Source organism: Passer montanus, unplaced genomic scaffold (assembly GCF_014805655.1).
Source record: "Passer montanus isolate IOZ18808 unplaced genomic scaffold, ASM1480565v1 scaffold34, whole genome shotgun sequence".
Lineage (NCBI taxonomy): Eukaryota > Metazoa > Chordata > Aves > Passeriformes > Passeridae > Passer > Passer montanus.
The window spans coordinates 4,070,275-4,142,363 of NW_024368152.1; the positions used below are offsets into that span (position 1 = coordinate 4,070,275).

The 72,089-nt window shown below is 37.4% G+C and overlaps 1 protein-coding gene across 1 annotated transcript; it reads left to right on the plus strand.

Moving 5' to 3' along the window:
• The first annotated feature begins 13,163 nt into the window (after positions 1–13,163).
• On the plus strand, positions 13,164–50,203 carry TPO (thyroid peroxidase). Its single transcript, XM_039715584.1, has 13 exons — positions 13,164–13,257; positions 15,960–16,044; positions 17,654–17,823; positions 20,096–20,228; positions 25,092–25,221; positions 27,954–28,160; positions 33,702–34,217; positions 39,710–39,968; positions 40,488–40,658; positions 41,409–41,646; positions 45,105–45,313; positions 46,632–46,802; positions 50,043–50,203. The coding sequence occupies exons 1-13, from the start codon at positions 13,164–13,166 to the stop codon at positions 50,201–50,203; spliced, it is 2,544 nt and encodes an 847-aa protein (XP_039571518.1).
• Positions 50,204–72,089: the final 21,886 nt, after the last annotated feature.

Genomic DNA, 72,089 nt, shown 5'->3' on the forward strand with positions numbered 1-72,089 from the left:
TATCCCAAATTTCCCACATATTCTCATGTGTGCTCCATGTAGGCAGAGGCCAGCTGGGAGGAGGAAAGGCTGCTTGGTCTGCAGAAAGGCTCGATGTTACAGTGCAATTTTAGAGTGCAGTCAGTCTCCCCAGAAGATGACATGGCAGCTGCAATTTCCATTAAAATATGTACTGGCAGGCGGGGAAAGGCAGGGTAACACCAACATTTAACTGCCCATTGATTAGAGCACTGGGCCCAAGGAGAAAATGTTCATTTAGCAAGTGAGCTCCTAGAGCAGACAGATTTATAGATGCCTGCCTGTCCCTCTTCTCTGTGCAGGGCTACCCCTGAGCAGAGGCAGCAGAGGAGAGTGTGTACCTGCACTGGGGGTGGCAGTCTGGCATTTTGGTCCAGCAGTCCCTGCAGAGGTCAAATGCAGTGTCCAGCCTGGAGGGTCCAATGGGACGGGAAGGACAGGGCAGGCAGCTGGGAGGCTGTGTACTCCTTAAGCATCAACTCTTTGCATGTGCCCAAGCCCTTGGGTGCGATATCAGAGCTGCCTTTGTTATCTCAGGAGGCTGCTGTGAATGGCAGCACTTTTTTTTGGCAGGCTCCTGATGAGGTTGTGCCGCTAGGGAGGAGTCAGATTTGCTGGAGAGAGAAAGTAAGCACAGATGAAGGTGCAAGCTTTGGTAACCCAGCAGTCAGGACAGTCATCTGGGGAGGTGTATCCCTGAGCTCTGGTTCCAAAGAGAAATATGCAGAGATGTGAGGAAGGTCTTATTTATGTGCAGCTTAAAGTGCATTTTACTATGACATATTGGACTTTTTCACTTCCCTGTGGTAGTAAATTGTGCTTCACAGGCAATAGATGTAATTGCATTGCACTAAATTATATTAACTATTTCAGGTGGTTTGCTCTACTTCATGCTTGGAATGACAGAGCTGAATTACTTTCTGCAGTATGCACCTCAAAAGAGAAGAAAATTTGTGGTTATTGGGGGGGAAAAGTGGGGTTTTTTAACTGTAGAAAAAATGTTGAGACAGTGGCAAATTTTAAAGTATTAGCATTTATTATTTTCATATGATTTTTAATACTAGCTGGGGTTAGTTGCAAATTTAGTGATTTTTCCAAATGAAAGAAGCTGTTCTTCACAGTCATTTTTTTTTAACCTAGATTGTATTCAGTCTGCACTCCAGCCTATGAAGTGGGGCTAGCAGCATTGCACCTGACAGAGAAATGGATGGGTTAATTTTTAAGTACCCAAAGAGAAGAGGTTGTTTTCTTTTCTCTCTTCTGAGAGCTGGACTTTGTTGTTCATATGCAGCCTTGTTTAATGATTCAGGTGCAGCTTTTGTGCATCCAAAGCAGGAAATTTACTTGGTGATGTCAAAAGTAGAGCAAGAAGAGCTTAGGAGTACCTGTTCTGTATCTCTGCCATCTGTGAAATTCCCATTGCATGAAATACTTATTGCCTACCCAGCACAGAGGACTTTAAAGCATATAAATACCTCCTTCTTCTATACAAAATTGTGATGGAATTCCAGAGACTAGTTAAGTGACAACTAAAAGAGACCCACAACAGAAGAACTAGGGTAAGGACAAATAATATTAAGCAAAGTAGAGTAGGAGGAGGATAGAGAGGGAGTGTTGAAGGTAGAAAGGCTGGGCAAATGGACAGTGGGAACATGGGAAAGGGCTGGAAAGTGAAAATAGAATGTGAGATCTGAAAGAGGGGCATACAAGATGATACTGAGAGATGTAAATGTTGGAATGGTAAGTGTAGAAGGGTGTACTTGTCTGGAAAATTGGCCAATACTTGCATCTTTGGTTGAGAATTATAGGGGTGCTCCCTCTCAGACATTAATAAGGGGCATTTGCAGCTGTGTTGCTGGTGTGAGGGAGCAGGAAGTAGGATGGAAACTCTGAATAGAGCTTGATCAAAAGGTGTTGTCAGATAAGACATTTCCAGGTGATGCAGGTAAGTTGATACAAGTTTGTTACAAGCATAAAATTATTCAAAAGTAATAGAAAAAGATCAAAGCTGGAAAGAAGGATATGGTCTCATATTTTAATTTCTTGCCCAGAATATTTAAATCTTTTCAATTTTCAGACTTGTTTTGTTGTAATTTGTCCTCTTGTCCAACTCTCTTAGACATTAGGTGTATTCACTTTAAGGAAAGGATGAGACAGTTATATGTGAAAGTTTTAACCAATTTGGGGAACACAGAAAGATGAAACTTCAAGAGATAAATGAGATCAAATATAGCTCGAAAGTAAAGAGGAGAAACTTACTGAAGGTTTCAACACAAACTACTGAGGAAAAACAAAATGAGATCAGTCTGGTACGGATGCAGACAGCTAAACTGCCTGAACCTATTGTCTTACACACAAAGGTCAGGTTAACACTGACTATAAAGCAGGTTTGAATGACAGACCATGACTTCATTTTTGCAAAAGTACTGTATCTAAGCATATACAAAGCCTCTTGAATAACTGTTCTTTGCCATTTTATTCTCAGAGCATTTTATTCTTGAGAACCGCTGTAGCTGATCAATACAAAATATTCTGAAATATAAAAAGATGGTCTTAGACATAGGATGTTACTAATAACATTTTTAATTGAGGGCCTTTGATGTTTCTGTAAGAGAGCCCATGCAACTACAGCACCTTGTTCCTGTGCCTTTTCAGCCTTCCAGCATTTTCTTAAACAGCATCTGACCTCCAGATCTCAGATTCAAAGTCTTCAGTATCCAAAACTGAACAAACCAGTCTGTTCACCACAGAGAATTAGCCACAAAGTGGTGGGGTCTTTTGGGAAGAGACGAGTTCTCTGTCTTCTGCAACTTCTCCTTCTTAAATACCCACACTGAATCTATGTATCCCCGGCATTCTCACGGCTAAAGGAGAATGTGTACACCTGTGTGAGGTTGTACATACTGGAATATCTATAGCTTCATGCACATCTCCTTCCTGTCTCTCAGAGAAACATTCCTGCATCTGCTGTCCTGCAGCCAAAATGAGGCATCTGTTAAACCATTACCCAGACCTGGCACATGTACTATTTTAAAAAGAATGTTATGGCACAAGCAGTGGAGTGCAAAAGTCATCACAAACTATGGTCCCTGTGGGGCTCTAGCCATCTGCTTGCTAATTATGTATACCACAGCCTGGCTGTTGCACAGAAAACAAACATTGCTGCTGGCAGGTTTGTTCTGCCATATAATTACTGCGACTGGCACAGGCAGAATTCCAGGAAAGTTATGTCTTTTTCTGCCCATTGCTGTTGCCATTTTTGTGTGTTCCCCCTTTAAAAGATCACCTGTTCTTTGTGCCACCTTGTACCTTGTTCTAACCTGCTTGCATCTGCCTTTCCCAGCCTGTGCTAATCTCTCTCTGAGAGTCAAAGCACATCACTTTACTTAAGACATGCTTGCTATGTGGCAACAACTTTATTCATATTAAGCTAGTGTTGATATACCAGTGGAGTATTTAGCATCTTTGTGCATATTGAGCTAATGCTGATATGTCAGTGGTGTATTTAGCAACTTTTCTGCAACCTTTCATAAAAGTCATCTATGTAATAAGGCAGATATGTTCACTGCCTGGGGAAATGAAGCTGTTCTTTGTGTCAGATTAGATCTCCAGGTAACAGTTAATTCAGAGCAATCAACACTCCTTTGTGGTCAAAGCTCCGTGAAATACCAGATTTGCACTCATCAGCACTTTTCTCCCGACTGCGTTTCCCTGTCTGTGAGTAGCTCACCCCTCTGCCCAAGTACTTGTTAACAGGGGACTGAATTCATCTGTTACAGATAGGCTTGAGTCAGAACAACCTGTGGGAATGAGCAGTGAGGCAACGTCACAGACTGGGCTGGTGTTGCACTGCTGGCTAGTCATTCTCTTGCACAGGTGCACAAATGTGGTGACTTTTTACTAATGAAAATTCACGTACTTGGGTGCTATCACACACAGCAACTGAAAAGAAAGGTGAGCATCTAAAACTCTCTGTGCATCAGGGAGAAGAGAATATGGACATCATTCTTAGATTTATGTATATTGAAAAAAGCTACCTGTTGTCATAATATTATTTGGTTTTAAATGATATATGAAGATTATAAACATGTCTGTATGAGTTACACACTCAACTTCAGACCCTATTTAATAATTTCTGCAGGGAGAGGTATCATTTCTTATTCAGGGTCCTTCAAGAGTATTACATTATATTTGTCACATCCCAGAGCTTCTACTAGTCCTGTTGTCAGTGTGTTCTTATTTATGAATGGATACCCAAAACAAATTGATTGATCATACCTGTTAGAGCTCTGGGAAGTTCATTTTGTCCTTCGGAGTGGTCATCAGGAGAGCCTGGTACTATTCTATCACAAAGTGAAGAATCTGTCTTCCATAGTGGCCACATTCAATCACCTTGAAAAATTGATTAGAGAGCACCCTTTATAAACCAAGCTGTTTCTCTCATGAAGACCTTTTCATTGCTCCCATGTGAGTAAATTAAACTACATTAGGAAATGGTTGGGACTTGTATTATGGTTACCCCTAAGGTAAATTTTTGAAAATTCTCTCTGATATATTTTTGCCCCAGGCCAGTCAACAGTGTGCTGAAAAGCCCCCAGGCATGGCTGAAGAATTAGCACAGGCCAGATGCTGTTCGCTACAGGCTGTGCAACTACGCTCATCTGGATTTGGAGATCTCACGTAGTACAGATGAAATCTGTAGTGTTTCATGAACCTTTAATTCACTCTGCAGAAGCAGCTTTCCATTCCAGGGACTCCAGTATTCATATGCAAGTCCCACCATATGGCATTGTTACCTTGTACTAGAGAAAGTCATCCATATCTTCCATGCATGCCTTGTGAATAAGAAGTTCTTTAATTTGTGATGACTTTGTTGAAAACTAGAAAAAGGAACTGTGTATGAAAATCCTGCAAATTTCACAATAAAGTCATGGTATGGACTTACAGCCCTTAATATTGCAGTAGCATAGTTTTGTGTTTTGAGGGCATTAAGCAGTCTAATGAAATAAGGTTAGAACTCTTTTTGGGAGCACATGTTGCCAGGGTGCTACAGCTACAAAAGCCACTTCCCATGAAATGACATTTCAGTCAAGTGTTTATTCCTCATTAACACAAATTTTATCATTTCTCAAGGGAACTGTGATCCTCTCAGAAGGCAAATAATACTGCTGTCAAATACCATTAATCTGAATTGTGCATAAATTTGTTTTTTTCTGTTGTTGAAGAATCAGGGATCAACTGCATACCTGAAGAAACGAGGGGTACATTGTCAGAGAAAACTGACATAGATGGTTCTCTAACTGTGGTGCCTACAATTATACACAAAAGCATCCTGCTAGTTTAGAGCAATGAGCTGATCTGCCAGACAAGATTACCCATCCCAGACTACCCGTAATAAATGCCACCTACCATTACATACCCTGCAATAAGTGGCTGTGCAGAAAAGGAGCCAGACGGGTGGTCATGGATGGGGGATGCCCAGGCAGAGCTCGCCACTGCCTGCAGAAGAGCAGGGCTGGGAAGCTGGGCAGGAGCACAGGAAGGGCAGCAGGTAAATGTTGCAGACAAGTCTGCAGGAGGAGTAATGAGGAGATGGCGGTGGGCGGGGGAAGGGGAAAAATATTGCTGTTCTTTCTGTAAATTCTTGGCTTTGTTCTCCTTCTCACAAAGAGCTGGTGTGACAGGGACTGGGACCCAAAGGTATTGTATGCAGGAGCCCTGAACTAAGGCAGGCCTAGGGGGTCAGGACCCTGTGGGGAAGGCTTTCTTTCTTCTTTCTTCTTCACTGTGCACTCTTGTAACCATTTTCAATTTTTAATTGTATTTTTTTTGCTATTTGGGAGCTATGTTTTATTTCATTGCCAGAGTTGTTCAATTCTAGTATGGCTCATTTTCTTATGCCTTTTTCTGCAGAAATGAAAAGTTGCTCCCTACAGTTTGGTTTTTTTAAAGTGTAAATGCTCAACCACTTACAATACCAAACTTCAGCATTTTCACACCAAACCAAGAACCTTCACTCCTTTAAGCCTCACATTGTAAAAGTTTCCTCACAGTCTGCAGATCTCAAAAGTGGGTATGATGAACTCATAGCAGAGTTACCAATTCCAAATATTGATGGCAAGTTTTTGTTTGTTTGTTTGTTTGGGTTTCCAGATTCTCTTATCACACGTTTATTATCTATAAAATTTATTTCCAAGGACACCACTTTATATTTGAAAGTATTAAAAAAGGGGTTTTTTTTGATTTGTCAATCTACAATGTTATCTATTATTAATTTTGCCTCTGTTTAGGTATGAAGACTTCAGTAAAAAATATTCTTTTGTTGTGTCTATCTGTCTGTGTGTGTGTGTATGTACATATATATTTTTATGTGTGTTTATATACAAATACACACACATACTCTTCTCTGTGCCTTCACCTATTTGATAACCTCAGCTTATTTTTCACAAAGTATTGATTCTTATTAATGCTCATTTAAATGTGATAGATTTAATGCATGCAATCTATTAGCTACTATTTAATGCTGCATGTTTATTAATTCTTATGTGACTTTTGCATCTGGAGAAATAGAAGAAAGTTGTAGCATCTCCTGTTTGCTCAGTCTGAGAATTTTCCAAAATGTACTTTAGCTACAGAATGCTTCAAACCCATCAGGGTGTTAAAAACAACAGTTCAAGATCTTTGGAAGCTTGACATGACGTCAAATAGCCAAGATGTTTTTATTACTCAGCCATAAGGCTCACTTGAACACTAAATATTCCAGAGAGTAGTGCTTTGTGACCTCTTAATATCAGCACTTATGAAGAATGTTTCATTTAACTTCTTCACATCATTTACTTTCCTGATTTGTGACAGAGTAATGGAAATTTGGAGATTAATTTGGAAGCATACTCATTTGCCTGAGTGAATATGAATTTGGATGAAACAGTTCAAGAGTAACTCATCAGATTTAAAATGTGGTTTTCAATTAACAAAATGTGTTTATAATGTAGGATGTGTCTAGTGAACAGTCCATTTAATGAGCTGGTGGCCATCTTGAGATCATCAAACATCACTGCCTGTTTGTTTCCCTTTACTACCTCTTTTTCCAAACTGATAACTCCAACTCCAAAATTATTTTTTTACTGTGTTAATATCCCTCATTGCCTTTATCTTTGAATTGATAAAAACAAATAATTAAAAATTAAATAATAAAGTTGGCATGTCAATGCCATGCCTGGGAAAATGCAGTGACCGACCAGGCAGGTCACCAAAGCAGAACAGCAGAAAGCACTTAATGTCAGGAGGAATTCAAGAACTGCTCTCCAAGTTATTGCACTATTTGAGTCTACAAGGGGGCTTCCACATCACAACCATCTGTAATGCCTCATTTTAGACATGGTATACATCCTAAAAAAGCCCAGGATTTTTGGTTTCAGAAAGTGAAGAAAGTAACACTCCTCAGAATGGGCTGTACCAATACTGTCCTACTGAAATATCTGACCCAGCTTGTTACAACAACAAAGAACACACAACTACCATGAAATGCTCTTCATGATATGGCAGTCACACTGATCTGCAGGGCAGATTCTCTCTCCATTATAATTCCCTGCTCCTCTTCCTTCATAGATGTCACCACTTTTTCTTGAGCACTTTGACTACATCACCTTTTTTTTCTTTCAAATGATGGGTACAAAATGCAAACATTGTCACTGTCTGGATTTTCCCAGTAAGTTGGTTCTGAGAGGCAGGAGGTCAAAGACATTGGTACAGATCCTGGTGCTATCAAAAGAACTTCTAAAGTGAGCTATATATTTGTCATAATTCCTACCCTGGAAATATTTCACCACAAGCAAGACAGAAACATCTGCCATCCTTTGAGTATGGTAATGAATCACTGTCACTATTTGCACTTCCCAGTTTTTTCTCTGGAATCTTAAATTCTTTTGTAGATTTGTCACTAACAATGGTAAGAGCTTCATTCACAGCAGGCTGAATATTCAAATTCATCTGTCATAATTTTATTATGTGGTCATTGTTTTTGTTTTGCTAAATACATTTCTGTTTTCTCCTAAATTACAAAAGATCATGTCTTGTTAGTATTTGATCAGCTTTATGACTACATGACATATGGTGTATCTACTGACCATCCTTAAATTCATGACATAGACTTCATAATACAAAATTGCAGTGGTTTCTGCAAGAGAGTGATGCTTTGGAAGAAGGCAGAAAGTTCACCGTTAAGTTTGCAATTAAAATTATCTGTCTGAAAGAGTCTGAATTTGATCTGAAACTAGTGCTCTGTGAAGATGAAAGATTAATTTTGTCTCACTTTAAAAGGAAAAGCTTTTGTGATTCAAGCCACTGAATTTCAGACCTTCTATAGACCTTAAAAATTGTTCATCTGTTCCACATCCTTTCACATAAATCATAATTTGTTCATTAGTTAAGGCAGAGTTTTCAAACAGGATTCACATGAGTTCAGCCACAAGAAATTGAGTGGGCTCCTCTCTGCAGTTAAATTTAACTTACATAGTTTTGTTCTGTAAATTGGGTTACTCCAAAATAACAAAGCATCTGATGGATTCTTCCTGTAATTAGAGTTTTTAGTGCTTGCTTGCATGAGATAAAACATCACTTTGGGTTTGAATCAATATTTTAACAAGACAACCTCACATTCTGTAGATGTTACATGCCATCTGCTTCTGAGAAAAATTATTTATCTGAGAACGTGATTTCAGCATCACTAAAATGAGTATGTAATGATCAAATCCATGTCCAGATCCCTCTGCAGAGCCTTTCTACTCTCCAGCAGATCAACACTCCCTCCCAAATTGGTTTTATCAGCAAACTAACTGAGGGTGCCTTCAATGCCCTTGTCCAAATAATTGATAAAGGACTGGCCTCAACACTGAGCCCTGGGGAGCCTCACTAGTGACTGGCCATCAACTGGATGTGGCAGCATCAGCACCACCCTCTGGGCCTGGTCACCCAGCCAGTCCTGAGAGCCATTTAGCATTATAATTTTTATTTGACAACAACAAACAAAAAACCAAAAACTCAAAAAAAAAAAAAAAGGAAAACACAAAACACCAAAAAAACCCTCCACAAACAATAGTAAATGCTGGGAGAAGCCTTTAAAAAAAAGGATAAGAAAAATTCCAGCTATACTTAATTTGTGATTTAAGAGTCCCTGATGTAAATCTTGTACCTCATAGGCCTTAATATATTGTTTTTTATTCCATAAAATTTTGAAAACATTTAAATGAACTTATATGCAATTTTTTTTCCATACACAAGCTGTTTCATGGTATAGCTTTGTGTTGTCTAAATAATAGTACATTTTTGTTTGTTTTCAATCTGTGTGAGCTTTAGTTCTCTGCTGGAATAGACAGTGAATGATTGTGCCTATTCACCTTCTTCATCCCATTTCTGGCTTCAGACCTCTACAAGGTCTTCTCTATCTAAAGAGAGCAATAGCAAAAACAAACCTTTCTAATTAAATTGATTCCAGAAAAAAACCCCAAAAAACTAAGTACTTAAAGTAAGTAGAAGTAATGGCATCATTGAAACCCAGCTAAATTGATCTTTCCCACTGAACTACTTTTCTTTCACTCTTTTCTTGTCTTTTTTGACTTGTGATATTTTGCTCAACAAATTAAAAATGAGGCTTATGGCTGTTGTTTCTATGTTGTTAAGCTGGAATTTCAGCAAAATTCCTGCTCTTGAAGTATTGTGCAGTTATATGTACTTTTTGCCTCTTCTCTTGCAAGAGTGTTCTTCGAACTTTAAAAGCCAGAAGAGATTAGAAACTAATTTTTCTATTATAGATTAAACATCCATATTAGCAGTGTCCTTCACGCTTTGCTAGACCCCAGGATTGTCACTAAATGCTACAAAATGGTGTAATCTGCTATCAAAAATAGCTCCTGCACCAGTACAGATTCGTGTTGGAAATCTCTCATTCTAATCCAGTGTTTGTAAGAACTGATGATGCCTCAGAGAGCCTGGCAGGGCTGCAGGCTGTTACAGGGCAAATGTAAGTTCTTTTGAGATTATAGAATTGTGTCTGTTTCCTGTATCAAACATCATCTGCAATTGCGTAATATTTTGAGTATGAGTTAAGTTTCCTAAATACCATAGTAAGCTTGCAGAAATTCATATTTGTGACTAATCTGAAATTCTATTGCTTTGGGATATTTCATTGAACTGAATTTATCTTTTATTATCAACTCAGGTCTTTAACTTTTAAGAACATAGATACAGCATTGGTCTTCATGCACAGATTTAAATCTTGAGAATATAGCAAATTGAACAAGTCAATTTAAAACTTAATAATATTAATATGGTTAACTAATAAGATGCACTGCTGCTTTTCTCAAGAGTTTTGTTTAGCATAAAGACTGTTTTATACTTGTCTTGTACTCCAGGTTTAGACCATCATTGACCTGTGCAGTTTCACTGCTGGGCATGAAGGCTGAAACCCTTTCTGCAGGAAGAATGGCTTACGAAAGACAAAAAATCTGGAACAAAGGGGGCACATTCAGCAGGATATTCACTCATATTTTCTGCACTTACCATGCCAATATGCTATTCTTAGATTAAAAAAAATTAAGGCTGTTCTTGAGCAACTGATTTTTACCCTCTTAATTCTCTTTAATCAGATTTAGATAACAAGAATCTGAACGAGGTCCAGTAAGAATAGGAATTCAGCTGTGTCTGCCTCTGTGAGTCCAGTGTAATTAAGACTTTGCACAAGTTTTAGCTAAAACTTGCAGCGGCTACTGCGTATTTGTGGCTCAGGGGGCAGCTAAATATTCATACTCAGAAAAACACAAAATAAATGTTGCCATTCCATTTTTTCATCATAGACCAATTTACTGTGTGTAAACATTTAAGGCCCACTGTTGACAAATACTTCAACTGCAAACAATGAGCAAATGTTGAGAACCTCATTCAAACAAATCTTGATGTAGGTATGCTCTTTTTGAACTAAATGGGTAAGCTTTGATTTTTGACTGTGAAACAGCAAAGAAAATCAAATCTTTTTTTCACTTTAAGGATGTCTCTCATCTCTCAGAAATTAAACCTGTAGTACTTGTGAAGTATATGAAAGGATACAGTGCAAGCTTTTTATTCTATTAGGTGTTTGGAATGGATCTGCTTTTCTCAGTGCTTAGCTCTGCCTCAGAAGAAGTCAATCTCCTTTATACTTTCTTATGTAAGGAAACATAATCTTAAAAGATTTACAAATTGGAACAGGATAAAGAAGTATTGCAAGTTTGACTCCTTGCCTGCAATCTTAAATCCTCCAGCCAAGGAGCATAAGCCTACTTTTCCAATAGAGGTCTGTTCCCCTTTGCCATGTGCTTACTTCTCAACCATGTCCACTCATCTTTGCAGTGAACAGGTTATGGATGACATTCCCACACCGCTGTAATAACATCCTGGAGTTTGTCCTCCAGTCAGTTCACGTGTTCCTAGGTTTCCTTTCACCACCATGTAGCACAGCCTCCAGCTCCAGGATGCTCCCTGCTGCCCACTCCCTGCTCACCTTGTCGCCTCTGGCAGCGATCAAACTCCGATCTTTGGCTCCACCTTGTGACCTCCCGGCGTGACCAGCAAAGAGTGAGCAAGGGAATCCTCAATACTGATTCCAGATCTGATCTTGACCTCCCTGCCTCTTTAGAACAATGGAAAAACCCCAGCCAAACAGATTCTTTAGGTCAAACTACTGACTTTAAAAGAAGCGATAGGGCTGAAAAGGTAACTACAGAAAAATAGCAAGGCTCAGAGAAAAAGAATGAATAAAAAGTGCTGGAAGGAAGTTGGTGGGCAACCTGGGAATTAGCATCTGAATTCCATATAGTCATTTTGGTAAAGAGCAAACTATAGAATGCATAAAACTGGACACAGAGTTGTTTTTTGTCAAATAAATTTGAAAATAAAGAAAGAATAAGGAAAAATATTTTGGTTTACTGCATAATATGGCAAATTGTTAACATATATATATGTCTTTATACACACATACACATATATATTTTATATGAAGTTATTTTCCTTCTCATTTTCAGGAAAATAATTTTAATGTAAGAATTGACGACACAATTATATTTTGGTTCCCAGCAGGAAAATATAAACAAGTCAAGTATTAACGTCAGTTTCTGCTTTGTGGGAACATAACTGTGGCCAAAAAGATTTTGAAATAATTTGCACTGCTAAAGCTTGAGTGAGTATCAGTGCATAAAGCTGACAGCATAAACTGGGCCCCTGGAAAGTACTTGGCTTTCATAATTCAGAACAGTTACTGCCATCGATAAAGTACAGAACTGTGGAAGATAATCTCCTCAGCAGACAAAAGGTCAGACAATAAAACTTTCACTTGACATTTTCCAGAAGAAATTCATCATATTAACTCATGAAATGTAAAAGGAAGGGGTATTTTCACACTGAATTTCTATGGGGAATATAGTTTCTCTGAATTTTCAGACTTGATTTCTTTTTTAATTTTGGTAGGATATGGAGCTAAAAATATTTCAAATCTTTCAATTTCCAGTCAATATAGTGCATGTGAAAAATGATACTTCTTGGAGAGTTTATATATTTGCAGTGCTGTAAGAACTGCCAGTGTACCAGTACTGAAATGGAGAATGCAGCTCACCTCAGCAGAGTGAGCATATTCACTGTGCTGCTTTGATAGTAGTTATCTATGGATAGGAGCATAGGTTGGGGTCTGACTAATTGTTATTGGTTTGGCCACTTCATTATCTTATGTGCAATCATTGATTTACAATCAAATCAGTCTAGTGCACAGAGAAGTTCAAAATGAACGGGGGTAAAATGTTGATGAATTTCTAATGTATAGCCTAAGTGCTGCTGATATTGTGAGAATGTATTATGTTATAAAATAAAATTATGTGTATCATTGTGCTAGAAGCTTCTCAAAATGTAAAAGAATGTAAAACAAAATGTAAAAGAAAAGTAATAAATAGGGAAGAGAAAAAGAGAAAGTGAATTACTTTGAACTTCAAAAAATAGTCAGAACATGGTCGGAAATCTAATTTTAAAGTAAAATTTGCCATATACAGAAAATTATTTATAGTCTGGCTTATAATTAGAAGATGAAGGCATATGTATTTTCAACCGTTATCTCTTCTTTCTTGTAGATGAAAGTTTTCATTATTTTGGGATTTTCAGCAGCTATAGCCTTCACAGCTGTTTTCTTTTCTTTCCTTCAAATAGGGAAAGACACCATCTTTGGTAAGTAACAGTAAAAATACACATTTTTTCTTATGTTGACTGTTAAGCTGAAAATACACAGATACTGCAGACAGTTTAGCAACAGCAGTATAGCTCAACCTCTTTTGTGTGCAAAATACACTGTCTGCCCTCTCTGAGAATTATTCCATGGAGGTGTTCTTTTGAAGTGTAGTTTCATAAACTCAGTAAGTAAAACTTTGTATGCCTAGTGTATCTCAATCACTGCTTTGACTAGGAGTGATTTTACTTTCTTAGTGGCATTCATGTGTCAGAGGACATCTTGCCAAGCATGATTGCTGGATTTCTTTCCCCATCTGCTAATCACCCTGGGCTAGAGGCAGCTGCCATATTCCCCCTGGCACACTCCTGCTGTCCCACAAAGGTGCTTCTCTCCTGTGGATCTGTTGGCTGCTGAGGATTTTAGAGCATCTCAGATTGCATTATTCCTTATGTCCAAAAAATATAATCTTGTAATTTTTACCAACATTTGCATCTGCTCAATTTAAATCAGTTAAATCTAATAAACTAGAAGAGTAGCAGATACCAGACTGAATTTTAAAAGATATCTACAGAAACTGATTTTACATGAAATTAGGGCAGAGATAGTAAAGAAACAGGATTTCAAACCACAATCTCATATTATATAGCTATATGCTTGATTCATAAGGTTTGGTGATATGATTCCCTAAGAAAGTTTTCACCTGAGGTTAGTGTAGAATCACAGATAAAATAAAATTATATGGAAAAAAACCCCTTAAATGAAAAACAAATTCCCAAGATATTACTTTTTATGAGAAATAATTTTTGTACCATCACTGCAAAACAGGAGATCAGGTTTTCTTTCCATAGTAGATTCCTTACTTTGAGCTTCCACACAAATTATTTGGAAAGATGTGATCTAAAGTGACCACATTATGTTATATGTTAGTTAATACAAAATATATCCAAGAATAATAGAATGGTTTAGGTTGGAAAGGACCTTAAAGATCATCTAGGTCCACACCCTCTGCCATGTGTAGGGATGTGGTTCACTAGAACAGGCTGCTCAGGGTCTCATCCATTCTGGCCTCCAACACTTCCAGGAGCAAGGGATCCACAACTTCTGTGGGCAGCCAGTTCCAGTGCCTCACCACACTCACAATAAAGGATTTCTTCCTAACATCTAATCTAAACTTGCCCTCTGTCAATTCAAAATCATTGGCTCTCATCCTGGCATATAAGACCCTTTCCCTCCTTTTCATATTCTTCCCTAAGGCACAGGAAAGCACAAATATTTTTTATATATATATATGTATATATATATATATATATATATGAAATGTTATTCTTTTTATAGTAAGTGTTCTTGATCTGATGAGACAGTACGAGATAATATTTATTACTCAAGAAACACATATTTGAAGACACAGTATAGGTACCAAATTCATACTTCTTAGAAGAAAAGGAAGAGAGACAATGGAATTTAAGTATAGCAAGTGGATATTCTCTTTTACATCAGAGTATGAATCAATATCACGGGATAAGAAATACTTCAAGCATGCTATATTTCTCAGAGCTAAGCCCCCTAAAAGTAATTTAAAAATATGCTATATTAAATTCTAAAAGAACTATTTATTGTATTGCCTGTAAAAATAAAACTTGGTTTTTAATATAGACTCAAAAAGGTTTTCAGAAGTAGTGGAAATCCAAATTATATCACCAAATGAATCATCTGGATATTTTATTATGCATAGGTGAAAAAGAGAAATAACTACTGCTATACTTAGATACTGAAAATTTTAGTAGAATATAATTTAGCCTAGGAGAGATTACTCCTCATCACACATTTCTCTTCCTTGAGCTGAGTGCCCTATTCAAAAAATAGATTATAGAAATAGCACAGACTGTACTACAAATAAAACATGCTCCTCTAAGATTACACTGTACATAAATGATGAATAATTGTACATAAATGATTGTTATTATTTTTTATTATTTGTTTCCTAAGGAAAAAAAAGGGCTATTCTGCAAAATTCAGATAAAAATAAAGCAATTGGACTTTAAACATGACTGGTTCTTTTATTATAAAGCAACATGTACACAAAACAGGGATAAGCTAAGCCTCATAATAGCATCATACAAAATAGTGCAGCTGAAGTATTATTATGTTCACATGTATCTTTCCATCAAACATAGGTGAAGAAATGAGAATAGGGTTTTTATGAACTGGCCCGATCCCAGGTCTTACTTTTGCTTGAATATGGACTTGAATTCTTCATGTGGCTCAGGCCAGCTCATATTACCTATGAAAGAGGGTCAGGTTTGTCCTGTCAATCCAAGGACAGTTTGATGAAAAATACATATGAACCTACAGAACACAGCTGCATACAGAGAACACAACATGTTTCAGCTGGACCTATTATATTTGGTCTTATATGACATGTTCATAACTGGATTTATATTTCAAGCAAGGAAATCTAAATCCCCAAGCCTTATAAATTATGGAAGAATTTATTTACCACATCTACCTTCCCTTTTAGAAAGCTCAGAAGCCATAACACAAATTTCAGGAATAAAATATGGAATGGCTTTAAAGGGAAAAAAATTATACTTTAATATTAGAAACTTGTATATTTTCCAATTATAAATATTTTAATAAATATGTTATTTATTAACATATTTTCCTTTCTTTCTTTCTTTCTTTTTGTTTTTTCCCTGTTAAGAACAAATTGAAGATAACTGCATTACTAAGGCTATCCAGAAGGGTTCTAGTCTGGTGGATTATGTTTCACATTATGAAATTAAAAGGTAAAAAAAAAGAAGTGAACAATGTATTCAGGAAAAAAGCTTTCATTTAAAAAAAAAAAATTATGTCAATCTTTCTGTTTCTTTGAGAACCCATATAATCAAAAAATCACTGCCCCCCTTTGAGGGCTCTGGTCTAGAGGAAGATGACCCTGCCCATGGCAGGGGGGTTGGAACTAGAGGATCTCTAAGGTTCCTTCCAACCCAAACCATTATGTGATTATGTCACTGATAAACTGATCCAATAGGACCTTGTGCATTATCAACACCTAAGTTGCTCTTTTAAAATGTGGGACAAAATAAATTACACAAAAATAAATACAGATGTTTTTCTGAACCAAATAGCTCAAAAATCATACTTTTGTCAACCTATTTTTGGACACATTGATTATGTTTTTCCAGTGCACTGAGACAGGAACAACTCCTATGGCATCAGGAGCCAAACCCTGTTGCCTTAAATTGTTAAAGTGAATTTCATATTTCCCCTTTCATCTACAATAGATGCAAAAAAAGATAAGGGAAAGGAAATAAAATATTTGTCTTGTACTGTGGATAGGCAACAAATTAGGGGAAAGCTTGTTTGTGCTTGAGTTACAGTGTGAGAATGAGCTCTTTCAACCGTTTGACTAGATTTCTGTGCAACAAAGAATTAATTTCTCTCCAAAATTTGGAACACATCATCTAAGTTTTACAGGGCACAATCCCCACACTGTTGCATAGACTTTTCCTAAAAACTTACCCCTGTGATTTGAAACTGAGTAATGATTTTCAGAGCTCTTTGAATGTTAACTGTTTATATGAACAGAACTTGTCGAGAACTGTTGCCCCTCTGTATGTAGAGACTGAGGTCACTCTTGGCTTTTAGTGATCGTATTTTGGTGGAAATCCTGAGGCATTTAAAATTTAAAAACTTAAGTTTAAAGCTTTCAGTGGCTCAACTGACTCATGTAATAGATGGAGATACTGATATTTATGTCTCACAAGATATTGTGGCAATTATTTGGTCAATATCTTAAACATGATAAAAGCTAAGAGATGCTAAAGATAAATGCTGAACAATGATTATTTCAATTAGGAATTGAAATTTTATTAGGAATAAAACTGAGACCACTTGCCCCAGACAACCGACTATAATGCTTCCTTTGAAATACTGTATATGTGGATGTATAGACTTTAAAGAGAATTGGTGCTCAGAAGTCCTATTGATGATTGAGGAAGGGTCTTTGATATTAAATGCTACATGAAAACAAAGCCTACTCACAGCAGTGAGTTGGGAGACCCCTTTTGTGACTATCCTGCACAATGTCTTCCACTTGGTGCTTCAGGCTCTGCTCATGCCAGAAGTTTCTTTCTCATAATAAAGACTTGCCACAAACTGACCTCTTGTGTATGTCCAACAGAAGCGCAGTTTCTCTTTTAGAATTTTCCTTGCAGAACAGGGTCACAAAACAGCCTTCCTCTTTGCTTTCCCAGTGTTCTCTTCAATCAAAATATACCTTAATACTTTAAATACCTTAAATTAAAACACATCCAGGACAGACAGCTTTATTGTTATGAAAAAGTTCCAAAAATGCATACATTGCAAAACCTTTTGTATTTATCTCGATTACAGAAAGATCCATGGAAGTGGTATAGCAACGCCTACCTTACTGCTGGCTTTCTCAAAATTTCCCGAACAAGAGAGTCAAGAGATTTCCCAAGCAGCTGAACGAATGGAAATGTCAATTCAGATGCTGAAACAAAAAGTTTGCCGGAAGCACAAGCGTTCATTGCATCCAACTGGTAAGTACAGTCTATTGACATTGTCAAACAACCCTATTGATTTGTTGAATGCTGTCTTTTAGATTAGAATTCAGCTAAGTTCACTTTTATTTTATTTTTCACTTTCTTTTGTTTTTGAAAACACCTCAGATAGGTTTAAATTTTTCTTTGCTGGAATGTGGGTGGTGTTATTAGAGTTGAGGAGAGCAGTATTTCAGTATTGGCACCCTGTGAACTCATGACTTTGTATTTGTATTGCCTATAAATCAGCCTGCATATCCTCAGTGTTGCAAGCTTCTTGTTTGCAGTGAAATATCTATCTTCCCCAGCAGTTTGGGTTTAGTGCTTGATCTTCTATCACACTATGTCATTGGCATTATCAAACACATTTCCTCTCAACATATCCCTCTTTTACTTTTAAAAAAAATATGTTATTTCCAAAACTAATTTTATAATGCACTGCTGTTGCACATTTATTTCCACTTTAACTGGGTTTTTTTAATATCAAATGGGGAAAGGAAGAGAAAGCTCAATGTTGTCTAAGTGAAATACTTACTGTTAATTAGATATGAATTTCAAGATGTCTGTCTGGTGTCTGCAAGGCTCAAAATATCAGAACCATTGACTTTTTTCTCCCCATAATTTAATTCTGTCACTTACACAAAGTGTTCTATCTTAGTATTAGAACATTTTTTTCCAAGATATAGAACCATTAGAGTGCTGTAAACAAACACAAAGCATTCACCCCAGTTATTATTTTATTTCCTTGCAGAAATATCTGGCTTACTAAACTAACGGGACATTTGTAAAACTAAAAATATACCTTTATCTATATGGATATGTCTGTGCATATATTTACATACACACACATATACACAGATGCAATTATTTTTATGCTGTGTGATTTCAAAAGAAGTTCAATTTCTAAACTGCAGAAGAAGTGTACAAAGTTCTTGTTAATTTTCAGAACTGAAACAATGTTAACAGAATGTGAATAGATACTGTACAGTCTATGTGCCAAAACAGAATTGTTTTACATGAATTAAAGAACTAAATTGACTTTAAAGAAAACATGTGAGTCTCTACCTAGGCAGCTCATAACTGGGGAGCTGGACTCTGAGTATAATTTTGAACCTGAATTAACATAGAAGTACAGCTCTATCTGCAAATCTGGCACAAGTTACTAGTACACAATGACAAGATTATGTACCCAGTTTAACAACCTATTCTCCCTCTGCTCTCACTACTGCCTTGTACAGGTTCTAACTGCTCAGCAGAACATGTTTCGAGCTGATTTGGTTCTTGTACCTTTGTTCTTTGTTTTTGTGGCTTAATATTTTGGTTTGAAAAATGGACTAAAGCAGCTTACTTCAGAGTTGAATGGGCAGAACAAATAGATATTGGGACTGGGTGGCATGCATTAGCCAGTGGGGAGACAAGGGCAAGAGTTATATGTTACCTCTACCCTCATCTTTCATCATGGGATGATTGTAGTCACTTTGAATGTCAAGGGTTCTCTGAGTTCAGGAAGGATATTCACAGAAACATAGAAAGGTTTGAGTTGGAAAGAACCTTGGAGACACCCAAGTTCCAGCCCCCTGCCATGGGCAGGGTCACCTTCCTCTAGACCATATTGCTCCTATTTCATGGGTACATCCACCTCCAACTGGCTGCAACTATTTCAATACCTGCAGAGGTGAGAATAGGTACTAGCTCCCTACAACTTACACAATAGTGAGGCTTTGTCCCTCATAATCAGATGCTCACTGGGAGACCCATCTTGGATTGCATCAGAACTATATGTATAACATGCTGTCTACTGGTATAAAGGGACTTGATTTTACCAAGCTTCCAAATTCCAGCTAATAATTCTGATTCTCTTCCACTCAACACTGAATTCTATAGTCAGCTGCAGGGTCTTTAAATTTCTGCGTCTTTCCAGTCACATATTTTTCTTCTTTGGCATATACTTTTGTCCTTGAATAACATTTTTTACACCTTTGTTTTAAACACAAAGACCAGGCAAGTAAAGGACTACAACACAGGAAAAGAAGGAAGCATAAAGCGGGTCAGCCTCAGATCTCACCTATTGCTGGACCTCTTTCTTCTCATTTTCTATGCATCAGCTAATAAAACCAGCTCTTCCTCTAAGTCTCTGACACAGCCTGTTGCAGCACTTCTCACTAAGAGCTCTTTCCAAGGAAGAGGGGGAATTCTGTAGATGCAGCTAACCATAATGCCTTTTCTACTCTAGTAGATACAGCAAATTTCTTGTCTGGGTTCTTCCTTTCAGATCATTTCTCAGCTGATCTGCTTACTATGATTGCTAATATTTCTGGATGCCTGCCTTATATGTTGCCACCAAAATGTCCAAATAATTGCTTAGCTAATAAATATCGACTCATCACTGGTGCCTGCAATAACAGGTATGTATGATAAAAATTGTGTCCTAAAAATCCTTCCTTCTCATTCTTTAAACCCAAGAAGCTGTGTTTACTTTTTCCAAGGGGGACAGGTATTAATCATTTAACTTTAGCATCAACGTGGCTGTAAATGAGGTGACTGTGAAAGTTCCCGAAGGAAGAACTCATAATTTAAACTTTGGTGCACTACTTCTTGTAAACAGGCTTTCCCTCTGAAAGCTTCTAGGATTATGTGAGGAACTTTATATTTTGGGAGAACTGATTTAGTAGATGTCTTTTTCTATATAAAATGAAAACTTAATTCTAACCCAGCATTTATTTTTGATAGAATTAGATAAAATTATAGAAAGCAGGAAAACAATATTACTTCCCAAGGAGAAATATTTTCATATTTTCCCACAACTCTAAGAGTTAGTAAGCATGAATCTAAAAATTCTAGGTGTTATTTTTAATTTCACATATCTGTTTGTATCTGTTCAGTGGCTATTTTTTATAAATAGTATGTACTTGTTGCCTAATCTATTTGGCAATTTTTTCCTGCAAAACCCCACATAATAGATGTGCCTGTCTTTTCACAACCCTCCAATGCAATGAGTGTAAAACTGAGAATGAGGGCCCTTTTAAGTACAAGGGTAAACAATATTTGTACTCTGCAGCCTCTGGATACACAGACCTAAGGTCACAAACTGAAAGGTGGACTGTAAGTTTACAGGTGAAGTGCTACAGAGATGAAAATGGAAGGCCATTATCATTGTGCAGGTTAAGGTACTCTGCAATCTGGTGAATAAAAAGCAGTACAATTCTGCAGTTTTATTATTCAGTGAGTCTGGTTTTATGAGATTAATCTGTTTTGCTACATCACAAGTCATTTGCAAGGAACATGCCTGATAGACTCTTTCCTGAAAGGACGCAACCTGATATGCATCAGTGTTATAAATCTAACTATGTGGATATCCATAATTTCCCCCAGGCATGTTCAGAGTTGCTTTTAGTCTGAGCTAGCAGCTAGCACAATATTTGCACTGACATCTCCATCAGAGCTTGAATACATTGGCCAAGATTTGTGCAGCTGAACACAGACACATGGATGAAGCTCTTAATGTACAAGAGTGGCTATTTAGTCTTTCTCCCTAGAGATGGAGAGAAGCACTCTGCTATAGGTAAAGGTAAAAGACCTTTTTCTCTTCCATGACTGATAATACCAGGATGTGTACAGGCATTTCAGTCTGATATATCTAAAGCTGTGTAGGGTAAATATGATTCATTGAGTCTGGTCTGGAGTCATTCTGTTCTACTTTGTATATTTTTATGCTTGTACCACATCGGAACATAAACCCACCACTCATAGTAGGTAGTATTTTAGACTCTTTGCTCTAAATGTCTGTAAAAGGTGTAAGGCAACAAAAAACCCTCCAAAACCAAAGGCATTGAAACCAGTGAATCAGATCTTAACTGAGTCTAAAAATTTGTGAGCCCCATGAAATACCTCTAGTTCTATTGAAATACATCAGCCTAAAAAGCCCTTAACATTGTAATGTAAATAATATATTCTGTGATGTGGGCCAGCTTCAAGGACTCCAGACATTAAATGAAATACCAGCCTGTGCTTCTCCTTGCTTTACAGCTTCCACTTTCAAGCACAAATTATGTCAAGGCCTATGTTGCATTTGTACTTTTGTTCACTCTCTTTGAATACATAGATGTACTGTAGATCACAAAATTCTGCATTTCATGAGTGAAATTTAGAAACAAAATTTTTAGTGGAACGAATTGTGTGTCCACAATAAAAATATTTTAAAATCTATTTAGAAGGGAGCAATTAAATGCTTTACAGATGTTCTGCTAAATCGGTTTGTGCTTTTGGGAAAAATCAGATCAATTGCAAAGGATTTTTTCCTTAGCACTGAGATTGCTTTGTTTTAGTTTGCACTTTCTAGAACAAAGGTGTAGTAGAATAGCATAAACATGACCTTTCATAGAGAATATCGACATAATAGCAGACATTCCCAGCAGAGTTATTATTCACTTTTACTGGTAAGAGATATTCACAGATTTTAGTTTCCTTTCTGCCTAAACAAGCAAAATAAAATTGCATTATTTTAAAATTAAGAATAAGGAACAGAAGGAAAATCCATAGAGTTTTTTTTCCCATTTTTTAATCCCAACCAGATAGCATTGATTCACGTGTTTTTTAGTGTCTAGTACAATGAGAGGAATTCAAGGGTGAAGGAATTACAGGTACTAAAGGAAGGGACTCTCACGGTGCAATTACCTTCACCTAATCTTAGCTGTCAGTTATGTATCTACTGCAAGGGTGCATCTTTGGCTCTTCCTGGTAGTGAGAAATAGAATGGAATGACAGGATGGCCCCCAGGAACTGTCTGTCCTTCTGGCTTGATGGACAAGTTGTTCCATGACTACCTTACTTTTTGTACATCTAATATTTGGGGCAAATTTTATCTGGGAGGAATTTTATCTGCAGCATTTCATTGCTGTGTCATTAACCATTCTCTCAGGTGATGCTGATGCTCAGTCTAGAGGTCCAGTACCAGCAGAGATAGGAGTGTGTGTGGATCACCCAATGGAAAGAACAGCAATCCTGACTGAATCCACTGACTTCCAGAAAAAGGAATTGAGACGAGATGAGATGAGATGAGATGAGATGAGATGAGATGAGATGAGATGAGATGAGATGAGATATGTTTTCTTTAGGTTGGCTACTTCACCTCAATGCAAGCTAAGTGTTCAACTAGCAGCAGACCTATTTTCCAGAAGTGTCCCATGTTTCCAGAAGTTACACGCATGATAGCTCAGCATGACATAAAACATCACAAACTCCAATTATTAAGTTGCCATATGTCATTCCTTCCATCTACTTGAAACTAGGCAGAACATTAAAATAAGATTCAAAAGATAAAAATCTGTATACTAAATGGCAGCTTAATACTCCAGGTTCCTTCTCAGGCAGCCAAAACAAAATCCAATCAATCCAATACAATTCCAGTGTTTCACAAGTAAATGAAAACTCCCACTTTCCATAAACAGAATATATAGTAATCAAATTTGAATACTTTAAAAAGCTGTATGGTAGCAAAATCTCATTATTTCAGCTGCCTTTTAAACTCAAGCAAGATTCCAAGACATTAACATGTTTAATGCAATAATAAAAAGGCACATGAGAGGGGTTTTACTAAAGTAGCATTCCAGTGATCTGCTAAAATACAAAAGCAATCAGGAGACAAATCACTGGTTAAGCAGTTACATTAACATTTCATTATTTTTAATTGAGTGAAATAGCACTACACTATGTGCAGTATTTTATGCAATTTCAATAAAGGCAAATCAACTGTAACTAATTTGAATGCTTTATTAAAGCATACTTCAACCTTCAAGTGTGAATTATTGTTGATAATTAAGTGTATTACAGCACCATATAGCTGGCAAATTGAGTCTCTTCAGTGTGCTAGAGATCAATGAAATATTAATATAATTGTTTAGCATCCTGATAGACATGTAAATGTATGTTTTAACACTATGTATTTCTCCTAACATTCCAGAAATATTTCTGGTTCTTTGTGGCGTATTTTACAAGTTTAGTCAACTGAATGCATTGCAAAAAAAAATATTTCTTCCTTTTAGTGTTGATATATATTTAACAATTATGAAATATATTGAACAGGACAAGTGAAAAACAACCAACAGAACCAAATCCTAAAATTTCTGATATTCATGATAGAGGGAAAATTAATCGTGTCAAACCCAAAACTCACTGACTATACTAATAGATAGAAATCTCCAAGAATCATTTGCTGACCCTCAAATTAAATATGACCTGATTCTTGACACCCTCTTACTTTTACATGTATGACTACACTTTTTTACTCCCCTTCCTCCTTCCAGGTAGGCTGGCTGTGGGATGGCAAACTGGCATGCAATGGTGCCAAGATGTGCTCAGGCAGGTGACAGTCAGAGAAAAGCAAGTTGTTGTGAGTTAAAAATACACTGCACTTAATGCTGACAACCTGGCAGCACAGTTCAGTGTCTGGGCTTGTGCACAGGTCCTCCCAAAGGTGGACCCAAGAAACTGGTATAGCTTCAACCAGAGGCAGCAGTGCCGCTGGATTCAGCTCCCATCTCCTCAGCCCTGATTCCTTTGGTTTTGCTAAATGATTTCTTCTCTATGACTTGTGTGCAATTTTCAATTAAGTTTTCTTCACCTTCACACTGAAGGGTTTCTTCATATTTTCCTAAGTTTTTATTTCCTCTCTGTTGCTCTAAACAAATATTTTTTAAAGATGAAATATTTTTTTCAAAGGCTCTTGAGAATGTATCTGACTTTATGGGGAATAAGGATACTATTAGGCTCACCTTCACAGCAAATATTTTAAAAATATCAAAAATTTACCAGCTTAGATTACAAACATGAGTAAAATAGCAATAATTCATTAGCAATTTAAATTTTCTTTGTTTTCATTTTGAGTAAAATTAATATTGGTCTACATGAAGACAAGTATTTTACACACTTTCAAAGATTGTTACAAGAGCATCTTATTGTAATGACATTTTGCTATGTGGCTGATGATTATTTCATATTATTTTATTATTAATAACATAGATTTTTCATATTTGATTAATACAACCATTTTTATTAATAATGGCCATTTTTATGGTCAGGTATTATATTCAGAACATTAATAGAATATAAATAGTATATATACATGTGTGTGTGTATGTATATATATATACACACACATATATATATATATACATATATATATATATACATATAAGATTCAGAATATATTCAGAGGTTCTGCTGCTGCTGTTGCTTTTGGGAGATTCTTAATTTTGTTTTTCTGCTCATAGGGAACATCCTAGATGGGGAGCATCCAACACAGCTTTGGCTAGGTGGCTTCCAGCAGCCTATGAAGATGGCCTCAGCCAGCCTCGAGGATGGGATCCCAGTGTCCGATACAATGGATTCCAGCTACCCTCGGTTAGGAAGTGTACCTCCAGATCACTTGCAACACTCACACTGGGCCATTATCTCACCTGCCACCAAAGATCTCCATTTACATCAGTAGGGGAAGTATCTGTGTAAAATACTGCAAAAGTACCTGTGGAGCTCAGTTAAGAAGCCAGGGGCTGTGCTAAAGCATAAGTTCAGCCACACGGTGAGAGGTTCCCTGTCCCTGGCTGGGGAAGCCCATAGAGCAGTGCAGGGGGCACTGACGTTCCTGAGGGGCAGCCCAGTACTCCAAAAAGTGCTGCAGGGGAGAGAGGCAGGACAGGAGCCAGCCAAATGCCTGGCCTGGCAGGCACCAGGCAGCCAGCAGACACAGGGTGATGATTGCTCAGGTAGAGAAAAGGTGCACAGTGGACCTAATTCTGACCTTCCCATGATGAAATTGTAGATACAAGGGAGGCCTACAAGGATGCATGCTGCCATGGCAAGAGGCAATGGTCACAAGTTGCTCAAGAGAAAATTTTGTCTTGAAACAAGAAATTAAATTTGTTGTGAGCACAATAAATGTTGGCAAAGGTTTTTGTTGGAATATAGATTCCAGCCTAGAGAACTTCTGGCATATCCCTCATGGGAAATACCCAAGATCTGTCTTCATAGGGCTCTTAATAACCTAATCCCTGCTTTCAATTTAAAGCTGCACATTGTGGTCTCCAGAGTTTCCTTCCAGCCTAAATTTTCCAACGTTTTAATGATTCTTTTTTTTAATAATACCATCTTTATTCAGGGAAGGAGAAGGAAAAGATGGTTGGATGTTAACTAAACAAGTAAAAAGCATGTAGACATGCTAGCATGTATGTAGGTGTGTGCATGTATGCCATTCCTCATAGTCTAGCAAGCCCTAACTGAACAAGTATTGCTGTCAAATCATTGCTTCATTTGTTAGCTAGTCTCACTTACTGATCTTAAAAAGTATTGCAATATTTATGGATTTTAACGCCTCATATACTTAAAAAATAGCAGACCTGCCATAGAGGGAAGTTTGAAAAAAGAACATTTGCACAGAGGACTGGGAGAAAAATTCCCCAATGCAGTGTACAATGATTTGGGCTGGATTTACAATTTGTGATTTGTCATCATTGCTTTGAAACCTGACTTTTAATGGACTCAAAGTCTTGTTATTTTAACCATTGTATGTTTAATAAGGATAATCAGGAGAATTTAGTGTTAATGTCACCAGCAACTCATGTTATTAATTAAATAACATTGTCTCTAAGTTGCACAATTTAGCACTCAGAGATGAAAACCTGACATTTACACAGGCAAATTTCCAGTAGATAGTACAAGCTGCCTTTTTCTAGAATCATTAGGGTACATGCTTGTAAAGCAAAACACTCTTAAAAAAAGATTATATAACTGTACTGAATCTGATCATAAATGTCTGACCATCAGCAAGATTCCCTGCTTTGTTTTGGAGTAAGGGTAAAACTAATGTCATAATTTTTTTTCCTCATTTGCATAATTATTCTTTTTTGTTCTTTTAGCTATCTAACTATATTCTTTAAAAGAAACATGAAAATATTGTGAAAGTGATAGATAAGTGTGAGGATTACTATAAAGCAGAACAGTGACAAGAAAATTTTACTAACTTCAAGAAAATGTTTGTGACCACCAAAGCTATTAAAATACTGATCAAAAGATTTGGATTCCTGATGAGCTGTAGGTAGCTTGCTCACAACTATTTCAGTACAAAACCTGATGTTCCTAACAAGTCCCATGTTGTCTCTTGTCCTTACCAATTCTATTTAACTGAACCTGCCTTATACATTTATTATATAGCCCTTATATTTATTACAGCCTCTGTGAGTCAATTTTATGTGCTGCCCTTTCAGTTGCTTGACTTCCAAGGCAGCTGCTACTTGCCAGGGAATATTTTGCAGCATGAGGGAGGAATCTGTGAACAATGATACCCTTAACATCTCCACAAACTGAGTGCTGATTTTGCCCCTATGGTTTTGCTTGGTTATTAAAATGTAGCATGGATGCCTCTATGTGCTCCTCCTAGAGCATCTGTATCTATGTGCATCTTGCACAGAACTGCATCAGAAATATTTTTTTGCTTCTCCTTGCCTGGGAAAAGGAAGCTGAACTTTCAGCTACCATGTGTTTGCAGCCTACTCCTGAGCTGCATAAGCTCCTTCATTTACATTCAGAGCTGCTCAGTCTTTCTGAGTATCAACAGTGATTTGAGATTTCCCAGCAAATCCTTTTGTTTAAGGAGGAGAAAACAGAACAAATAGAAACAAAACTTTTAGACAGTCTAAAATAGATGTGTGGTTTTCAAAATTCTCTGGAAAGGAACAGATCAAAGATACACTGCTCACTGGCAAGCAGATAGAAAAACTCAGTTGAAACATCCTCAGTTGAAACATCCAAGGTGCTCAGCAAGCAGATAGAAAAACTCAGTTGAAACATCCTTGAAACTGCTTGTAGCACCTTGGTCCCAGCTCCTGAACAGAAATAAGAACCTGGTAGAAGATGGATTTTATATTGTTTGGTGGGGGGGGGGTTGGGTTTTTTTGAAATTTGTTGTTGTTGCTTTTGTTTGGTTTGGTTTTAGTCAAACCATTAGCAACACTCTACAACATAAAGTTAGGGAGGGGTAAGATAGATTTTATTACTGTTGTCCTTACTTTGCAGTGTTCTATCACTTTGGGAGAAGTAAAAACTGTTTGACACTCAAGGTAAATTTGTTCTTTTCTCAGGTTCATGAAGTGACAAGAAAAATTATTCATGCACCTAATGAGGCTGTTACTGAAGACAGCCTGTATTCTGATATCATTATGGTATGGGGACAGTACATAGACCATGACATTGCATTCACACCCCAGAGCACAAGTAGAACTACCTTCCTGAGCGGGATGGAGTGCCAGATGACCTGCGAAAAACAAAATCCATGTTTTCCAATAAAGGTAAGATGCTAACTTAAATTCTTCAAGGGAAATTCCAAGCTCTAAACAAGTGAGTATAGTCCAGAAACATTAGAACAGACAGTGGTAGAAAAAAAGAATATAGTACAACTATTAAATGAAACAGGCAGACTTTTTTTTTTTGGTAGAAATAATAAGCTATAGTTAATATAGTTAATAAAAACATCAATTTTTTAACCTAAGGTTTATGTTGCAGAGAAACCTTCATAGTCTCTCCTAATGTTATTGTTCTCATGCTTCAAGGTTTTGAGTTCCATTGGGGAATATCGAAAAGTAGTAATTTACATTTTCAGTTAGATAAAATGAAAGGATATTAACATTACTCATTGAAAGCAAAGATACTTCTTCCAGTTAATGCAAACTTTCAAAGAGAGCTATCTTTTCAATGTATGCATAAAAATGATCTCCAGGGAGCTGCTGAAACCTATATACATCACATCTTTGCTTTGAGCAGATGGAAAAACATGAGTTCAAAGCTTGTTAGAGGGCTAGAAGAAACATAAATAGGTATAAATTTAGGATACTAAATTTTTGATCACTTAATTTAAAAGAATAGTCCTTTCACTCAAAAAAATTGAGTAGCAAAGTAAAACCATGTTTTTGTTTCTGAAAGCACAGCCTGTCCAGCTCAGGCTACAGGAAAGTTGCATGCCCACCACAGCCCTTGGTGATGTTTAAGTCAGAGCAACCTAAATTTCTTTACTTAGCGTTGGAGCTTGATTATTGACCAGCTTCTCTATGTACTGCCATGTAGGGCTCCTATCAGAATAGAAAACCTTTCTTGCCTCAGCAAACTGTAGTTGATAAACATTCTACAGTTTCCTTTTGCTTTAAGTGCCTCATTCCTCTTTCATTAAATGTAGAGGAAAGTATTTGGCTAACTGTAAAGAGAAACAAATCATGTTGTGTTAAAAGATAGCTTGTCTTCCATATGGTGGGAGAATTCAAAATACAGGAAAGGTTAAGTGAAAATAATGAATGCCTACAATTTTACCACACGCTGGTAAACCTAGTCCCTCTCACCCTGGAAATATGGGTGAGAGGGACTATTTTGAAAGTTTGCAAACATATCTTGAGAGAATTCAGAAAGAACAGAGGAGGAACCACAGTCTTTCAGATAGTGAGAAACTGAGAGCACTGAGTAACTTGAATCAACCACAACAGCCCTAATTACTGAGAGTATGCCATAGTTCTGACAAAAATCTCTAGTTTGCTGTGTTTCAAATTTCCATCTCGGGCAAGAAATTGGTTTTATTCTGTATATGTTTTTAACTAATAGTCTTAGAAATATTCCCATTCCCAAAGTCTTACCAAGAGAGGCTAGGACAGACACCCACTCCCTGAGCAGCAGTGCTTTGTATGATGTGAAGACCGATCCATTTGAAACACATAACACAGTATATGGACTCCCTGTTTTAAAGAGTCCACTTTCTGTAGCTGTAAAACTGCAAAAGTCTTCAAAAGTCATTTGTGTTTGCAATAAATTCTTTGAAATAGCATGACTAGCATTGATTTTTAAGTGCAAAACCCCCACATTTTTTATTACTACGTGGATTTTTTGATTGAAAAGAGACTCATACTGTTTCTCGTAACTTGAATGAAATGAGGATCACAGGGACCGCAGTGGTCTAATTACTGAACCCTGACTAATTCAAGTCTCGAAATCCCATCTACTTAAAAAAGGAAACAACATAAGGGATCTTTGAAAAACTCCAAGGCTAGCATTATTCATGTGATAGAGGCATTCAGTGCAGAGGGATAAAAGGTGAACAGATTGCCATGGCATAGACTTGCGAGTGCATCTTTCAGTGCTCTAAACAAAGCACAGACTTTGGATTTCTGTCTTGGAGCTGTGATAAGGTTCAGAGAGCATGTTTCAAGGATGCTCTTGAAGGCAAGTTATGTGAACAGGTACTAAATCTATCACTGAGTATTTAACAGGTAGCTAAATCTAGCACTGGATACTCCTCCTACTCAGCAGCGTAGCCCAGCAGGAGGATGGCTCAAAGCCACCTTCAATGTAGCCACGACTGGCCATGGTAGGGGACATACAAAGAAATTCAGTCACAACCCTGAAAGTATTAGATAAGTTCCCCAACTTGTGACCCCTTCACATGGTTACAGTCCCATGAATTTTTCAGCTCCATCTTGTTATTAACCTGTTATTCACAGCTTTGATGGACAGATACAAAGATGTTCTTTTGCTTTTATTATATGTGTTCAGTATTTTGTAACTGTTTTTTCTCAAAGACAGAGAACAGAGTCGGTATAAAAAAAAAATTAAAATTAAAAAGAAAGGGTTGTTGCAGTAAATGCAGTAAATAGTGTGATCAGAGGAGCTAATTTTTGAACACTGAAACAAAATCTATTACCCTCTAGAACTACTCTTCTTTCAGAATTATTAACTAAATAAATCTCCACATAGTAAATATTTGGAAAACTGCCACAGTCAGTTTTATACATTAATTTTTTGTATGAAGAAACTGTGGCTGGTTTCCAATGGCAGTGAAATCAATAGCATATTATACAACAATGTAGACATAGAGGCTGCAGTTTACACTCTTGCTGCTCCTACAAAAGTGGCACCCAAGAGAGAATCCACCCACAGGAAAGGACAACTGTGCCTGCAGCTGCACATCCTCTCTGGGGGTTTCAGCAGGGAGAGGAGGCTCCTGACTGCACAGGTTAGGGAATCTGCCTAGAAAATATTCAGTCAGTGCAATTCAATGAAGGATCAAAAGCTGCAATAGTGCATTGATATTAATAAGAAGTGTAGGTAAATGATTCATAGGTTCCCAGGAACCATTGTGATTTTCTGTTCTGGACATTTTTATAATAAATGTTATAGAATTTCTCTCAGCAATTCTCACATTGAGCCTGTAACTTCTGGTAGAGCCTGAATATTCTTTTTGCTCTATATTTACAGGGTCCCCTAATGGGAAAAAAAAACCCAAACCCACTAGCTTTAGTTTACAGTTCTTTTATAACAGCCTGACATGCAGAACAGGAGAAAACGTGTCATTCCTCAGATTATTATTTCAGGTTAGGGCTGAGACATAAATAAGCATTACAGAGACTTTCATAAGAGAGCTTCTGACTTCATTCAGTATTAATTACATTGCTGCCAATAAGAAAGACACGACACATACAGTTAGCATGATGCTATCCAGAAAAGCTTACAGTTTTACCTGAGTAAAAAAAGGTGGAAAAGAAACAGTCACAGAAAATTGAGGTGATTTGAAAAAGGTGACATGTAACATGACAGGTTACTGTCTCAGCTACAAAGAGATCAGTCATCTGCAATCAACAACTAGCAAAGTGAGTTTCTGCCTTTATCTTCTGTTACAGAAGCAGCAGCTTGCTGTCAGATGGGATCATGGACTTTTCTCCAAGTTGCATGTCCACAAATACCTTCCCTTTTTTTCAAACTTTCAGAGACCATAAGCTAGGTTTTCTTTTAAATCCACAGAAAAAAAAAAAAAAAAACCTTTACAAGGTCATTTCCCACAGGATGAATTCCCAATAAGCAAGATTTTTCTTTAACCGAATTAACAGTTTAGAGATTGTGGTACACTCAAACAATTATTACCTTTCATTTTCTTTCACATAGAAGAATTTCACCATAACCAGGTTTGACCATGAATATAGAATAACTATTTAAATTAACATGCATACAGGATATGCAGGGATATATCCTGGATATACAGGAAAACTATTGTGGCCAGTCAGGGTTCTGTTGCAATTTTTTTCCCTCTAGAGTTATGTGGCACAAACAAAAAAGAATCATGAATTTTAGTCATTAGTATTGAAAAAAAAAATGTTACTCAGTACCCATTTCAGCAGAAAAGGGTCTCTTTTTTCACTCAGATTATTTTTAATGTCTCTAAATCATAATGTAAGGAACTTCTATTTTACACATTCAGCTGCTGGCTGCAAACTACTAATCCTATGAAAAGGGAAAGGACAGCATTATGCAGCTCTGCCAGTCCCTTAATGTTCATTACTGCTGTTTTTTCTCCACTAGGGACCAGAACGGATTGAATTGAAATTGCAGAGGCAGTTAACTAATGATTATTCACTGAACTTCATTCACTGTTCACATGTTTTGCTGTGAGCCTCACTGTTTAACAGCATAAAGGCATCTCCTACATTCTTTTCTCAGTGATATCTGAATTCTTCCTGAAATGTCTGCTGATGACTAGAAGCAGGAGACACTCAAACACATACAGGGCTACGGCTGTCAAGTTCAGATATTTGTATTATGAAATGAGCTGCCTGCTTACATTACCAGCTGAAGGGAAAAAGAAGCCACACTAATAGCAAAAGACATAATAATGAATGCTAAATAGAAAACACAAGATAGAGAAAATACTTATTTCAAAAATCAGTGAAAAAAAATTACTTGTTTTCTTCAAACGTAACCTACCTTGATTTGCTAAAACCTAGACAATGAAGAAATAATGGTAGAATTTATTTACTAAAAAAATTTAAACCATTTCTTAATGTAAATGATTTGTTGGTATCAACCTCTACTGACATGAGCTCTCAGTAATAAGAAAATTTTACTTGGTATAATAAGTGAGAAAACGTCATTATATAAAGTTAATAAATTTCATTCCAAAGTTGCTTTGTTACTGTTAACCCCAATTTAATGACTATTCTATCTTTGCAGACTGATCTCTCTATTATTAGAAAAATGAAGAAGAAATTACATCACCTATGCAGCATTCACTGTCTTCTGCCAAAGAGTTCTGAAAAATGAAAAGAAAGCATATAGAATACAAATAAGGGTTAGCTCAGGTGTCTGTACAAAATATTTATTTTCTCTTAGTCAGATTTTTGAGTGTCATTATTTAATCTCAGTGTCTCAATTGTGTGGGGTTCAAATCAATAAATGACTGGGCAATCTTTCATTTAGCCAAGTCTGTGTTCAGCCTTTGCTTTTTATAAAGATGGTCAGAATTCAGTACTTGTAAGACAACTGTTGCAATAAAATAATGTGGCAGAAGACTTTTGAGGTACTGGCAGAAAACAGAATGAATATTTACATCTACCCTTTTTAGTTAGGAAACTGTATAAGAATTCAGTATGGAAACAAAGCTTTTACAGAGTGCTGCTGCAGACACTGAAACTCCTCATTATGTTTTGATACATACAGCTAAATCTGCTGTCTCAGTTGCTCTTCAGCAGAACAGAATTTGACCACATGTTCATGTCTTCACTCTGATACATTTTATGATGAATTTTCATTGTAAAGTCAGACTGATTTAGATGTAGATGTATTGCATCAATAGCTTTTGATAGAGTAAATGTGTTGGAGTTTATTTGTCTCTGCTTAAAAAACATTCATATTTTTCCTTCAGTCTAAAGAAAAACAATCTATACATATTTAGAATATGTCACTCCAGTAGATGAGGTCTGAGCAATGAAAAACTGAGAGAGTGAAGGTAAATATTTAGATAAGACTCAATTCAGCATCCACAGCTGTTCTCACCTCAGAAAATACCCTTATTTTGTATGCAGGTAACCACCAATGATACATTATCTGCAGGGATGGATTGCCTGCCCTTCTACCGCTCATCTCCTGCGTGCGGCACTGGTGATCATGCTGTTCTCTTTGGAAATATATCTGTGCTAAATACAAGACAACAGATCAATGGCTTAACTTCTTTTCTTGATGCTTCTACAGTCTATGGCAGTACCCCTGCTGTTGAAAACAAACTGAGGAATTTAACAAGTGAAGAAGGCCTTCTTAGAGTAAACTTAAAGTATTATGATAACCATCGGGAATACCTGCCTTTTACAGACCAGATCCCATCCCCATGTGCACAGGACTCAAGTGCAAGTGGAGGTGAGAGGGTGGAGTGTTTTCTGGCTGGGGACAGCCGCTCCAGCGAGGTGACATCCCTGTCTGCCATGCACACGCTGTGGCTGAGGGAGCACAACCGCCTGGCCCGAGCGCTCAAACGCATCAACGGCCACTGGAGCGCGGAGACCGTCTACCAGGAGACGCGCAAAATTGTTGGTGCTCTGCATCAGGTTGGCTGCTTGTTTGCTTATCTACACTTGGCAATGAATAGCTCACAACAGAACTCACAAAGCTTCGAACATGCTTCTGTGAGGGGCTTTTGAGATCACACTACCTTTTCTTTTCCACCTATTTCCGTGCTTCAAATACAGAATGCTTAAAGTTTGTTTTGCTTTCCACTTTCTTAAATGCAATGTCTCGGTGCTTAGTTTGTCTAGACACCTTAGTGCTCTGATTTTCATAGCAGTTCCTACTCTGATACATATTTTTGCAGGCATCTCCAATGTCTGTTTGTCTATAAAAGATGCCTTTTCAGATACTTTTTTGCTTGTTTTTTTTTTTGGTAGGGGAAATTTTTTTCAAGTGATGTATGTCTCTGTATTTATATAATGTAGAAAATGTTTCCTTTCTCACAGGTATATCATAAATAATAAATCCCCTGTGTAAAAATGCCAGTGAGGTTCTCAATGAAGTAGTAATGCACAAACATCAGGGGGTACTGTTGACAGGAGATATCAGGAGAAATAAGAGTGGGAAAATACAGAAGAGTCCATAAGGGTGTTTATATAAGGCATGTTTTCTGACTCACACAATTTTTTTTTTCAGTAACAAAAGAGACTTTTTTGAAGATAAATTGGGGAAGGATGAAATAAAACTTCACTTTTTTGATAAAACAATTTCCCTTTCTTCTGCCACAATTTTTAGACAGTGGAATAGAATACGAAGCATGTTTCCTTTAAGGAACCACCTACATTATCTAATGTATTGTTACTTGCACTCAAAGCCATAAAGCTTCTGAGAAGTAACAATCGTAGTCAGTTCTTTTGAAATGTTTGGCGTTTTGTTTGCTTAAACCAAGTCAGCTCCTCTGCCATAAATATACCATTTTCATTAAAAGAATGGCACTGACAAGTCAGAATTGTTGTTAATACTTGTTAGAAGAAAATCCAAAAGCAGGCCTCTGTGCATTCATACCCTTCTCATTTGCATCCACAAACATAACATCCTGAAAGAAACAGCTTTGTGCAAGGCAATGCACTGCATGGATCAGCACTGCTCATTACCTCTGCTGCTATCACAGACTAATGAGATTTGCCTTTGGCTCATTAGAAATGGGTTTGAGTTATCTCTAACTGGTTTAGACATTCATTCAGGACAGATAATTGGAGTATCTCTATTAGTGTGGTATGTTAACTGGCACACTAATGACAGCTCTGGTTGAATTTACCTTGAGATTTCCACTATCAAGTTTTATTTCACTTGCTAGACATTTGTAAAATTCTCTTTTTTTGGAAGGAATGCTTTCAATCATGAGTCCTGCCTGTGGGTGTGTAATTGTAGAGACTTGAATAAAAAGGCCTTTTCTTCTTTCTAGAATAAAGATGAAAGAAAACTATTTAGACCATACTTTTCCTCCTGGATGTTTTTTTGGCACCATAAACATCTCTAGTGACAAGTACTTGATAATAGAAACTTGACAAAGTTAGTAAACATAACAATTGTCTGTTGATATCCTGCATAAAATAGATTTTTTTTTTTTTTTTTTTTTTTTTTTTTTTGCTGCATTATAGAGTTTCACTGATAAGGAGTAGTAACTGTCCTTTCTATTTCATGGGAATGACACATGCTTAACTTTATAAAGTATTAATACTGCAGTATACAGTGTTAAAAATACATATTCTTATTTAGCTCGTGTTTTGTGCAAAAAAAAAAAAAAAATTTTTTCATTGTCATTTAATATCTGAAGGAAAAAAATGTTCAATTATGCAACTGCTAGTCTTAACATTACTGTCTCATACATAGGAAGTTTGCACACACCTATGCTGCTCTTTCTGGAGACAGTTTCCCCTGATGTGCCATTTGGATTATGAAAGATGGATTATTTGGCACTAGTCAGATGGAGCAGGACTTCTGCAGATCAATCTGAATCCAATTCTCTTTGATTTATTACAGTACCAGAGAACCATCTCTGAATGAATGCAGTAGCTCCCACTTAATCCCAATTTTAGGTGACAGCTACCTTTAGTTTTCAGTGTACACGTAGGTGCTCATTTCACTTCCTTCTGCATCTGCTTGTGTTCTCTGAGCATCTTGCATGGTCCAAGGCATGAGTTGAAAGTGAGTGACTTCTGAGACTTACATACATTAACTGCTTGGATGAAACTTGTTTGTGAAATTAGATGATTAGATAGCTCCTCTCCGAATACGAAATTATAAAGAATAAATAGATAAACAATATATATTATAAAATAATATGTCTTGAATAATGTCAGAACTCATGTTTATAAAGTGCATAGTTTAGACTATTAACAAAACTATGATAATGTGTTCATTTTTATTAAAAATTGAACTCTCGTAGGATCACCTTTTTCTGAAAAGTTTAGGACTTCAACATCATCTTCATCATCTGTAAATCCTTTAGTATTTTGAGTGAGAGCTGTAAACTAACTATGCATAGCACTTTAATGAATTAAACATCATTGCTATATTTGATAGTTCTCTATTATTTCTGCAATCTCTTCCAAGTGCTGAAGCTTAATTTGATTAGCACTACACTATCTCAGTGAGATACTATTCCTCTGCAGTTACAGCTGGCCAATGGCAATGACAAGACCTACTTTTGGCCTTCCTTATGTTTATGGTGGTTCACATATTTTTGTATTCACTCTTCCAACCTTTTTTTATTTTCCTGTTCCAACCATGGTGTCCCACTCACGCCTACATTGGGGTATACTTGTAGAGGCTTTTAAAAGGAAAATCTCCTGAACCCTACGACAAAGAATTTCTGGATCTTTTGCATCTAATTGATAATAATGTTTAGCTGAAATTCTGCCTTCTGAATGAGAAGATTGTTGCCTTTAACACTAATACCCTGTCTGACTTGCAGTATTCTAGTGTTTACAGGTCAGGATTCAGTTATTTTTTCTGTAAACAGTGCACATGGGATTCACAATATGATGCAAAATCTGTATCTTTTCTGACATTCAATGCTGTTTCTATCTGGTACTTATCAAATGATTGGCAGAACTGCTAAGAAATTAGTGTTTTATTTTCTCTGGTATAAAATTAATAGCATTTAAATGATCTTAATTTCTCAGTTAATATATGATTGTATAGATTAAAAAGGTCATATTAAAACACCAAGCATATGGGTATCTGTTTAAAACACAGAGCTCATTTGTCATGATTTTCCACTAAATTAAATTGTTGGAACAATGACTGCCATGAGATAGTAGAAATATTGATGTTACTGATTTAAATTGTTTTCTTCGTGAGGCTTCTGCAGAGATTGGATGTGATGCAATGAGATGATGAATGTAGCCTAAGAGGAGCTTGGATTATCACTAATCTCATAAATGTCACAGCGTTGAGACCACTCAATACATTGCAGGTTCAGACTCAGGATATCCACATACATTCCTTATGCTCCTGCAAACACACATAAGTTAACTTTTTTTTTTTTTTTTAACAAACAGACTTACAGTAAGCCAGAAACGATGGAGCCATTCATTATGCTAGTTTGTGATTTCTTTGCCATATAGTCACTTTCTGTCTGATTTTATTGACATATTTTGTAACAAGCTGATTCCTTTGTTTCCACAAGAGAATCTCATTTATTGAAGGAACACTCCACTGAAAGAACTGTGCTTATTTATGAAAGCAAATAAACATTTTATATCATTATATGAGAGAAGGGACTGCATGCAAAATAATTTAACAAAAATAATTTTGATGCTTGTCAGCTGTAAACATCTTCTTTAAAATTTATATATGTGTCAGTTGTAAGAACCTGTAGTGAGCCTCTCCTTGGCTTCACAAAGACAAATTTGGCGACATCCAGAGACTACACAAATGCTAGATTCCATTTCAGATGGGGTTTTTTAGCAGATTCCAGTAGCAGTATCTTATTCTTCTGTATTAGTAGCCACTTAGCCTATACTGTTTAAAACTCACCTCTACTTGATGGGGCCTCATTTAGCCTTTGGAAGTTTTAATGAAACAGATGCCTCTCCTAGTGGAGGGTAGGCTGGCATAAGACCCCTTTTTACCCTTAGCCTTTTAAGTTTTGTGTCTTGAAATGGCAACCCCTCTTTCCCTGTCAAGGAAATTAGAAATGAAGATGTTGCCTCTGGAGCAAATAAAAATCTGAGTTGCCCTTTCCTTCAGGGAGTCTGGCCTTCCTGAGCAGCTTAGCTTGGGATTTCATTTAAAATGAGCCAAAAAATTAGTCATGCCAGGATTTTTGTATCCATGACTAACCTACCCCTCCATAAGGTCTTTGATTGTAAAAACTATATCTAAAATTAGAACTGCTGTCTTGCAAAACCTTTGTGAATAAAGCAAAAGATTAGCTTTTCAAATGACAGTGTCAGTATTAATTTCTTGCAATAATTTTATTTGTTTCTTATGTTGCATTAAAGGATCTGTAAAAGGGATTCTAACATATTGTCTTTTATGTTTTGTTTGCTGCACAACCTACCCTGAAAACCTAAACCTCTACTTTCTGAGAAAAGTGATCAAATTGTGGAAAGGTTTGCTTGTCTGTGCTCTGTTGCTAAAATAAAAATTCAAGTTTTTCATAAGGTCATTTTATGCCTGCTAGTTTTTCAATATGCACTATATCAAGTTCAAAACACATTTGTCTATATATTTATTGCATATTATATTGAATCTATGAGGTATTTTATTGACTTCATTATGCTTCATATTTGTCTCATATTGCTTTATTGAGTTCATCATAATCTTTAACCTATAATGCATTTTCATTTTATTTCGTACATTAGAATATTTTCCTTTTGCCATGATTACTCCTATCCTTTTCCTTTTTCCCTTTTGTCATGATTACTCCTATGCTTTTCCATGCTACTGTAATACTATTACCTTATAAAAGCATTTGGCAGAAGGTGTTTATCAGTCTTTTCATTCTTGAAGTGTATTTTTTAGAAGTCTAAAAATTGATTTAAGTTTAGTATAAAATGCCTACAAGGGGATTTTGGGCACCAGTTTTTTAAAGCCTCATCATTTCAAATAAAAATAAAAGAGGATTTGTGTCACAAACATGTGTCTGAAAATAGCATCTGTTCAAATTAGAAAGCATTCCTGAAAGATATTATAGCTCTTCTTGCTTTCATTGCCATTTTTTAGGCCATTATAATTTACATTTTTTAATCTCAACACACCTCCTGTGAGCTGGATTACCCCCGTGGTTTGTAAATGAGCAGCACTGGTAATCTCTGCCCAGGAGTCTTTGGTCTGGCATATCTATGGTAAAACCTAACAGGGCCTGAGTACTGCACTGTTCTGAGCTGCACCACCAGTTCTCTCTGGTCATTTGTCCCCTTGCTGCAAAAATAAGACTGATATTGTTTTCCAGGGAATACTGCTCTTACTTATGCCAAATGCTTGGGCATAGATGAATGAAGTAAAAAGCATTTAACACCTGGGTTTCATGAGTATTCATCTACAGAAAAGCTGAAATATGTTTCTTTTTCTTTTCTTTCAGATTATTACTTTAAGAGATTACATTCCCAAAATCATTGGTCCAGATGCTTTTAATCTGTATATTGGCCTTTATACAGGTTATGATCCCACAATGAATCCTACAGTTTCTAATGTATTTTCAACAGCTGCTTTTCGTTTTGGTCATGCAACAATCCAACCAATAGTAAGGCGATTGAATGCACAGTATTTAGATGATCCTGAGCTCCCAAATCTTCATTTGCATCAAGTTTTCTTTAGTCCTTGGAGACTCATTAAAGAAGGTACGATTTTATTTAAACTGTTTCTGTTGTTTTTTGGTCTTTTTCTTCCCAGAATACTGTAACATTTTTCAAAGTTGCTTATCCTGAATTAGGAATTGGAACATTTATTTAATTAAATTATTTATTTAAGTTGTTGACTGCATTCCAGAGCACTAAAAAGAACTTCAATTATTATTCTCAATTAAATAGTTGACTGAATTTGAAAAACATTACTCTCCAGATTAAACCAGTCTGGTAGATTAGCAATATGAGGATGAGTGATGATGAAGACAGTTCTGGGATTTTTTTGTGTATGAATTTATTAACAGGTTGCAAATTATTTTATACATTAAGAAGATGGAGCTCTTTCATACCTCTATTGCTTTTTCTTTAAACTAAAGGAGATTTTTGCATGCGTTTGAATGTAAAACCTGTGTGGACAATGTTTTAAAAACATAGAAACATATATGTGTTCACATTTGTTATGAAAGTTATAATGGCTTACATATATGCTATAATACCATAATTTTTTTTTTAAAGGAGGCTTGGATCCTTTAATAAGGGGTCTTCTAGCACATCCAGCAAAACTGCAGGTACAAGATCAACTGCTGAATGAGGAGTTAACAGAAAAACTGTTTGTGTTGTCCAATAATGGTTCACTTGATCTATCATCATTGAATTTACAACGTGGTCGTGATCATGGACTTCCAGGTCTATTGATTTTTCTTGATTTTTTTCTTCCAACTGGTAACTGAAGTATAACTGCTTGTATTTGGGATACAATCATAAGCTTTTAAATAATAGTTTAGTAATCAGAAAAGTCACTTAAGTCTTTTAAAATGTACATTGCTAATATTCTTAACTTTGATGGAAAGTATATGACAGTTTTGAGATTAAAATAGTCTGGTAAATCTGGAATCTAGAGTCTAGAAGAACAGTACAAGTGAGTGGATCTGGGTGTGCTCAGTGTAGGTACCTGAGGCTTGTTCTTGCACCAGCTCTGAGAAGTGGGGCTTTTCTGCCTGAAGCAGCCACTTCCCATCACCAAGCTGTGGGATAGGTCAGTTCAGGCACAGCCTCAATGGCTCCACCAACCACAGAAGGTGTTAGATGTCTTCAGGAGTGGTGTAGATGACTTAGGTACACTCTGCATTTAGAGAAATATTACATGTTTGTCACTGGTTTTTGCAGTCAGCCCAGAGTAAGATTGAACTAACAGTCAAGGAGTTAATAGCCCATCAGTCCATGGATATACCTGCTTAGAGAATGACTGTTGGAGCTTAGTTCAGATCCTGCCATAATTTCTCTGATCAATTAAACCAATAATAGTAGATCTTTTTTACACATAACTCTCTATGACTATGATCAATGATGTCAAAATCCAGTCCTTATAATTTTTTTTATTTTATATGTCATGCCTAACAGACAAATCTAATTGTCCTTTAAATATCATATTTGCAGGTTATAATGAATGGCGAGAATTCTGTGGTTTACCAAAACTGGAAACTCACGCTGACCTGAATACAGTAATAACCAATCCCAATGTCACTGAAAAAATCATGGAATTGTACCACAATCCTAACAATATTGATGTTTGGCTTGGCGGTCTCATGGAAGACTTTATTCCGGATGCTAGAACTGGTCCCCTGTTTGCATGTTTAATTGGAAAGCAAATGAAAGCACTAAGGGATGGTGACCGGTGAGTTTATTATGAGCCAAATGATGTGTAGAAACCCAGTAGCAATGGAGATTTTACAGCCACTTAAATAAGCTTCAAAGAAATAATTCTCTACCCCTTACACATTTTTGTCTTAGCTTTGTTGGGTGAGCTTTTGATTATTCTTCTTTGGTTGGTACACAGTCTCAATTCCAGATGACATGGAATTTGTTTGTTTCTGTGGTACTGAGGTGTCCAGCTGTGCACTCCTGCTGAAAATTCAAGGTGCCACCAGAAGTTAATTGTGGCAGGGGCCAGTAACTCCTGCAGGGATGGATATAGTACTGTGCAGGCTTTATTCCCCCTGAGGGCTGCACTGGGCTCAGGAGCTGAAAGAACCTCAATATTTTATGTTGGCAACTGCAGCAAAGTCAAAAGGGATAGGAAAACGCTGTAATTCAGTCTTCATAGAGGGGACAATAAAAACACCATGTACATGGCCCTATGTGAATTGGGACTGCAGAGTATTCCCAGAGTTACCTCATTTGACACAGCATAGGATGTCAGTTCAACCAACCCTGCACAAGTGCCACCAGGACCTTGTGCCAGTGCAACCCTTCATACCAGAAAATCAGGAGGAATGCAGCTTTAGGTCACAACAGGGTACAAGAGGATGTTTATATCTTGCTTCTGCTTGTGAAGCAATTATAAAACCAAACTTTTTTTTATTTCTGCCATGTAGTTGTGGCAGTAATTTTGGATCTCATGAGACAACTAATTTAAAACTGCTCACACCATGCTAGCAGGGATGTTTAAGTACATCTAGTCCTTACAATGACCTTTAAGCTCCTCTTATAAGTTACTCTTATGGAAAATAGCCATTATAGAAATAATCATCCGAGGCAGAATTTAAATCTGAACTTTAAAAAATGTTAATTAATTAGCTCACAAGAAAAAGCAATGTTAATCATAAATGTGATATTTTATTTGCAGAAACGGTATAGACAACAAATATTCTACACATCTGTGTTAAAATATGGTTGAAAGTCCTGTGAACTGTACAGGCATACTTTTTCCTGTCTGAGGAAGGAGTATCTACGGAGGTCTTTTCAGCCTCCATCCTATTATTCTGTACCTTACACTGTTACTTAACATTCAGTGTCTTATAATGCTACCTGCCTTAAATAAACATAAACCTAATTTACTACATTAACTCCAACTTGAGAAAAAGAGAGTTCTAATAATGAAAGCATTCCTCAGTTTCTGCCACAAAGTTTGTGGCCAAAAGAAACCCCCTAAGAGAAGTTAGAAGTATGTAACAAGATGTTATAGTTGTCACATAATAACAACAGAAAAGTGTCTGGTCAGATAGAGTGTTGGGTGTTACCTATAACTGCACCAGGGACATTACATACACTAGAAACTCCAATTGACAGATCTGTATTCAGGGATTTAAAAATAATTATTCTAATGTACTCTTTAAGTTCAAATATCAGGACTACCTGAAATTGTCATCTGACTCAACTCTGAATTCTGGTGGCCTGAAAAATTTTTTTCAGTAAACTCATAAAAAATAAAAGGCTTTCTTCTTCCTATCTACTAAACTCAGGCACTGTCTTAACCACGTTACCTGAAACAACTTGCTTCTGATCCATCAGTCTTCTTCCTCCTCTTCCTCCTCTGAATATTTTTCACAATCTCAGCATTTGGAATATTTGGGCAAAACTTCTGAATTTTTGACACAGGGATTTGGTCACCTGATACAGACAGAATGGAGTAAACCAAAATGTTTGTTAAAGTCAGCACCTATCTGTTGGGTAGATTTAAAACATCATTTTTCATTTAGGCCTGTAGATAAAACTGAATTTTGCGGTGAAAGTAGAATAGCTTTAATGCTAGGAAAGAGGACATGACAGGTGTAGGAGAACTGAGTGGAGAAGCCTTTGATGGCTTTGGTTATGGGAAGGGGCCCCGGAGTCATCAGTGAGATTTCAGGATGCTCTGGTAGTTTAGGAACAGTGTGCAGGTGAGGTGTAGGACAAAGGCTCCTTTGTTTTTTTTCTCCTTCCAACCCCTATATCTCTCCTGCATTTCAGTGCTGCTGAGGTGTGGGACATTTGCTCCACCCATGGTTCTGTACATTGCCTCCTCCTTCAATGTAGGCAAAGTGGGATGGGTTTTTAAACAAATCAGGCTTCTGAAGATAACTATTGGCCTACAAATATATCCCATTTTCCAAAATTTCACATACACTTACCTTATCCAGCAGGTATGCTCCTGTTGGCAGCAGGATCCAATTTGCCCTAAAAAGCCACCCTAGGGCACTCTGGCAGTCCTCATCCTCCCCAGAACACAAACACAACTTCCCACAACATCAGACTTCCCATTTGTATGGTACCTTTACAACCAACTCATAAAAATCTGCATAAAAATCCAAATGCTGCACACGTGCCAGGTTTGCACAGAGTCCACAGTCAATATTGCTGTTCCGTTTTAATCAGGAAAATGTAAACACAAACTCTCAGATTTTTTAGAAACCTTAGCCATGCACCCCCTCTCTTATGGATCATAAGTCCTGTGTTAAACCTAGGTCAGTTTCTACAGTGTGATCACTCTGATACCCATGCCTGACTATCCTCAGGCATGTCACCACCAATCCTGCCTAGTGTTTGGGAAAATCCTAACTGGCCTGGCCTGAGTACCACAGGGAACTCAGCATTGCAGCAGTGCTTGTCACTGTTTAATGTACTATAGAGATGTTAAATCAAACTATCCAGAAGTATTTTTGCCATTAATGACATGTCTTTATATACAAAATGTTTGTCTTTCCTTTTCTTCTCTGTTTTCTTTCCTTTTACCTTTTAATGTATATGTGTATGCATAAATACATATTTTCTATCATGTCACCATTTAATAGGTATACCTTTGTAGCACCAACCGGTTCCTTTGTTCTGACACCACACCCCTGATCTGACAAAAATAATCAGGTCTTGTCTGTCCCAGACAGTCCTCTTTGCTTACTTTTTGATCAAAAACATAATTACTGTCCAACCATTCAGTAAGGGCAAGCAGAATTCAAAATCTTTGGTATGCGGAAATCTATTATGGTCACTCCTCCAATTCTTCTGTAATTTATGCTTTAAACAATTTATGAGTGAACAGCACATATTAGTGTGCATAAGAGTAAGGGTCCAGTCCAATCAAGTCTGTCTCAAGTTTTTTTCTCAGGATTGTAACTTTTTTTGTGGACCTGTTTAATCAACGAAAAGCAGTTCTGTTGGCTTTAACAGAAGACCCGAGTTGACCATTGCATCAGACTCACACTAGCCTTTTTATGACTGGTTCTATATGGTCATGGTGTTTACTCTTATTATTGTTATATTCACCTATTTTTGCTGTAATTCTTATTTTTGATCTTTTATATAAGGTACTGTGTAAGTAAGAATAACCAGCTCTTTGAATCTGATCTTTTCAGAAAAAGTTTATATTATTCTTTCCAGATTTTGGTGGGAAAATGATGGTGTTTTCACAGAAGCTCAAAAGCAGGAACTCAAAAAACATTCATTGTCCCGCGTGATTTGTGACAACACAGGAATTACTGAAGTGCCAGCAGATGCCTTTCAACTTGGAAAGTTTCCACAGGATTTTAAGAATTGTAACGATATACCTGGGATGAATTTAGAAGCTTGGCAAGAATTTTATCAGGAAGGTACTCTGTAGTTACCAATCTTTTTGGAGGGGAAGGGAGAGGAGGGGAGAACAGGGGAGGGGACAGGAAGGGATGGGACAGTAAAGAGCAGTTGAAACACTGACCTTGGTTCTGGCAGATCTTGAATTACTAGTCTGAATGAGACGTTTAGTATTCTAGCACTTAGAGGTGGGATCATAGATTCATAGAACATTTTGTCTTGGAAAGGATCTTTATAAGACATCTAGTTCAACTCACCTGCAATGACCAGGGACATATTCAATGATATCCAATTGCTTAGAGCCCTGTGCAATCTGAATCCAAATGTTTCCAGGGATGGGGCATTCACCTCTCGGGGCAACTTGTGCCAGTGTTTGACTATTCTTGTGTGGTCATCACATATCCTCTGAACAAAGAGAGACATAATTCTCTCCCAGGACTTTCCTGGGAAGCTGTGAGAAAGCTCAGAGAAAACAAGTCTTATCTCCATTTGCTCCACCTGTTGTTGTGCATGTGTGGAATGTGTTATGGAGGTTGTTTACCAAAGGGTGATTTCTTAATTGGTGATGGCGTTTTGTTTGATTGACCAATTAGGTCAAAACTGTATCGGACTGTCTGGCAAGGGCAGTGGGTTTTTCAAATGGTAGAATATAATATAGGATAGTGTCGTGTAGTAGCAGTAACCATAAAAAGGTTAATCAGCCTTCTGCAGTCATGGAGCCACTGCTCATTATTCCCCTTTCAGGGGATCGCTGCTACAATACTGTTGTAAAAAACTTGTTTCTTATATTTAATCTAAATCAACCCTGTTTTACTTTAAAAACATTACCCCTTGTCCTATTGCAGGAGGTTCTGGTAAAAAAATTTGTGCCAATCATTCTGAAAAGACTTGGTTAAATTGACAGATTGCAAAAAGGTCTCCCTGGAGCCTTTTCTTCTCCAGGCTGCAATAGCAACAACAACAACAACAACAACAACAACAACAACCCCAACTCTCTCAGTCTCTCTCTTCAAAGGAAAGGTGCTCCAGGCCCCTGATTACCTGTGTTGCCCTATTCTGGACTTGATCCAACAGGTCCATGTCCTTCTTATGTTGTAATGCTAGTTTTGTGAGGATTACAAGTCAAACCTGTGCTATCCCATAAAAATTCTTTTCCAGAATTGAACAATTAAAGTCTTGATCACCTTAAGACATGTGAAAATTTTCACTGAAGCTAATGTTTATAGCAGTGATGGATAATACTATCCATTTGCAAGTACAAGGGAGTGTCATAGTTTGATATGGGATGTCAAGCTTTTAATGTTTTTAAAGCCTGTAATACAGACTTTCTATTTGTAGATGAACTATGTGGAACACCAAAGAGTGTGGAAAATGGTGATTTTGTATACTGCTCAGAATCTGGAAAATCTACAGTGGCTTACACATGTCACTATGGATTTCAGTTACAAGGAGAAGAACAATTAACCTGCACAAGTAAAGGATGGAACTTTGAGGCTCCAGTTTGTATAGGTATATATTATTATTATTATTATTATTATTATTATTATTATTATTATTAATTTCTGAGTTTTATAACAGCTAAATTCCACCATAGCTCATCAGATGTGAATTTACTCCTATGTTTTCTTGTAGTTATTATCCTGGGGTTATAGGTGTAATAACATAAAAATGTGAAACTCTCCCCAGAATTGCTATCTCAATTTCTACCCATCCTGATTCAGCAATCAAGTTGATGGTAGGAAAATGGCAATAAAAATTGCCCAATTAAGCAAAAATCAAGTATATTAAGAGCAAGTGGGAGGGAGGGGGATGAGAAAGTGAGGAAAAAGTCAGCAAATCAGGATTGTACATTGCTTCCTCCTACATTGAATATAACAGCATGACAGAGTTGTCATTTTTGCAGCATTGTTTCAATGGATGCTCTAGATAAAAGTTGAACTCTGCACCACTAGGTCATATGTCATCCTAATAATTTTAGTAAAAGTGAAAAAAAACCCATTAATAAGTGAATAAGTGAAATTAAGGAAACTAATAATCACTTTGGGTCCAACCTCCCTCTTCCAAATAGCTGTGGAAAGATTTGCCAAAAGTTAATTATTTCTGCAGGTACAAAAGCAGAGCAGGTAAAAAATCAGCAAAAATACACGTTTCTGGCACATTTTCACAGGAACCCTTTTCTGTTATTTTAATTATTCTTTCATCTTCTCTTTTCCTTTTGCCTTTTACTGTTTAATAGAATAGGTTAGAAAGAGAATGTGACAAATATTTCAAGACTTTCACTGTTCATGCTATGAAGAATGAATTCTCTCTGTTCACATTTCAAATATGTGTGTTTATAATAGGGGTGTATGTACATATATATGTATATATGTATGCATATGTGTGTGTGTGTATTCACACTCCTCTGCTTTATAAGAACATGAGAGAAAACTAAAAAAAAAGCTGTATTTCCCCCAAAAAGCTGTATTTCAGAATATATTATGCACGGTGGTAAAATAATTTGAGTGCAAGTGCTGGAGCTCATCCACAATAAAGTCTGCTTATCGGTATTTCTGTGATAGCGGTATAGAAAGCTCTTCATTCTAATTGTATACCTGGAATGGAAAAAGTCAAATGAAATTTGCAGCTCTTTCCTTTATTCACATCCTATTTATCCACCGAATTCCTCCCACATAAATACCATATAAAGAAATAAAGCTGTTAAATGAATTATAATAAAACCTTTTCAATAGATTAATGTTCTGGCAGTGAATGTAATAAATAAGTTAAATGAGTGAATCATTCCTTGTCCTAGTTTCTTTTAATATGTTCAGTAATGTAAACGAAAGACTGTATATCTGGTATAGGAAAACAAGCTGCTGCATATATTGAAAAAGCAATGCCTTTATTAAAGAAAAACCATCAAAACCCACTTATGCAGATGCTACTTGAGTTTTACAGTGGAAAGCACTTTGTTCCATGCATGTCTGTGCAATATGTTCCCATTCTTTTAAATATTCAGCAAATTAGGGATAAATCAAGCAATATAATGAGGACGATAGAGCTTAGCATTTCTGCAGATGGTTTCAAAATTATATGCTGCTCTGGAAAAGACGGAGTGGCTTGCTGGCAAAAGCATAGGATTCTGAGAGCTGTTAATTCTCGCTTACTAACTTGGGCTTTGACTGAAATCATTTCTATTGATTCAGGAAGTCATTTAGTGCTAGAATATGCCACTTTCCTTTAGATTAAGTGATGTCATACTCCTGATAGATAACACTTTATTTTGATTTAGTAAACTACTGCTCTCTGAGCAGCAGGGTAGACTGGTCAGATCTGACACGCACTATTTAGTGATGAAGAAGTGTTCGCTACTTAGCAGATAGCATGACTATGGATCTGCAGAAGTGGAATGAGCACATTTGAATTACAGTGCAGGAAAAGGTGCAGGTTTTCTTTCCTGGATGATGATTAAGGCAGTTACCATTAACACAAAATTAAGTTTTGAAGGGAGTAATACTCAGAAATCTTCATCCTGAGCAACAGATCCTTTTCCTGCTTCAAAGAATATTATGAAAGTTATTGTTTCTTGAGGGTTCTGAAGTTTTAGATTTTTCCTCCATGTTATTATTTTGACTGCATTAATTGATAACTACCTTTGGGCACAGCTGCTTTTTTGTACTAAAATTTGAGAGAATCAGGCTGATTCTATTTCCAATGATGGAAAGTGGTCTCAGTGACAATGCCAAACTAAGTCAGTAAATACCAGTCAGTTTCTAATACTGATTGAAAATAACTACCTATACTAAAGTAGCAGATCAAACATTGTGGTAGAGAAGGAAAGGAATAAAAACAAAAAGAGAAGACATTGAAGACTTGACTACTTGTCCACATATGGGTTTGCAGTTTTTCAGAGGACCATGGGTCAGAGACATTAAACAAGCTGTCAGACATACAGAACCAATTGGAAAGTACCTAAAATCACACTGGACACCTATGTTTACCCAACTGAATTCAGTCATGCAGAAAGAAGAAAGGTGCAAAAATATGAAAAGACCCCTTTCTTTCTTTCTTTCACTGAGTATTTTCTCTCCTGCACTGCTGTGTCCTATTTCATCACATAAGCAGAAAGTGAAAGATCTTGAAAGGCCTCAAGAACAATACGTGTATGTACATTTTCCAATGGATAATTGTTTATCTGCTCAACATTCTGCCAGGATATTTTCATTATACAAAATTTATATAGCATCTTGAAACAACCATCTTTGCAGTGATATCACCAATTATGGTTATACATTTTGTAACCAAAGCTAACCTGAAAATTTGACTCCTCAAAATCATGCCTAGAAGTGTACAGAAGTGTGTCTACATTATTATTTTCATTATGTCTATAGAGCACAGAATGAAAACATTTACAGAGGAAGTAAAATCTTAGGACATAACCACATGCAAGAAGAGCTCTTAAGTTTAGGCTTTGCACTTTTGAAAATTCAGCCAATTTCCATTTGTAGCTTTTGGAGGATTATGAAAGCAACCTTTTTTTTCATCATTTCCAGCTTTGAAACAAACAAACAAAAAACAAAAACAAAACAACAACAACCCTCTACTTCGTCCTTTAAAGAGTAACAATAGAGATTTTTATCATTATCTGTCTCATTGAAAATGTACAATGTCTTTCATTTATGAATCCTTGTAAAAAGTGTTTATGAGAAATTAATAATCCCTTTGTAATTTGTAACTCTTATTGATTAGTGTGTACTCATTTTGCAGACATCAATGAATGTGAAAATGAAATTAATCCACCATGCCATCCTTCTGCTATTTGCATTAACACTAAGGGCAGCTACAAATGTCTCCACACGGATCCCCACAAGCTGTCAGAAGATGGAAGAACATGCATTGGTAATGACTGTGAACCTACTGTCCATTAAAATATCCTCTGTTTGACTTTACAATGTTGTAAAAATTCATCAGATTACATTTTATTGAAGAGCTGTTAACATATGTGAAAAATCTCCACACAACCATGGGCATGAAGATACAGACAGATTCTGTAAATGAAGGTGTTGAATAAATAATTCTGCTACATAAATAAGCTTTCCATTTCCATTCCTATTGCATATAAACTACTAAGTATTTCCTGACAGTGCATATGAGGAGGGAATCAAATTTGTCTCAATTTCTCCTAGTCAGTATCTAAATTCAGCATCCAAATATAACTAAGTTTTACCTGACACAATCCAAAACTGTCAACCCTTTTAGAGCTTGAAATATACAAGCAGAAATCATGTCTTTTCTTGGGGTGTTCTACTTTTCAATATGCATGGAAGCTGTATGGTAGAAGTTTATGGGGAATATGGTACAGCTGCCCTCTGAAGCTGGGCAATACCTGTTCTGGGGAAACCTTCATGCAAACCTAAAATCCAAACTCAAGTGAATGGGTATTTGCTTTATCTAAGAGCCCAAGGGAAGCACACAATGTTTAAACCACTCAGATCTTGCAGATAGAGTGCTGTATGCCACACAATCATAAGCACACTGAATCTCACTGATAGCACATGGCTTTTTTCCTATTTCAGCAATTCCTTGGTTATGACATGGGACTACACTGTGCCTTATTATTAATTGCTCTAAGAAAACACAAGATGATAATTCCACAGAGAAAAAATACCTAGTTGCAAACAAACATCTCTTCAATTATATGAGGTATATCCAGTCAGTTTTTCAAGGTCACATGAGCAATTCAGCCAGTGACACCACATTGTTATTTGAAGAATAAGCATTGAAGAATTTGAAGCAAGCCCACATGACTTCATCAAAGGCCCAGGAATGAAGTACAGTGGGAGTCTGAACTAACCCAAAAGGCACGCCAGTAGAAAAACATCCCCAAGGGGAGGCTGCCAGAATGGATCTCCCTCTCTCTTGCTGTAGAAAAAGCAAATGCAAATCTTCAGGGCCTAATTTTTATGAGACTAAACTAAATAGCTATAGTGGCAGCCGTGCACCATTCAGATTCATCTGAATCAGAAAATAGAAAAAAAACCCACCTTTTTTTAGGTGTTTCTTAACTTTATTATATATTCCTTTATACAATCAACCATGGTTACATTTCATTATTCCTCTAAATTCACAAAAAATCTGCTTTCAGATTAATACAAAGTGATTAATTCACTGGCGTTGAATGCAAGATAACATGAGGACACTGCATTGGCATATGGCTGCTTTTGCAGTGGCTATGTGCTATGCATTTCCTGATCAGGAAGAAATAGATGGGTCTTTCTTCAAACAACTGAAAGAATCTTTGTGTCCACAGACCCTGGCCCTAATGGAAAATTTTACCCACAGTTGTAAGGACAGTAGAGCAGAGCACATGCAATCTAAAAGATTTTTGGAGAGTATTGAGAGCTTTCTGACAGAAGCTGATCAAGGAGGAACAAGAAAAGGTGCTCTGTGGGACCTAGTGCTTAAAACTGGAATCACAGAAGGGTTGAGGTTGAAAGGCACCCTGGAGTTCATCTTGCCCAATTCTGTTCAAGCAAGACCACCTAAAGCCAGTTGTCCAGGACCATGTCTAGACAGCATTTGACTCTCTTCAATAGTAGAGACTCCATCACCTCTCTGGGCAAACAGTAACAGAGTTCACTTACCCTCCCAGTTGCAGTTTCCTGATGATACCAACTGTATACCAGTTTGTGCCCATTGCCTCTTGTGCTGTCACTGGGCACCACTGGAAAGAGCCCAGTTCCATCCTCTTTGTACCTTTCCTTCAGATATTTATACAAATTGATAAGCTCCCCCCTGAATCTTCTCTTTGCAAGGCTAAGCCCTCACAGAGCTCTCAGCCTCTTCTCATAAGAGAGATACTTTAGACTCCAATTGTCTTTGTGCTCCTTTTCAGGACTCTTTGCAGTATGTCAATGTCTCTGGTGCACCCACCCAACTCCAGATGATGTTTCATCCAGAGCAGAGGGGAAGGACCCACCTCTCTTGATCTGCTGGCAATGCTTTGCTTAATACACCCTAGGATACCATCACCCACCTTTACAGGAAGGATGCACTGCTGGCTCACCTTCAGCTTGGTGTCCACCGGGCCCCACAGTCCTTTTCTGCCAAGCCATTTTCCATGAGGAGTTTGCATTTTCCTCGTTGAACTGTGATGAACCTGTCAGCCCATATATCTCATCTGTAGAGGCCCCTGGGCAACCTCCTGTAGCTGATCCTGCTTGAACAGGGAAATTTGACTAGCTGACCTCAAAAGGTCCCCTCCAACCTCATTGACTCTTTGATTCTACATTTAGGTAAAGAGAAAACAGGTTTTAACCAGTTTTGTATGGTTTCTCTGTAAACTGTGGTTTTTAATGTACTAATGTACATCTCTCACTTTCATTTCTCATATTTTTTTTTTAATTGAGAAAAAGTCAATTAGCTACTTGATAGTAGATTGCTCACAAAAATATTTGTATTAACAAAGGAAAGGACAATGTTACAGCTGAGTGTATTCTAGTTTGTTTAATTTCCATATTTAAAAAAAATTACATAAACCAAGACATTTGTGTTTTTATTTCAGAAAATAAGTTTTCATCAAGGTCATTGAGTGGCTTAATTTGTTGGTCTATTGTTTTTGCACTTTTAAGGATATCATTCATAAGGCCTAGCTAATTTCAGCCTATGAAATGAGGTTTTGAGACTTGGTGAAAAAAGGCAGTGAAACACTTTTCTAAAGCAACATATTGGTGATAAGACATAAGCAACTGAAACTGAGCAGTAATAAGGATTTGGGAATCTGCAGTATTGAATGATTTAAAATTATGAGAGCACTTCACATTATTATGAGCATTTCAGTCTTCAAAACTAAAAAGCTCTTATAAATTTTGAAGAGCTCTAGTAATGCTAACTCTTCAATACTAAAAATCTATATAACCTTCAATCCTGCTTTTATTGATGGAATTCATCAGTAGCCTCAAGGCTTTTTTTTCTAAGTTTGGATAATGTCTTTGACTCAGATGGAAACTTCTACAGGATAACATTATTCAGGAAGAGAATTTGTTGAATGGTCTCAAATCAAAGTTGCTCATCCTTTACCACTCTGGCCCATGGTTTGTGATACTTTTAGAAGTAAAGAAAAACAAACCAAACAAACCCCAAATAAAAACAAACCAAAAAAACCAACAAAGCCCATAAAATTCCCAATTTTCCATCTATGCATACTCTAATGACATTAAAAAGACTGTCACAATTTGAATATCTTCACTTTTGATCCACAGTTATTTTACCTCTGGACAAAATAATTTACTCTCAAGATTTCTCAAAATATTATCATTGGCCTCTAATTTAAATTAACTTTAGTTCTTGTTTTGAGTTATATGACAGTGACAGATTGTAACCTTTGGATAAACGTTCTTAACTTTTTGCATGTTTTTACTGCTATGTCAAAGGAACATAAATCCTGAAAATGACACTTCCTTAAACTTTGATGGAATTATAATATTGGATCAACTTTCTTTCCTGTGCTGCAGAATGCTGTAAGAAGTGACTCATCACAGCAGGTGCTTTAGTCTGCAAAGTCAGTTGGTACTCTCAGCACTGCACCCTGCAGGGCTGAGAAAGCCAGCTGGTTTGAGATGGCAGAAAACAAGACTTTTGACACTTTTATCAAAACTATAGAAAAAATATGGCTCATTTTGGGAAAAATTTACAACAGGAGGTTTATATTCTGTGCTACTCACGTGCTTACAAAATTGATCTTTTTGTATTCTTGATTTTGTATTTACAAGTGAATGGATATTGTTGTAAAGACTTAACTGAGAAACTGAGATAAATAGTGAGGCATATTCAGGGGTGGGTAAAGAGAATAGACTGAAGCAAAATAGTTCAGCACTTCAAATTAAATATGTACCAAACTCAAAACACAGTTTTATTACATTAATGATGTGCAAAAGCAAAACTAAGTACTTGAATTAAAACAGAATACAAGATAAGTTATAGCAGCATTTTTTAGCAGCTATGATATTATTTTCTGACATATGCCCTTTAATTAGATTGTTTCAATGAAAAATATAAAAACTCTGTTATGGTTTCTGTGAGTGCTCATGGGAATTCCATTGTGCCTTTCAGCATGCATAAGAAAAGTTTTTACATTTATATTTACTTAAAAGCATTAACAATTAAAAAGCTAAGTTACCAGTGTAATCAGTTTTTAAATCTGTACAGCTTTTGGTGAAAAACTAAGAAAGAATTAACATTCTCATTTTACTATTCTTGATTCTGACTCACAGCCTGCAAATGAAGTTGGTGTACCTCTCTTCAAAAGTTTATCAGTCATATGATTACACCCTTTGGATACTACAATTCAAGAAAAAATGGCAATCAGACCTCCCAGCCTGGAAGGTCATTTTTATTTTGGATGGTTCTACATGGCATCAGAAGCACACACATCTGCCGAGCTGATGGCCGCCTGCCCACTCCCAAAACAGCAAACCAATTTTGCAAGGATACAGATGGCAGCTGAAGATGCATGGCATGTCTGTTGCTGGAGAGGCAAATTCCACCCTCCAGGAAAGTTTTGTTGCTCTATCACCATGTGCCAGTTTGTACTTTATCATGCTTTCCTCAGAATCACAAAGTGAAAAATGCAAAAGATACTCTGGCACTTGACACAGCAGAATATATTTGTTGCAATGGGCCACATGCTAGATCCCCAGTTTCTGCATACAGTAAAGACAGCCAACCTCCAGCCAACCTGTTAGCCTGGGCTTAACTCAGAGGCAAACACTTCAAGAGAAACTCAACCACAAGCCTGACAGCCTTGTCCAAACCACAGAGCTGAACTCATGCTGAAAACCAGTGGAAAGGCAAAGGTTTGTGTACTGACCATTTCCCCAGGAGGTGTTTGCTCTCTGCTCCATGGTGCAGCCTCAGAGCTGTGGTTTTAGACTCTGTCATTGCAGAGCAATGTCCAGCTGCCTGCACAATGCTTGGAAAGGGGTAGGCAGCCCATCCTCCATCAGAATTATCATGCTCTTCCCACTGTCGTTTTGGGTGTTTCACACACCTGCTTGCTTATCATGCACATGACCTGCACGCTCTTTCTCTGACTTTATATCACAAAACTGTGGAGTGCTTATCCTGTATTTCCACTCATGGTTTCTGGAGGTTCCTATGTTAATTGTAGTTAATCATTATTTTGCTGATTTGATTGCAGAATGACATTTAACCACAAGGGAAAGGATGACTATTATTTTTGGAAGAATATAGGAAATGTTAATATTGGATGAGTGCTATGAAGGTACCAAGAGATACTTCAGCCAATGCTCAAAATGAACTGCAGTTTTCTCAGTTATTTTTTTCCCAGTACTTATCTGTCATTCAGCTTGTCTGAGCACTGCACATTACAAGGGCGCAGTTCCAGATCTTTGATGATTTTTGACATGACTAAAATAAGAGTCTTGTATTCCCTTTCCTTTTTGAGCTCCTAAAATAAAGAATAATGATTGGTACCACTCTCTGTATAGCAAATTAACAGTAAAGATCAACAAGCACAGGCTGAGATTAGGACCCCACGACATGAGCTATAAATCAAAGGTAGTGACCCATTTGGGTCTTTAAAATCTCACAATCTTTTGTACGAATGGAAAGACTTAGAGCTATGGATCAAAGTTTATTCCGCAATGCTTCAGGGATTTTTTGACATTTTTCACTATGATGACAAGTAACCAAGAAGTCAGCTGGAAAGCATTTAAGAAACACTGACTTCTTTGACAAAGAAAAATACATCATCATCTGTGAATTTCTTCTCTTTTACCATTTTCCAGTCCATGAGGAAATTTGCAAAATTTTTCAGTGTTCTATTATTAATTTTAGGAAAAATACAAAGCTCTCAACTTCTTTGGGTCATTTGGCAGCCCGAATATCGCTAGCAATATCCTTAGATTTTTAACTCTGCCATGTCAAAACTTATACTAGGGACTCTGATCTGCTTCAAATGGTCTCTGAATACCAAGTAGGTAGACTGTTGACCACCCCAAAAATTTATGAACTTTGAAAGTAGGGTTGGTGGCAAGATAGTCAAGTTGTTGCTGGCTATAAAAAGCATGCTGAGCATTTCTGAAAAATTGCTCATGTTAACTTATACCCAACAAAGACAAATGTGACTCTTCATAATAACTAAAATATAAGAAATATGTGACAATGACAGATTTTACCAGAGGGAATTTAAATAATTGTTATGTTTTGGAATTATGCTATTCATAATCAGCTCTGACCCATTTTGACTGTTTCTGAATTAACTTTCCCATTATATTACTCTGACATCAAATAAACTCACTGAATGATGATATTTCACGTGGAACAAGTCCTCACACTGCAGAATTCTGTAATTTTCTTCCATGGGACAGAAATTCTTCCTTTGGGCTGCTCCCATGTAAACAGTACTGTTTTCTTTTACCTCTTTCTGAGCTGGTGATATCTGGCTTCTGTCTAGTGTGTATTACACTTCCAAAATAAAAGGAACCTGTCTGTTTAGTCAAAGTAAGTACCTTGGGAGTATTTAAGTGAGCTTATTGTGGAGTGATCGTCTTGTGTTTTGTGGTATTTTTACATACATTTTTCTTGGATTATTGCAAACTCTGGTGACAGTTCTCCTTATGCTAAACACAAACCCAAATAAATATATATACCTTCAGTGGGAGAAACCTGGCAACAATAGGAAGAAGAAATTTAAGTGACTCATCTAAGGTGTCTCTCCACAGAAACTTTAGAAATTTTCCTGCAGGAGACATGGCTATTGTTTTCTCACATTTGAAGACACGCTGCATAAAACCAAAAGCATAAGTAATTTGCTTTAAAATAAATGATGACACATGAAGTCACTCATGCTTGTAAAAATTGTTCTGATGTTTTTCATAAATGGTGCAATACCTGCTCTTCTTCCATTTTTGTATTAAATTACCAGAACCAAAACTTCCATACATATATGTATATATATATATGGATGTATTCCATATTTATTCCATATTTATGCATGTATAGTCATATGGATGTAACCTTTGAGATCTCAATTGGTAAAATCTTTCTGTGATTCTGCTCTATTGATTTGCTTAATAAACACGTATTGAATTCTGGCAACATAATGTTGCATGTTATGATACAGTCTGCTAAATGTGTTATTCCATATGCCAGATAAAGTTGGAGAATGGGATTTACACCAGCTGATTTTAGATTTCTGACTGCAGTTAAAGTCAGTCCCTTTGTGGCGTTCTGGGGGAAATGGACTCTTTTGGGGTACATCTCCTCTGTTACTTGTCTGACTTACATCAGTTGTCTACATGAGGATGAAGTCAATGCTCCATAAGCTCACAGTGCCACAAATCTAGACATATAATGCACAAATATCTACATTAAGCTTAATGAACTTTGCCAGGGCATGAGGGGTCTGGAGGCTGCTTGAAGGTAGTTGCTGGAGATGCTGGAGGCTCCCTGGGCTGGCAGGGCAGGGCATGTCCCGCCTCCCGACCAAGAGCCAGGGGCACTGTGGCAGCCCCAGCCCAGGCACTGGGCACCTCACTAGGGACTGGGGGTGGGACAAGTCTGGATGAGACATGAGCCTGTAAGTGAGGTTCATGTTTCACATCAATAGACGACTACCATGGGCATTACTGTGCAGCATCTGTAGCAGAGAGCAGGAGGGAAACAAGCAGGAGGGGCTCAGCTTGAAAGCAGGTCCCAAGCTAAAGAAATTTCAAAATGCATGCAAATGTTAAGTACAAATTTTTTTTCTGAGAAAAATGTAGGGGGTTTTGAAATCTTTATGCAATCTTCTTTATCTTGTCAATCTGAGGTTTCTCCCTGTTAAAATAAAGACTGCTTGATATTTAAAGGCTGAGACACCTGAAAGCTGTTTCCAGGTTATGCTAATTTGTGCTGCATCTTAAATATCTGGAAATTTTTGTTTAAGAGAATGTTTTATTTAACTAACTTGTCACTACAAAAATCTGATAGACAAGACTGAAATTTGTTTAAGAAAATTAATAATTAATAATTATATGTCTACAAGGTATTTTTCTAGAAACATTAGAAACACTTTGGAGACTGCTAGCCCAATCTGAATTAGAAGTAGGACTCTTACTCACTATACCTCACTATACTTCTAAGCAATTACAGCTTTCCTTACTAGGAAAGCTATGAATGAGTTTTTTTGTTGGGTAGGACTCTTACTCACTATACCTCACTATACTTCTAAGCAATTACAGCAATCTTTCCTTACTAGGAAAGCTATGAATGAGATTTTTTTTTAATTTTTTTTTTTTTTTTAGAAAAGGAAGCAACACAAATTCTTCAGTTTTAATGGCAGAACAGAATTAGATTTTCAGTACACTGGAAATTTAGAAGCAGCAACAAACAATACTTTGAAAAGTATTGCTGAGACATACTTACATTTTCACTAAGAATTTGTGATAAGGAAGCTGGATATTTATTATTAAATATGTGAAATATAATCCTTTTATGCTATCCAGTTAGCCTATATGTATGTAAGATTATTGAACATGTGGACATCTGACTCTTTTCCCTGCTCTTGACACCCAAACTGCTTTCCTGGGTCCAACAATATCAGATCTACCCTCATATCCACCATGACTGAACTATATTCCTACATTCTTGCACTCATCCTAATTCTATCTTATTATTCATGATAATGCTCTTCAGATATATATGCAAGAAAAAAACCCTAAAAAATATAGACATATATATATATTTCAAAGAGTTTTCTGGTTTCTGAAGAAACTCAATTTTTTCACATAGTAGCAAAAGTTCTTTAGTAGTATTATTAAAAACAGGAAGAGTACTGTGACCATAAGGTAATGTTAACAACAAGCCTGGATTTACTCCTGCTTTCCTGTCCTGAATCAATTGTCTTTGTTTCACTTATCTGCCCTCTTTCTCCTGACTATGCTGTCTGCAGCATTCCTTCAATACAGTTCAACAGAGAAAAACCCATTGCTTTAACACTGATGTATTGGAAACCTCTAGGCATTTACAGGTAACCACTTTTTTTTCATAAAGATTGCTCTCCTAATTTGCCTTTCATACAAGACAGGAATTTACACAAACTGGAATTTTCCATGCTCATTCCAAAGTGAAATTAAATTTACTGTTGATCATTTCAACAGAAAATCTTGGTTCATTTTCATCAGGCAATATTTATAAAAGCACATAGGAGTCCAAGGGCTAGATCAAGTGCAGCAATCAAGCAGCCAAGCCTAGGCAGTCCTGAAACCTCATTTCCTGGCTGAAGGAAAATGCATTTCTGCACCCAAGATTTAAACCTTAGATTCTGACCCTGACATGAGTTTTCCTTCACAAATAGCTGGTGTCTCTTCTTTTGCAAATGGACCCTTATCCCATAGCAGCTTACAGGTCAGAGAAAACAAGATTTCACAGGGACTCTACAGCTACATGCAACTCACCCCAGAAGACCAGGCCTGATGCTGTTAAAGTTGCACCATGGTGGACTGATATCCAGGGTTAGTGGTATAAGAAGGTCTTGATTTTGTATATAATTTTATTTCTGCTTTTATTAATATATGAGATTAATTGCTTACATAACATTTTAATTTTTTTTTCCCATAAGCTTGCTAAGCCTGGTGGGCTTTGTTACATTGCCTTCCCTTTGCAGAAAAAAAGCTGTGATGAGTGGACTCTTTATCAAAATAAATCTTTTGGTGGTCCTGCAGGAAGTGCAGACTGCATCTCCATTAGGTGAGAGAAAAGGATCAATGTAATAACTCCTGCACTGATCTAATTTGCATGTTTGACCCATTTCTATGATCCCCGTGGATAATAGCCAACCTGCTTCAGGAGAATTGTATAGATGATGAATTAACATTTGCTTATCAGCATTCTCTGATACTATTGTGTTGAATCCCTGCCTTAAATTCACACAGCATGGAGAAAAACACCACTGCCAAGAATTTATTTTGTACCTAATAATTATTCTGTGACTGTAGGTGCAGACATGTGAACAGGATTTAAATTCACCTTTTTTTTTTCTTTTTGGTTTTCCTTTTTTTCTTTCTTTTCCCAAATTGCTGCTGAGGATTCATTTTGATTTCAGAATGCTATCTGAACTGCTTAAATGTCCATAACAAGTAAAGATATGTTTACCATATGGTAAACCATCTATGGGGGTTTTATTGTTTGTTTTACAGTAAATTACTCTGAAAGGAGGAATGACTGCAAAGTGTTAAAACTGATCTGTTTCCTTGCCTGTGCACACGTGGGTGTTTTCCTGTGTGTACACATGCTCTTTGGCAAAATACTTGTCAATTTGTTGGAGTAAGATGAAGAAAAGAGAAATCTGAAGGATTTTAGCAAAGTATTTTGAAAGCATCTTCTCTGCCCCACTTAACTGATATAAAAGAGTCAGAAACTCTTTTCAAAAGCTAAGACTGAAACCTGAACTATGCAGACAGCCACCAGCACTGACATTCAGCTCTCAGAAGCTTCACAGAAGTACTCCAGTTACTCTGTGCAATTTTCCTTTTTCTTTTAATGTTTGAAAGCTGATTTAAATAATATATTTCTTTTATTTCCAAATTTTGCTCAATAATTTCTTTAGGCTTTACCTGAAATGACCCAGAAGATATGTTTTGATTCATGCAGAATTGCTTACTTTATTGGTTGTGTGAGAAGTTCAGCATGTTTCCTTCTTTTGTTTTAAACAGGACATATTCTGTTATATCAGGTCTGTTGAACATATTCAATAAATGGAATTAATCTAGTTAGTAAACAGAACCTGAAAAAAACCATCATGATGATGAAGGCATCTCAATCCACCATACTGGCTGATCCAGCCAAATGGTCTAATGTCCACAAAATTAAAACATCACAAAAAATAATTCAGAAGTGAAATCCTACATCTGATCAAATTTTATCTACAGGGAGGATATTTACTTACCTACAGCAATACCTTAGTAGAAGGTTGGGCATATAAACATAGAATTATCCAGTTTCCAAATCCAGTATAGAAAACAGATACAGTTAACTGTGAAGTGTTTAAATAAAGTCCTGCAGATGCACTGGGACTTTCTTACATGTTTTACCAATGATTCCTTGGTAAAGTTTTGAGCAAATTATTTGGTTTTGGTTTTAATATACCTTTGAAAATAAGTAGAATATTTGAATCACTGCCAGAGGCAACCTGTCACATGCTAATAAAAAAGCAAAAAAAAAAAATTAATCTCACCCAGGAACTTGACACCAAGTGAATTCTTCTTTCCTTCCACATGAGGTACCACAGAAAGGAGGATTACAAATAAGTCTTAGAGACTAGGGATATCAACAGAACACTACATGCAAATTGGGGTATGAACCTGCTTGCAGACTGTTCTCTGAGCTGAATACTAAATTAATCCGGGAGCTAGTGAATCTGTATGAGATTGGATTTAGCTGGTTTTGGACGCTGTGGGTTTTAGCACGCCTATGAAAGGGCAGATGACAACTGTGCTCTGAAAATGTTAAGGGGCATGGACTTTGGGATGCAGAAAACAGTTTTTTAAAACACAAGGTAGGAAAAGATGAATGGGTGCAGGAATCTATCAGCAAGCTGCAGATTGTTACAGAGTGAATGCTGAGAAAGGTGCACAAAAATTGCAAGTGGACCTCATAGTTCATGGCATATATTGTATAACAGTAAAAGTTACTTTGAGAAAAAATAAAATCAAAAGGTAAAAGAGAGAAAAAGAAAGAGAAAACTCTCCTCAGTGGCCAGCAGGAAGAGAAGTGATGGAGGTTCCCAGGTTAGCAGCCACCCCAAGGCTCCTCTCCAGTCCAACAGGGTGTCCCCATAGCACTCTTGCAGTAGAGACACAAGCTTTATGTTTGAACCCTTGTTGATGGCTCCTGATGATGTGATCTGATCTCTGATGTGCTGACAGGTGCTGCATCCTCACTGCTACACTCACTATTAAGCATATTATTGATTCTCCAGTTTACCTGAAGACCCAGAAGAAGTGAAAATAGTTCAAGATTGTGTGTTTCTCCTGCCTGACACAACTGCTTCCTTTGAGAGCCAACCACAGCCACATTACCAACTTAGCAGGAGCAAGGCCACAAGAACAGATCATGGAGAGGAAAATCCAGGCTCAGGGCCCTGGGAGGACCCTGGGAGATCCTTCCAAGTGGCTGGAGTGATGAGCACCCCACCACTGCTGGGGGAAGGCAGGCTGCACATCTGCAAACAGGAGGCTCCGGTACAAAGGAGGCTATGTCACCCCAAGCACTGTGCAACACTCTGCACACACACAGCAAATTAGCACCGAGCATTGCCATTGTCTGAGGAGGCTGAAGAGAATGAAAATTCTCTTCTGAGCTGTGAGTCATAAAACCATTTTGTTGTTGCAGCCATTGATCAGCCTCAGCTCTCTAAAATTAGATACTTGGGATGCAAATCAGCAAAACATTTTATACATGTGCATGGAATTCAGGCAAACTTTAGATACAAACTTTAATTACTCTTTTACTTGTCTTTAGGATCATCATAACCTACCTACCATGTGAAAAGCTTAAAATGTCTTAGAAGACAGTGGAAAAACTCAGAAAGAAATTCACTATTTTGGGAGTATTCAGCGTCCAGACACTTTTGAACTTCATTCAGCAAAGAGCTTGCATAGTTTCTTCGTACTTTAAACATTTTAGAGTTTTAGTGTCCTTTATCATGATCATAATGATAATATTGTAAGATGAAGTATGTTAAAATTTAATATAGGGGCTCTTCCAGTGCTTCCAGTGCAGCAAATGAAAAGCAGTATAGTATTTGCTCTGGAAAATCCAAGATGTGCTTTTAGTTTCTTTGTGAACAAAGACAAAAAGCTTTATTATTCTCTGATTCCAGACTAATCTTTAGTAAAAATAAAATGAAATAAAAATAAAACCCAACCAACCAAACTCCCCCACAAACTGAGATACTCTCTCAAAGTCAGATATTTTAACTTCAATAAAGCAATAAATGCTTTATTCTTAGCCACTAACATATGCACTTGAAATATATCTTCCTTGCTCTCTATTCATCCCAATTGCCACTTTTACATACAATCTATTTAGAATCTTTAGAGATGCTGTAGTTTGGTAATCTTTGTCCAAAAAACAACTTATTAACCTAAAAGAAATACTGATTAACAGTTTAAGAAATGCAGATTAAATTTATTGCATGTACGCCAATATATGGCAATATTTCATATTCTTTGCTGGTATTTATATCCTCAGTGATCTCTGCACATGACTCATGCTTAAAACACTGTGTCTTGATTACAGCTATCGTTTTATGCAAGTTTGAAGGTGAGTTTTAGCTTTCTCATGTGCACAGCTACATGCAAAAGTGTCTGAATTTTTTACATTTTTTTATTACTTCGACTGTGTTTTCAGAAAAGTAAACTCATTTTTATTGCCATTGGTTGAGGTAATTTTAAACACAATCTCATTGCACTCTAATAAAACTTGCACAGAATTACAAAATGGGTCAGGTTAAAAGGGACCACAGTGGGTCGTCTGGGCCAACCACCCTGCTCAAGCAGGGTCACCCTACAGCACACTGCACAGGATTGTGTCCAGATGGTTCTTGAATGTCCCCAAGGATGGAGACTCAACAATCCCCCTGGAAAATCTGTTTCAGCACTTAGTCACCTGCACAGTAAAGTTCTTCCTCATATTCAGGAGGAACTTCCTGTGTATCAGTTTCTGCCCATTGCCTCTTGTCCTATTGTTTGACTCCACCAAGAAGAGCCTGGTCCAGGCTCCATCCATTCAGATCCTGACAGACATTGATGAGGTCCCCTCTCAGTCACCTCTTCTGGAGGCTGAACACGCCCAGCTCCCTCAGCCTTTCCTCACAAGAGAGATGTTCCAGTCCCTAAATCATCTTTGTAATCCTCCACTGGACCCATTCCAGGTGCTCCACGTCTCTCTTGTCCTGAGGAGCCCAGAACTGGACACAGCACTCCAGATGTGCCTCACCATGGCTGAGCAGAAGAACAGGATCACCTCCTGTGACCCGCTGGCAAAGCTCTTCCCAAGGCACCCCAGGATACCTTTGGCCTTCTTGGTCACAAGACATGCTGCTGGCTTGTGAGCAGCTTGTTGTCCTCCAGGTCCTTCTCCACGGAGCTGCTTCCCAGCAGATCAGACCCCAGCCTGTGCTGGTGCATGGGGTTGTTCCGCCCCAGGTACAGGACCCTGCACTTGCATTTGTTGAATTTCAGTTCTCTCCAACCCATCAAGGTCCTTCTGAAGGGCTGCACAGCCCTCTGGATAGCAGCCACCCCTCACAGGTTTGTGTTGCTGTGGAGGCATCTGCATATTCATCTAAGTCAGTGACAAATAAGTTTCAGTAAATTAAAAAATTCTGAGCTCAGTATGGAGCCTTGAGGGACAACATTAGGGACAAACTAGGCCTCCAACTAGACCCTGTTCCACTGATTACATCCTCCAGGACCTGCTTTCACCTCACTGTCCACTTACCTAGTTCACACTTTCTGACTTCACCTATAAGGATGTGTCCAAAACCTTTTCTGTTTTAGTTACTTCTCCTTTTTGAGCTTCTCTCTGGATTTTGAGGAACCAGTAGAATACGTGTTTTTTCATATCAAATACTCATTTGAAAGAAGACATGAGAAAAAAAATATATATTTTAAATGTTTTTGCATTTAATAACAGTCAGAAGACAGTCAGACAATCTGTAATTTCATTTTTAAAACATTTATAGGCTTGTTTGTTGAATGCAGCAATGAGAAAATAACCAAAACCAGAGTGAATGCAAAATACTTTTCCTAAGGCTTATGAATTGTTACAAACATGAAAGCATGCATAAATCAGGAAAAAAACCCTATACTCTAATACCATCTAGACCAGAGATAAAGTAAGGATTTAGTTACAAAGTCTGACAAAATATTTGAGCTGTATCACTGCCAATGGATATCAAAATATGTTTTAACTAGTCACACTGAGGCTTTCCCAACTTCACTGTGACTTCACACTTTTTCTTTCCTTTCTGTTGTCAAATTCACATTGTGATTCAAAGGGATGGTTGAATGGTACCCTGATTCTGCATTGTAAGACATAACAGCAATGTACTGTGATACAATGGATTTACTTTAAGGCATTATAAGATAACAGAGAACTTCTAATGAGCTCCATTTATCACTTGGAAGTGAAAAATTCACCCACACTATAACAGGGAGAGAAAATATTAAACTCTTGCTGCAAGACTGGAAAAAAAAAAAAAGAAAACTCAATTGGTCTTGAACTCTTGTTTCTTGCAGTAAAAAGAATCAATTACACGTTCTTTAGGGTCTATAATTTAAATGTAGAACCACAAAGAAATACTCAGTTTAACTCCAAAAGTGTTGCTAGTTCTGCACAGTGCAACATAGAGACAGTGTCTCACACTTCTGGATGTATCATTGAGGACCCAACTTGGAAGTTCTTCCCTGCCAAAAGCTACATAGGATGTTGCAGATATGCCCATAGGCTTCTACAGATTTGTGAGCTTGCCACAAGACTGACAAATTGACATCTACTTCACATTACCCCCAGAAGGCACCATTCAATAGCAGGGCTGACATTGTTCATTATCTGCAATATGTATCACACAGACTACATGTTCAGCAAATGTGCAGATCTTGTCAAATTAGGAATGACACCATATCAGATGGTATCATCTGTAGCAGAATAAACACTGTCAAACCTGTAGGAAGCTAACAAGCAGATGCAGCTCCAGGACTGCTGCAGACAAGAGTGGTCAGTATAAGTGTGATTTTATCTTTGTACACAGGCTCCATCTGCATTAGGAAAGAAGGCCCAGGCTTGTGGTTTATATTTGTCCCACAGTCATCATGTTTTGATCTATACTACTAAAAAATTTATCTTGTTGGGGCTTTGAGCATCATTTCCAGCACCCAGTGTGATTTGCTCCAAGATTGCTCCAAGACTGACTCCTGAGATTAAGATGTTAGCATGAAAAGCCCAAACAAAGGAATCATTCTGAATTAGAGCTGAATTTAAAAGGGGTAGAGTAACTATGGCATAGGGCCACATATTGAGCACAACAAGAAAACACTGAAGGCCATAAGCAATGCTGTACTGATTTGTGTGGAAGAAAAGATACAAGCATATAGCTAAGCAAGCAAAGCATAAACAAAAGGGACAAAAGTCACAATCTTCAAAATGTCATCCCTACTTGAATTTGCTCGCTTAATAATTTTTTGTTGTTGTTGTTGTTGTAGCTGCTGCTCATTTTATGTAGCAAATATTTTCTTATTATTATTTCAGCCTGATTTCCTCTACCTTCCTGTGGTAGATCTTTAGGATAAGAGGATATAAAATTCTGCCAGAAACAGGAAATTAGCTTCTAAGAGTAAAACTACGCAGTACTATGAAGCTTTCTTAGAGATAGAAATAAAGGGAAGAGTCAGAAATCACTCCCACATTGCATTCCTGTCCTGGACTGAGTTGGTGCCGCTCAATTTTGCTATTTCCCTCTGTGTTGGTTTTACATGGCCTGGTTTTGGGCAGCAGATGGGGAGGGAGGGGCCAGGCATAGAAGTGGCTTCTGTGAGAAGCTGCTAGAGGCTTCCACCATGCCTGGCAGAGCCAATCCCTGATGGCTCTGAAGATGGACATGCTGCTGGGCAAAGCTGGGCCAACGACAGGTTGGTAATGCCTCTGGGATAACAAAGTTAAGAAGAAAATCAAAACTAAGTGGGCACACACAGTTTATCTTTTAGTCAGAGAAGAAGAGGAAGTGAGAACATGTGAGAGAAAACAACATGGAAACACCAAGGTCAGTGCAGAAGGAGGGGAAGAGGTGCTCCAGGCAACAGAGCTGAAATTCCTCTGCAGCCCGTGGTGATGACCATGGTGAAGCAGCTGTGTCCCTGCTGCCCATGGGGATCCACAGGGAATGCAGAGATCCACCCTCAGCTCATGGGGGAGGTGCCCACACCAGAGAGGATGCCTGGAGGAGGCTGTGATCCAGTGGAAGACCTGGTGGAGGGAGAGAGCCCTTGGTTCCAGGCTGGAGCAGCCTGTCCTTGGAGGACTGACCCCTGGGGAAGAGTGACCCACTGCAGCAGTTTTGGGACTGTGTGCCCATGAGAGGGACTGACATTGCAACAGTTTTGGCAGGACTGCTGCCCATGAGATTTGGAGCCATACAGGAGAAATTCAAGAACTGTCTCCCCTAGGAGGGACCCCACAGTGAAGCAGGGGAAGGCTCTCTCACTGAGCAGTGGAAGAAGGCATTGGGTGATGAATGATCAAACCCCCATGCCCTTTCTCCCGCACTGTCAGTGGGAAGGAGGGAGTGGCTGGGGAGAAAAAAGGTGGTTTAAGGGCTTATTTTACTTCTCATTATCCTCTTCTGACTCTCTTAGTAAGCTGAGCCTGTTTTGCCTTTGAAGTGTTTTCTCTAGGTCCTTAACTCATGACCCCTTCATTAATTTTTTTCTCTCCTCTGCCCAGCTGTGGGACAGAAGGGAGAGCCGGTGGCTTTTGTGGGTGCCGGGCACTTGGCCGGTGTCAAACCACGACATCCTCTCTCCCACATTTGTATGAGAATCAGGATGTCCCACAATGTTGATGCTGAAATCCGCCTCAAGTTCACAACTACCTCCTGCCTCTACTTCCTCACCACCTATTCTAGCTTGGACAATATCAACATTGAGGGCATATATATCTCTTGTATACTGGTAAGCAAAAGAGTAAATTTAAAATTTAAAAAATTTTGCAGCCACTAGAAATTCTGCTCTTGGTCTCAATGAGACTGAGATATCTGCCTGAATAAGCAATAAATGCTGGCCTGTTGGTTCTAATAATGCTTTTTATAATTAATCCATCATTGTTTTCTTAAGAAACTTTAAGTGGTAGCACAATTTCCAGTTCACTGTGTCACATGGGCACTGCAAACAGGCAGTCTTAACACTGATAGTGTAAAGGTGCTTTAACACTTATTTATTAAGCCAACATAGTTTATCACTGATATTTGCAAAGCACTACCTTGGATTTCCATGAGTCACATAAAACCGGTTTCTGTCATGAATCATCCTTGGCCTCCTCTGTACATATTTAATCAGCAGAGACATACAGATTTAGGCTTACCTGGCTTACAGCCACATGTCATTGGAGTAGCACCCAGTGTTGGGAATCAAACTTTCTGACCAAAGACAGCTTGAGTGAGAAATCACTAGTTTGCAACTCCTGACAGACTAATTCCTCTGTATGGGACTCCACAATAATTTGTCTATATTGATCCTGACTATGCAGTGTGAATTGCTAATCTTAAACCCTGGAAATCCCTGTATTGTGCTCTATTTAGCTGTGTAAATGTGTTTGCCATTTGCTGCAGGGCTTTTACAGTGATGGTTGTTCTGCATGGTTTCAGGCACTAGTACTGGGAAGAAAGAATAAAGAGGGATTCTAGAGGTGATACATCTGTGATCAGCCAGCTCTACCAAAATTTTCAGGCAGCGTTATAGATGAGTACTACAACTGCTTGTCTCAGTTATGTGAGTTGTTTTCATTGTGTAGCAAATCTTCAGTATCAGTGTGAGGCTTTATAACTTTTAAGAAATGTCTTTATATGGTTACCATATTAATATTTTTTTAATGCAATTGCCGTTGATTTGGGCAACATCCTGGGGAAGCTTCTATGGAAGCTTCATTTGTAAATATTTCCATAAATCATTATATTTGCTTAAGTAGTCAGGAAAAGCAATTACCAGTATAATTTTCTACCATCCTCCATGGCATGGAGACAATTTTTCCTTCATTTCAAGAGAAATACTGAGGGAAGAAGGAATTAAGGCAGCAGCAAGAATATCTGTTTGGAATGTGGTTGTGAATGTCTGTGAGAACTGTGAAAGCTCTAGAGATAAACTAAAAAACAGAAACAATGAGGAGGTTTTCAACTATTTCCAGTGATTTCAGATATGTGCCATGTAAAGTCTGACCTAAACAATGAGATAGACAGTGATTTAGACTCCAGATATTTTTGTGAATGAACTTGATCATGTCACAGCAGTTGAAAATACTGAAGATAAAGAAGAAAGGGGAGAAGAAGAAGTACAGAAGCAGGGAGGATGGTATAAAAAATTTGCATTGCTACAAGTTGTAGCAATATTGGTATAAAAAGCAGAAGTGACTTTTAGCTAAATGAATGGCACATGAAGTGGGAAAGAAAGAAAAGTAATTCACACAAGAAAAATTGCTAGCATTGTTGGAAATAAGCTGAATCAAGGATGTTAATCTATATGTCATTTCTGTTTAATTTTCAAAGCAAAACCTGCCTGCCACTGTAATAATTTATCCAGCTGTGTAGTATCAAGAAGTCATAAAATTATTCAGGCTAGAAGGGAACTCACACTGACTGTACGGCAGCCTTCTGCTCAAAACAGAGTCTACACCAAGTTCAGAATAGGCTTCTGAGGTCTTTGGTCAGGTGGGTCTGTAAAACCTGCAAGGAAGAGAGTTATGGAACCTCTCTGGACAGCTTGTTCCTGTTTTGCATACTTACTTCTTGTTCCACTCACCATGGAGTTCAGCAGAAAGCCTGGCTCCATGATCTCTGTAACTACCATGTAGGTGTTTCAAGGCTGCTGTCAGGTTCTCCAAAGGCTGTCTCTGCTCCAGGCTGCACAGTTCTATCTCCCTCAGCCTTTTATTTCAGGACAAGTGCTCCCACCCCCTAAGTATGTTGGTTCCCTCCAATGAACTCATTCCACTTTATGCTGGAGTCTCTCCTGGACAGAGTAGACCAGAAGTTACTCAACAAGTGCTGAGGGAAGGAGAGCAATCCCTTCACCCTTAGCACAGCCCAGGACGCTGTTCATTGTTGCTGGTGCCAGGGTTCAGTGCTGGCTCAGGCTCAGCTCACTGCCCACAAACTTCATGAGGGTTTATTCTCTCTCCTCCTCCTCTGCTTTGATATACAGAGGAGATTGACCCCCACTGCCTGGGCTCAACAACTGGGACAGTTTTTCACCCAGCTGGAAGTGTCCCAGTCTGGACAGTGATGCATCTACAGCTAAACATGAGAATCAGTGTTAAACCAGGCCTCCCAGAGAGAAGATGACAAGCAAGGAGCTCCTCATGCTAAGAACAGTCTGTGGTAAGTGCAGTGACCCAACTGGGTGCTGCAGGTGTTGAGGCAAATGTGAGCAAAGTAAAGCACTTCACTGGTCTGGACAATTTCATGAGAGTTTTGGTTGCCTGCAAAAGGCCATAAATTAGTCTAAATCAAGCACCTTAATATTTCTAAGCACCTGTAGGAAGCTGTCAGACATCGCAGTCCCTCCGTGGGTCTTCTTACACAATGGCAAGTGGGAAAATATATTTGTTATTTTATAATTACTCCCAGTATTTTTCATGTCAACATGAAATGCCAATTAATGCAAATGTTATTGTAAGTTCTGTTACATTTTAAAACCAAATGAATATGCCATGGGTGGCATTGCATGTCATGGGAGCCACTCTAACTGAACAGGCTGTTAGAGAAAATGATACTGCATGCAATCAAGATCCTCTGCTGCTGAGCTCTGCCCAGAAATGCAGCTACATCTGACAAGTGGAGCTGAAAGAATGTCCCTGAAGCCAACAAAGACATTTCTTTCCCTCAAACCTTTGCCATTAAAGCTGAAATTTCAATACATCACTCTAAATGAAAAAAGGGAGGGGAAAAAGTCTGTTCTTCTATGCTCCATCTCAGACTCCCTACTTCATAATTGCCTTCATTTGATATTATTAGAGAACGTTTAAGGGGTCTGAATCAAAGCCTATGTTACAGTGCTGATCTGCAGCATTTATTGTATTTATTGCAAGGTGAACATTCTGAAAGCAGAAATAGTTTAACTGTAGATCAGCTTTACCTCTGCTGATAGGTACATCAGGCACTGTAGGATGGTTGGGAGACTGGTATCTCTAATATTTTTCATTCCTTCTTTGTATCATTTAGATGTATTTGTTCAAGTGGAAAAGCATGAATTATATAAAATTATTCCGCTGTTTTTTTCTCTCAACTTCAATCTTTGAAAACAAAATGAGGAAAACTTCTTTGGTTTTCCCCTTTCTCTTACATATGAAGTTAATATTCACCTAAATGAGAGCCTTGTCGAGTGGTTGAATTTATGACATCATTTTGAGTTAGTATATTTAGTGTTTTAAAAAAAAGTTTTAGGATCATGGCTTAGTTATGTGGTATTTTATATCTGATGTAAATGTGTATTTGAATAAAAATCATTTCAACATGACCCTGTCCGAAGGACTTTGGCATGCAGGAAGTGAAATGGTGCATTTTGGTGAAAATTTAAACTGTGTCTGTAGAGAAAATATGTTATAAAATAAAAATTAAATTCTGTTACTGAATTAATGGACATACTCATGAATTTCCTCACATAATTTTTATTCTACGGATATAAGTATCTGAATTCTCTGTACTTGCACTTCATTTATAAAATTCTGCAGCACTGGCTGATTCATTCAGGTTTTTCAGCTCTTCAAAGTTGCAGAAACAATTGTTGAGGACTTATACCTTCTCCTTTTAATCATTGAAAATATAGTGATGTATGAGCTGGTGAATCTTTGCCCTTGATAAGATGGGATTTTCATATTTATTGTTGAAGACCACTTGTATCTAACTTCATTAGTTACACTTTTCAAAAGACTTGTATTTTGTTTTGTACTGTAAGTTATGAGTCTTAGAGCCCTATTAAACCAAACACCACTGTTTATATATAGTTCAGATAAAAATATACATCATAAAAATACCCATTAAGT

Bases quoted from the DNA above. Each gene is read 5' to 3' on its own strand.
- TPO (XM_039715584.1), top strand. From the start codon at position 13,164: ATGAAAGTTTTCATTATTTTGGGATTTTCAGCAGCTATAGCCTTCACA. The intron at 17,824-20,095 runs GTAAGTACAGTC...TCTTCCTTTCAG, and splicing joins GCGTTCATTGCATCCAACTG to ATCATTTCTCAGCTGATCTG. The intron at 45,314-46,631 runs GTACTCTGTAGT...TTCTATTTGTAG, and splicing joins GCAAGAATTTTATCAGGAAG to ATGAACTATGTGGAACACCA.